At 41.5% G+C, this 72089-nt stretch overlaps 2 protein-coding genes across 6 annotated transcripts; one reads left to right on the top strand and one right to left on the bottom strand.

Annotated features, from left to right (window-relative positions):
• Positions 1–36036: 36036 nt before the first annotated feature.
• Positions 36037–52477, bottom strand: TDO2 (tryptophan 2,3-dioxygenase). Of its 2 annotated transcripts, XM_083520117.1 has the most exons (14): positions 51836–52296; positions 50829–51064; positions 50582–50653; positions 49970–50075; positions 47403–47493; positions 45146–45216; positions 44385–44512; positions 42812–42998; positions 42493–42600; positions 41435–41546; positions 41265–41322; positions 40044–40123; positions 38887–38977; positions 36037–37937 (listed from the first exon to the last, which is right to left on the bottom strand). In XM_083520117.1, exons 3-14 carry the CDS (start codon positions 50614–50616, stop codon positions 37784–37786), a joined length of 1221 nt encoding a protein of 406 aa, XP_083376243.1. In that variant the 5' UTR covers positions 50617–50653; positions 50829–51064; positions 51836–52296; the 3' UTR covers positions 36037–37783. The 2 variants fall into 2 exon arrangements, with proteins under 2 accessions (XP_083376243.1, XP_083376242.1); XM_083520116.1 differs by lacking the exon at positions 50582–50653 and having other exon boundaries at positions 51836–52477.
• Positions 52478–52540: 63 nt separating this feature from the next.
• On the top strand, positions 52541–69987 carry ASIC5 (acid sensing ion channel subunit family member 5). 4 transcript variants are annotated; one of them, XM_083520055.1, is made up of 10 exons: positions 52541–52814; positions 58350–58656; positions 59233–59464; positions 60686–60808; positions 61249–61398; positions 62237–62384; positions 64112–64168; positions 64801–64969; positions 67854–67945; positions 68850–69987. In XM_083520055.1, exons 1-10 carry the CDS (start codon positions 52667–52669, stop codon positions 69038–69040), a joined length of 1617 nt encoding a protein of 538 aa, XP_083376181.1. In that variant the 5' UTR covers positions 52541–52666; the 3' UTR covers positions 69041–69987. The 4 variants fall into 4 exon arrangements, with proteins under 4 accessions (XP_083376181.1, XP_083376184.1, XP_083376183.1 ...); XM_083520058.1 differs by having other exon boundaries at positions 52787–52858; XM_083520057.1 differs by lacking the exon at positions 52541–52814 and adding an exon at positions 52825–52858 and having other exon boundaries at positions 58307–58656.
• Positions 69988–72089: the final 2102 nt, after the last annotated feature.

The following is a 72089-nucleotide window of genomic DNA, read 5'->3' as shown; positions in this document are numbered from 1 at the left end:
TTATTATTATTCTTGCTTTCCTTGTCTAGCAAAAAAAACACCCCACACATATTGTACAATATTGAGCCAGGTTGTAAATTGTTACTGAAGGAAGGAAACTGCTCAGACTCATAAGATCCAACAACTGGGTGATCAAACTCATAAACCTTGGACTGGATATGAATAAATTTTGCTGCTGGTTTATAAAACATATTGTAAAAATACTGTGGTCGTTGTGGTATGAATAATTATGGCTGAATTTTTAATGAATCTTCCTAAACCCAGGACTTTTACCTACTCTAATGGGATTTCTATATATAGCTGTGAAACAAATTCTTTGGAACAAGCTAAAATGAAAGGTGAAATTTATCTCAAAGAAAAGAAAAGAAAAGAAAAGATGAAGGTGAAGGTGAAGGTGAAGGTGAAAAGGTCAGGGTTCAGTTTTGATTAGAGTATGGAATACAAGTTTACCTGATACCTCTTTTTCCTGCCAAGTTCAAGTGGTTGGTCTGATGATGGTCTATATGTGGGGTGGTGAAATTGTGGACCCCCAGATGTTGTTGGACTCCAACTCCCATCAGCTCAGCCAGCATGACCAATAGCCAGGGGTTATGGGAGTTGTAGTCCAACAGCATCTGGAGGGCCACTAGCCTATACAAATGTATAAGTAGAAATGAGAGAAAGTCAGCCAAAAATGGCTGGAGAAGCAAAGAGAGAGAGAAACTAAAGGATAATCTTTTGATTCAATTACCTAGTTTGTGCAACTAATTTTGTATATTGTCATAATCTATGTTATAGCTGAATGGCATGCCCTTCTTCAATCCATTTTGTACTTGGGAGTTTTTTATGAGTATTAAATATCTTCATCTTTCATAAAATGCTGTTGTTCTTATATTGATTTTATTCTGCATTAATCTGTGTTTACAGCTGCCTCATTTGTTGAAATGAGTTGAACAGTGCATTTGAATTTGAACCAATAATTCTTCCCTCAGGGACCAATTGAGGCTTACCACTCTTATTGCTAGTTTCTATACGGAACTGTGAGGTGTTCATTATCGATCATAAAAAAGGAATTATTTATCGTGGAAAATGATAGAGTGCTGTGCAAAGGAACAGTACAAAATGTGGTTCTGAAGAGAATCAGGCATATCCCAGTTTCCCACAAGCTGATTGCTATCTGTGATCAATCATAAAGCTGTGAGGTACAGCCAGGCAGGGAATTCCTATTGTACAAAATAAATATAACTTAATTTGGTGGGTGGAGGAGAAGATTCTACTGTCATTCAGCACACACAGTTTTCAGGGTTGCAATTTTAAAAAATAACTTCTCAGATAAAATACTTGCACAGATTTATGTTCAAGCCAGATTTTTTTCTTCAAGTGTTAATCAAATCCCATTCTAGCACTGCAGCCTTCAGAAACTATATCATATTTATGTTCCTTTGTGTTTTTGCCTACATTTCTTTGTTTTCTGCTTAAACTTGATTTAATCCTTTTGGAAATAAATCAATGAAGTCTAAGGCAGTGATTAAATGAACTCTGTATTAAGGAGCCTTAATGCTACACTGCACCTATTTATATATTTTGTTGGCATTTTTAAACATTAATAAGAGAAAAATAAACAATTGCACTGTGTACAGAACATTCTTCAAGCATGGATGACAGAGCATAACTGGGAACTTGGCGTTCCATTTTTTCCTTTTTTCTAAACTTCGTTTTTTTAAAAAAAGAAGAAGAAAAAGTGAAAGCAAGCAACATTCCCTTTACAGAGAATGACAGAATCAGGCAAATGGGTAGAAAACAAATGCAGAGTTTATGAGGGAAATTAAATGTCTTCCACCTGTCAGATGTTAGGAAAACATACTGGTCCAAATTTAACATCCACACGTAAGCGGAATCAGTTTATAAAGAATGCCATGCTCATTGGGAGGGGGGAGTAAAGAACAATGCTGACAACTAAAATGTTTTTTGGACTCTCTCCAAAGTGTTAAGAGATTTTCATACGCATGCCCAGCCCCCCTGCTGCTGGAGAATATTCAGTGATACTGAGATCCTTCAGGAGGAAGGGCAGGATAAAAGTTCAATAGAAGCTAAAATAAAATAAAAACGTCTTCCCCCTGCCAAAGTTATCTGCCCATGAACAAATACGAGACTGCCTGACACAGCTGTGGATCCATTTTTAATTATTGTTTAGTAACATTTTAGTATTGTTGCAGGAAGCAATAGGCTTGGCCCCTCACTCCATCCGGACCTCCTCTCTTAGACCATTGCTTCTTCATCCATCAGTATCAGGAATGGTTAGAGAGAAGTGTTGCCACCACACAGATGAACTCTTGGCACCAGAGTTCCTGCCACTTGCCTAGAGGTGGCATGGAGGTCAGTGCTATGTGAGTGCATCAGTAGAGCCAATCCCATGATCCCACTGATGCACCCATATAGTGCCATCTTCTCTGCCACCTTGTCCTTCCCTTCACCCTCCTGGTGAGCACTAGTGACTATTGCTGGGAGGCCTTTTGGCAGTGGTACCCTCTCCTCGCTCCCAAACAGTATAAACCAACAACTCAACTTCATTCAGTACAAAGTGAGTGGAGATTCGTCTTCTCTAAAGATTTACTGGTTAATTTTCAGAGGCTTTTCTTCTTAGGACATCCTCAAACTATTGTGTGATATTTGATGGAGTCCCTTCAAATAGGATGGATACGTTTTGGGAAGGCATTTTTACTCAGTCCCAACCATGTATGCTGTGACTTGGAATGGGCAAACTACAGATCTCTATCCATGGGTAGTTGCTAAGGCATAGCACTTGGGCCTACAACCTCAGCCAAAGGGGTAAGTGGAATTGATGTAGTGGTCCCTTTGGAGACCATGGCCTTATAACTGGGTCTGCTACACACAGTTGTGTACTTGGATATTCCAAATTCCTTCTGAGATAGATACAAGCTAAGCAGATGCAGAGGCACTCCTCTGGGTCTCCACAACTTGTTAAAATATATCCTTCTTTTTCTTGCACAGTAGAACAGAATCAAACCCGCCTTTTTAACTCAGAGCAAGAAAGTAAAGATTAATGACATCCTGAACAAAGTTTTGATTTCCTCAGCATATTTTTTATGATAGGGTAAAAACTAAACATCTCCCATTCAAGAGCTTCATGAAAGGCCAACCAAAACATTGTTATGTAGCTGTTAAGATGGCCACAAACTTTCCCATTTTTGAGCATATTCAGGTCTTAAATGCTCCATATAAAATGCTTTCCCTCGGAATATTCTCCTGACCCAAACTGTATGATTTAGCCTTTCAGGTAGCATTTCTTTAAAAGGAGTGGCTGATGCCAGATAAGAGAATGGGACTAATGAATTGGAGAGATGTTAATATTCTACAATTTCATTACAGAAAATTGGAAAACTGACTGATTTGACCTCAGACTGCAACAGGGCTGTAATGAAACCTCTCCCACACTGCTGCTCTTTGCACAATTTATAGGGTCAATTTCAAGGTGTGTGAAACAAGGGATGGCTTAATTAATAAATAATTTTTGCTTCAGCTCCTGTCTCCAATGTGTGGTTAATATATGATCAGGTATAATGATACATCTGGAGGGGAAACCTGTGAAGCAGTAAATGACTAATCTAAATAAATGAATAAATAAATAAATAAATAACACTATAAGTTTGATTAATGACAATTCTGTTCCTTCCCCATATGGGAGAGTGACGCATTTGCCACAATCTCTTCCCCTGCAAGAAGAAGGGAGATTGACTCTCCTGAAGGGGAGAGAAGCAGAGATCAGGCTATTTAAGCCCATGTAACACCACATACTGCCCTATTCTCATTGAGACAACCCCCCACTGCTTTTTCAGTGTGGGCTTCATTAAGGTGACTGAGTAGGATTTTTTGGGGATGACTTTAATTGGCCTTTGTCACATCTTTTTTTTTTTGCCAACTTCACTGTTGGGCATCATCTGCATGAGCGGAGTGATGTTTTGTTAGAATCTGGCTAATTGGCATTTGGTCCAGGTGGGTGAGTGATTTGGAACATATCAGACTAATCTTGCAACCAGAGCGGTGTTTGGGCCTGTCAGGTGCATCAGGGTGAACATCGGCTAATGGGGCCGCAGTGTGCATGTCAGATTCATATACCCAAGGAGCACACAGAGAGGAAGGTAAGTTTCCTTGAGCCTTGCTGTGTGATCCCAGTGTGTGGCTGGCAACTGGCTCTGGAGGTGGAAGAGTTGAAATCCTCCCATCGCTCCACCTCACTGTCCACAGTAGAAAACTCTTAATATTTGAGAAATCAACCACGACAGTGCTAGCTAATGGAGCATGCTTGTGGGAAGTGGAGTTCTGTGTATGCATCAAAGCACCCAGGAAACTGTATGGTGAGTAGTGGGGTGGAGGGGAGCAGTGAAAGGAGTACTTCATAAATTAACCCTCTATTTGCAGAGATAATTCACATCCAACCAATTAAAGCATGTACTGGTGGATATTAGAGCAAAGTAGGATTGACCTTTTGATCATGTCAGGTGGATATAAAAATAGTTCATAATATCACAGATGTAAAATATTATTCATGCCAAGTTGATGTGGAAAGAGTAAAATCCCAAGGAAACTGTAATTATTTAAATAGTTTTCTGCATAATGGCTCTGATGCAATAATTAGCAGCTGTGGAAACCAGATATCTTTCATTAGTGGAGAATCAGGAATTAAGTGAGAAGTACAATAAAGATTTTGCAGTTCAGTAATAGTGCTGATGGGCATCAAGGAGACCCCCAGGACAAGGAATTTCCAAGTTTCTTCACTGTTCATTTGAAAAGCACACAGATATAACATTTTAAAAGTTAAAACAAGAAGTATCTCATTGCATTAGCCTTAAAGGCGATTTTAATGAATGCAAATGTATTGATTTTTATTTATTTATTATTCAGCATACATCAAACTATCTGCACAGCCCAGCCAAAGTCTAAGTATTAAGCCCATTGATTTCTGTCCTCCACTGAAGCATTAAAAGTGTTCAGTTTTATAACACAAATGAAGAATAATTGCTTTATGGATCTTTCATATTCAGCTTCTCTTTCATATTTTTAATTAGTGCTGAAATTATGGTTATCGGACCAGGTTATCTGAAGGACGGGTGACACTCCTGTGACTTTGCCCATGCTCTTAAGATTGGACTCACAGGCTCTGGTTGTAGCCCTTCTATTAAGATCAATTATATTGACAAGCTCTAGAGACAGGGCTATCTCAGTGGAGGCCCCCTTATTTGTGAACTCCTTCCTAAATAATGTATATTTGGCTCCATCCTCATCAGCTTTTCAGTAAGCCTTGAAACTCCTTTATTTCACTCTGCTTTTAGTTAAAGATTCTGTGATGGATTTTTCATTGTTTTACCATATATGTTGTCGCTGTCTAGGTTTAAATTGTTTTGCTGAACTTGCTCTTACATCTTAATGCAAACTTTGTATGTAAGCTGCTTCAAGAAATGGACTTCTCTGTGTTAACATTTTGTTTTTGTTTTTAATGTTTTCAGTGGAAAAGAGGCAGCAGGTTTTTTTTTAAAAAAAGGTAGAAATAAAAGGGATAGTTGTGACTTGAAAACCTTAAATAGAAAAGTAAACTGAGAAAGAATCAAATGTATCTCTGTTTTCAACCATAAGTGCATTCTTGGTCATTTATAAAGAAAGAAAAAATGATCAAATTTGGCAAAGAGTTTTTAGGAATACTTGGCTGCAATTCAGAAGAGTTATTTTCATAATTAAAAGTAACAATTCAGAAAAGAAATATGTTTCTTTTAGAGTATGATACACTTAGCATCAGGGTTGTGGGTTTTTGCTCCATGTTGGACAAAAGATCCCTGCATTGTAGGGTTAGACTAGATGACCCTCATGGTCCCTTCCAAGTATAAAATTCTACGATTCTATGAAACTTAAGACAAGGAGGAGGAGCAGGGAGAACATTCTGTCAGGCAAGAAGAAATTCTTGAAGTGACTAGGACAAGATCTGCCAAGAAAAACAAAGAACTTATTTATGTATGCTACAACAGCGGTAAGAGTCTTGATAGCACAAGGATGGAAGAATGAGGAAATCCCAACGAAAGAACAGTGGCAAGAAAAATTGATGAGCTATGCAGAACTGGCTAAATTGACATACAAATTGCAGGACAAGGACAACTGTGACTTTAAGGAAGAACGGGAGCTTTTTACAATTTATCTAAAAAGACAACAAAATGAATTGGACTCCTTGGCAGGTCTTGAATAAACATATACAAATTTATTAGTTGATAACATGGTAGATAGATAATGTAAGGATATGTATACTTTTATAACATGCAGAGAATAATATGTGCTGAGAAATCAGAGAGAGAAGCTGAGGGAAGTCTCGGGGGGGGGAGGAAGGGTTTGAAGGGGGTGGGGAAAGGGGGGAAATAATGAATATGATATGTTTTGATAATTTGTTATGTTGAAATTGTTAATAAAAACATTTTTTAAAAAAAGAAATTCTTGAAGTGACAGAACGTTCACCTTGGTGCTATATTGAATACAACCCTATGATTTTCATAGTCCTCTGTACTGTAGCTCATTATTAGCAAGGCCATACTGGTTAACAGTGTGCCTGGATGTAGAGGACAATGGGAGCTACCATTCTTCCATGGACTCCTAAAATTGCAGAGGCCTTTGAGAAATTATAATTGCCCCCGTTCCTCAATATGTTGCTGGCCAGCATGATGTCGAGAAAGAAGGGAAGGGAATTTGTCCCTCCTCCAGGGGCACTAGCTATAGGAGGCTGAAGGGGTTTCAGTCCCCTCAATATTTCTAGGCAGGGAGCTGAGCCCCTCCACCTCATATTAAGGTGGCCACTATCCCATCACCTCCAGCGAGTGCTAGCCCACCAGGCAGGGGCAGAAGGTGTGGGGGATAATTTTCACCCTCTACGCTCCCCACCGGAATCTCCTGCAAGTCCTGGCAGGCCTGACCAGATGGGGGGCCGTTGTGTGTGTGACATCATGCATGGGCTCAACTCGGCATACCTGCCCTCCTTAATTTGCCACCCAAAAATATCCCTTTGTTGCTGGTCAATTTAAAAGAAGGGAAATATGGCTGATCCAATTCCCCTCTCCCTACAAAAAGCAAAAGAAATGTTTGGACCTGCATACATGTTTGGACCTTCTCACATATTAGCATAGTCCATTATGACATTTTACTGTGGGTCTATATCTTCAGTGTTTAACAACCTTTCGAGTTACATTGCTAATACCATTACTATTTCATTTTTTCATTTTGGAAGAGTCTTAATTTTGCTTTAATGACGTCTCATTACTGGAAGAAAATGCATATGTTCTCACTTACCTTATGTCTGCTATCGGCTCATTATCCTTCATTGCCTCTTTAAACCATTCCTCTAAGCATAAAGAAATCAGACTTGTTATTGCATTTAAAATTATGAGTAATAAATGATACTTAGTTTTCCCGTGAGCTTTATGTCTTTAGTCTATAATTTGTAGGGAAGAGTGTGAATCATGTGGAAAACTCTGAAGAAAATATCCAAGCTTAATTTAATTTATAGCTTATTACATAGAAGTTGTGGTTCTTAAACAAACCCAGAATAAATCCATCTGGAGTGAGCGGATATAATCCACAATTACACAAGCATAAGGGCTTTCTTGATTACAGCCTACAATCCCCTAAAACAACTTACGGCAGAGTAACACTAGAGAAATAAATGGATGAGCCTTGGAGTAAATCTCTGCAGAATTGTGGTTATTCTTCAGACTTTTAAATATACACTCAAATTTTAACTCCACATTCCAGACCAGCTGCTACTTCCTAATACTTTTCAACTGCAGACCCACATCAAGTAGTTGATACTTGAGGTTTCCAGGGTGGGGGGAATAGTTGTACAATGTGGCATGGGACAAATAATTTGGAGCAATTTAAATCAGGGAAACAGTGAATGGAAGAAATTGTGTAAAGAGAAGGATTAAGTTGGAGGAGGAGTGACTTGTGGTCCTTCAGCTGTTGTTGGACTCCAATTCCCATCAGCTTCTGCCAGCAAAGCCAATAGTCAGGGATGGTGGGTATTGTAGCTGAGGGCCACTGGTCCCACACCCTTGGTTAAAACCCACTCTTATTCAGCATGAACTAAACATTGGTTGAGTGATTCATCATGGTTCTGCCTCCATCCAGGTCAAGCTTAAATGCAGCATTTATATGGAGTATGTGATGCATAGCTACATTTTCCATTTAAAAGGTTTATCTAAATATAAAGGATTTTAAAACACTTGTATTTCCTTTGTTGTTTCCTTTCAAGGATTTCTATCCCTAGTTTTTCATGTGAGGTTTTAATTAACGAGCACTTAATTCAGAGCCTGAGCAGAAGAAAAAGTGAACAGCAATTGCCTTATTATATCTTGATTCCGTGGCTTATCTTTGGCCCACAATTCTCATTCCTTGTACATTGCAAAATAGTTTAGTTGTTCTAAATCTGCTGTCACTGGCTGTGGCAGGGTCAGAAAGCAGAGTGAGCATCTTGTTCACTCAAACTATGAAGGCAATTCACCTTCTCTGCAGAAAACACTTGGGCACCACAGTGCTGAAGCAAACCTAATCTGTCAGAAAGTTCAGAAGCTACAGTTTCACAGAAGAGGGGGCAGGCTAAAATGTGCCCAGAGAAGTATGGGATAAGAAACAAACCAGCTGTAATATGGTCTTTGTGCCCTATCTAGGTTGTTTACTGCAAAGCTCCCTTAGCAGACATGGAGAGCCAAAGTAATCAATAAAGGCGTGATACCAGATTGAAAAGTAGAGAGAGAGGCTGCTGTTCTCTGCATAGTTTAGTGTACGCAACCACTGAATTCAGGTGAGCTAGGACCATAAACTAGAGTCCCATCTGTTGTAGTCTCGTTGCTGAGCAACAACGTGCAGAGCTCAGTGGAGTGGGAGGCCAGCCAAACAGAAGAGTCTCTGAGGTGTACTTGTCTGGAGGAAGAATCAGCATCCAAAGTTGGGTCCAGTCCTAGGGTCAGGCAAACAGAAGTCCACATGGTCAGATGGTCCAAGGGTCAGGGATTCCAATGATCATGGGGTCAAGAGTCAGGACGAGCAGGAAGCAGCAAAGAAGGACCAGGAACTACAAACATTGTTACCAGCATCTAGCTGCTGCTGGAAGCTCTGCTTGAGAGGGTTCAATCCAGCTGGTTCTCATCAGTGCCTTCTTCTTTGTGTCCTTGAAGGATGATCAGCTGCAGGTGGAGTCATCCTGCCTTCTCCCCCTTCAAGCTGCTCTTCAGCAGGCAAAGACCATGATACCACCTGAGCATTCTCCTCCACATGATTACAGTGGACCGCATCCCCCACCTGCCATTGCTACATCCCATGTTGACCGCTCCCACTTGCAGCCCATGCAATGGCCGATCATTTGAGGAGAGGAGCCTGCTCTATGTATATCACTCACCCACACCCAATTGAGAAACCTGATTGTATAGGGCTCTCTGTCATAGGCCAGCCTACCCATGTAGGCTCACCTCTTTAGATCTTTCCCAAGCACTTGGAGGGTGGACAGAGCTGGCAGGGAATGTGGTATGAGAGATCTGGCCAATGGCCATGGCCCCAGTCTCCCACTCTAAGGCAAAGACCTGAGTTTTATCATAAGAGGAAGCCCCAACTGTTGTTCACATGGAAAAGAGCAGAATTGACATACAGTGGTACCTCAGGTTGAGTACTTAATTTGTTCCGGAGGTCCGTACTTAACCTGAAACTGTTCTTAACCTGAAGCACCACTTTAGCTAATGGGGCCTCCTGCTGCTGCCGCGCCGCCGGAGCTCGATTTCTGTTCTCATCCTGAAGCAAAGTTCTTAACCTGAAGCACTATTTCTGGGTTAGCAGAGTTAGCGATTTCTGTTCTCATCCTGAAGCGTATGCAACCTGAAGCGTATGTAACCCAAGGTACCCCTGTACTTATGTCTCAGCTCCTGGACAACTGCTTGGTGGCAGGTACTGGGGCAACCCCCTAACTGTTCCTCCTCAGCCCCTTGCCATTGGGTTTTTTTTATCCCTTTAATAAGTAATAGCAGAACCTTCTGTTGTTTTGAAGCTTGCTATGGAAGAAAGAGGATCACTGGAAAATCGGAAGAGTAAAGCAGTTTCCTGCTTATAGAACCATGACCAGTTGATGGGGAGGGGTATTTCATATAGTGAAATGAAGGCCGCATACCCAAAACTATGACTTTCTTTCTACAACTGAATTTGACATTTTAGCACATTTAGGTAGGAAGTAACAGAACCACATCCAGAAGTGAAGGAAGCATACATGTCCATATGAAATATTATTCTTGGAAACCTCTACTTCCTAAACTTGCACACAATTTATACTGGCTTCTATTTTATCTGAGAAAGGGAAACTTCAACATGAATAACTTGAGATTTTTTATAATTAAAACAAAAACCCCAAACCGGCATTTGAATGCCAAGGGCTATCTTTCATCCTCATGGCGTTCTCTTTCTCTCAGATATCCTTGATCTTGAATGTGATAAGGTCACATTATCCTTTTAACAGCAGACAAGATTGCAGAAACTACTGTTGGATCCTCAGGCACCATTCACATGGAGCAACGTACTGCCGCCTCAGCTACATTATTCCTAGTTTTGCAGTCTCACGGGGGGGGGGGGAGGAGAGGCCCCAAGAGTTGGGCTTTGCTGAGTGGAAAGAAAATAAAAAGTTACATACACAAACAATTTGGGATACCGAGAAAGGCTAGGCTGAAGAAGGACAGATAATCCAGCGTGTATGCATGCATGAAAATCCAAAGCAGCTTCTTTCTGCTTGAATTTAGCAAGATGTCCGTGGAATATACATAGCCCTAATGATTAAAATGCCATGTTAAAACCTAGCCAATTTGCAGATTATTCAAAGCAGCTAGGAAGTGTGACCCGCATTCCAGTCCAGCCCGTGTTCCAAATGCAAATATATCCAGCTATCATATTCACTTTTGAGTGTGCTGAAAGAGATCAAAAACATCTATGGCTTGGGAATATTAATCGGTAGCAAGGGTTTTGCATTGCAGCGAGGGATGGGGGAGCATTTCTGTTTCACATCACTTGTTGCAACGAGGCACATTTAAATTGGTAGCATTTTAATGATACTATGCAGTCCTGACTATTGCCTGCTCCCTCCTTTCTGGAAGCCACCTACTAGCTTTCAACAAATCAGGATATGGATACTGCCGGTGGCAAGAGGAATACATCACTCGCAGGCTCTCCATCTCTGCCACAGTGTTGTTGCACTTTACTGTTCTTTGCTGACAAGTACCTGATGTACTGCAGAATCAGTGTGACTGGTGGGTGGGTGTCCAGGATAGAACACTTCCTGAGGGCCAAGCTACACATCGCAGGGAAGATTGACCTTTTAAAACTGAAATGCAGGGATGTAGAATTTGCTCACTGCAGCAGTAGCAGTGGAGGAGGGAATCTTGCCTGAACCATTTCTCCCCTATCCCCGCTGCTGTTCTTGCCCTGGAGAAAGAGGGACAACTTGAAGAGGTCAAAATTTGTCCAAATAAACCATTGTTGTTGTTTAGTCGTTTAGTCGTGTCCGACTCTTCGTGACCCCATGGACCAGAGCACGCCAGGCACTCCTGTCTTCCACTGCCTCCCGCAGTTTGGTCAGACTCATGTTAGTAGCTTCGAGAACAGTGTCCAACCATCTCGTCATCTGTCGTCCCCTTCTCCTTGTGCCCTCCATCTTTCCCAACATCAGGGTCTTTTCCAGGGAGTCTTCTCTTCTCATGAGGTGACCAAAGTATTGGAGCCTCAGCTTCAGGATCTGTCCTTCCAGTGAGCACTCAGGGCTGATTTCCTTCAGAATGGATACGTTTGATCTTCTTGCAGTCCATGGGACTCTCAAGAGTCTCCCCCAGCACCATAATTCAAAAGGATCAATTCTTCAGCGATCAGCCTTCTTTATGGTCCAGCTCTCACTTCCATACATCACTACTGGGAAAACCATGGCTTTAACTATACGGACCTTTGTTGGCAAGGTGATGTCTCTGCTTTTTAAGACGCTGTCTAGGTTTGCCATCGCCTTTCTCCCAAGGAGCAGGCGTCTTTTAATTTTGTGACTGCTGTCACCATCTGCAGTGATCATGGAGCTCAAGAAAGTAAAATCTCTCACTGCCTCCATTTCTTCCCCTTCTATTTGCCAGGAGGTGATGGGCCCAGTGGCCATGATCTTGGTTTTTTTAAACCATAGAGGCCTATAAAATGCTATGTGAGGGGTGCCCACAAAAGCTGTTTCTGGGTAGGTTTATTGTGGAAACCTCCCCTTATCAATATATTTAGGATGATTTTCATTATAAAGCTTCCCAGCACCTTTGTGGTCTATTGCAGGGCACCACTTCCCACTTTAATTTAGCCTGTTGAAATTGGGTGTGCTGCAAAACTATCAAAATATATGAGAGTTTAATCAGTTGTATGTTGTTAAAAGCCTTGTCCAATATACAACTCAATGTTTCATAGCTGTTTTAGCTCCTAAAAAAAGCTGTAGGCAGTAGATGACAAATAAAATAGAAAGATTAATTTATTTATAATAAACAGCTACGTCTCTCCTTTTGATCTGGTGCTGTTAACCGTGTAGCGGGGTGGCATTTATCATATTTAAGGAAAAACAAAACAAATCAAAGTTAAATAATATTAATTAACAGCTTCACTGTGATTAACGATGCCTATGCCAATTTGCTGGGAGGGGGGCATTTTTGGAAAACAAGTCTGTCCTACTTGATGGGCTGTTTAAAAGGTAAGTAAATGGCATGACAGTGCACTGAATTGCTACATGACCTTAAAGAGAGAGGAAAAATGATAGATGCATTGCAGGTTGCTGATAACCTGTAAAGGAATAATGAAACATTCAGGAGTTCCAGGTAGCAGTAATAAAACAATTAGCATTTCTTTTTCTTTTCTTTTCTGTTTTATTTTTATATTCATATTTTCTCCCTTTAATTAAATTTAAACCATTTGCATTTCAAAGTTACCTACTATAAAAGGGGAAACTCAATAATGAGTTTGGACAAGTGGGCTTTGTTTAAAAGACATGAAACAGCTATATCTCTTCTCCTCTAAGGACAAAACTGGGAGAGAGAGAAAATGAGAGAAGAATTTTTTGCAACTTATGCCAGGCATAATTTCCCATGATGACTGGCAATCAAGTTTCTTCAGGGGATACTCTTGAAAATTGTATTCTGCCATGCAGCATGGAGAGTTTCCCTTCTCTCTTGAACATGGTCAAACCAGCTAGTTGATGAGGGCACAGCATATAGATGGATGGGCAACTCAGTGTAGTAAGTGTCTTTTGCCTTGTGTCACATGGGATGCATCCCAGGAAGGCATGTATGAAGAGATCACTGAATGATTTGCTCAATTTCATGAGGCTTGCTAGGTGTGTTTTGAGATGTATGTGCATGGATCCTCCATTGCTGAGTTGCTTTTAATCATCATCATCATCATCATCATCATCATCATCATCCAGAGCTCTTCAGTGCTCCACAGGCAAGATACTTTGGACAGTACTGCCTTCTTGCAAAGCCCATGGATCTAGAAAAACATAAATATATACAGCAATTGAGCTATAACATCCAGAAAAGAACGGGTGCAACAGAGCGACAGAGCAAAAAGAGTCTTTGTGGGGGCCCAGAAGTGACATTGCCATTTGACTCAAGAGCAAGGGTGAAATTCTCAATCATCCTGATTCATCATGTAGTCCACTCCTCACACATTGCCAACACACACCTCTATTTTAAAGCTCTTTGTGACTCGGACATTGTAAAAACCACCCTCTCCTGCATGAATCTGCCTCAGGGGCAGATTTACAGTGGTACCTCAGGTTATAGATGCTTCAGGTTACAGACTCTGCTAACCCAGAAATAGTACCTCGGGTTAAGAACTTTGCTTCAGGATGAGAACAGAAATCATGCGGTGGCGGCAGCTGGAGGCCCCATTAGCTAAAGTGGTACCTCAGGTTAAGAACAGTTTCAGGTTAAGAATGGATCTCCAGAACAAATTAAGTTCTTAACCCCCTTGGGACCCCTGGAGGAGGCCCAGAACCGAATTTAGTCCACATTGCTTAAAATTTATGGCACTAATAGACCCAACTTGAGTCACACGACTCAAACTGATTAATTTTTTGTTGTAAGTATTTCAACAATTTCAAAGTTTGAGAGTCAGTAGCACAGATGTTGTAAAGGTTTGGTGATCTGTCGTGGAACAAACCTATAGAAGAAGATAACAGTAGTTACCCAGAGCTTGTTTCTGGTTGCAAAGGGGGCCCCATAACAGTTCCAGCTTCAGGGCCCCAAAAATGTAGGTCCACCATTGATCTGCCTCACTGCTAACATCATCTCCAAGTCCCCTGCATTCATAGGTGAGATGGGCAATTTGTGGGGCCCACTCTCTTGGATACTCTACCCTGTTATGTTTGTCTGGTACCAGAAATTATGTCCTATCAGTATCAGATTTTTTAATTTGATTTTATTTGACCATGCCTTCTATCGTATCACTTATGTTTGCTTTAACTTTGCTGATAATTTTTATGAAATCTGCTGACTTTACTGTGTTGGTCCACTTTACTGTTAGCTGTGTTAATAATACTTGTTAATCCCATTTTCATTGTTAGCTTTTGTTATGCTTATTTAATTTGTTCTATTTCTAGATCTCCTATCTACATGTTAATTTAAGGCCAATTTTACTCTAAGGAAATCTCAGGGTGGGAGATCATCTTCCCACCAAATGGAAACATCCCATTGATGTTAAAACACAGGGATGTCACTTCTCATATACCAGAACAATGATTAATTGTTCGCATTTTATATGAAGAATCACAAGCTAAATTACAGCTCTCTTAAAAAAAAAAAGTTTTGAAGTACAGGATTCAATAGATTGTTCCTGAAAGACCTCCTGCCACAATGGCCAGCATAAACATGGCATGGCCATCTCTTCTTGATGTTTTCAGAAACAATATTCAAAGGCACTTTCTGAAAGGATGGAAACATTAGACCTTCTCACGAAGAGAAAATTGCTCTTGAAGTTCTCTGAATGGAAGAGACGGCTCCAAAGTTAGACTCTTTGACAGGTCATGCAGGGAGAGAGGAAGAAAAAAGGACATAAACAGAGAAAATCATATGGGAATCTATAACAAAGGATATGCTGAAATGGGAATGATCAGAAACAGAAAAGTATAGAGGTGAAAGTTACACTCAATAGACTATTTCTAGTCACCAGCACGACAGAGACCAAGCCTTCCATTTTACTGTATTAAACATCAGAGACTGGAGAAAATGGTCATAAATAGAACAGCCAGGAGGATAATGAGAGGGAAAGGTTTTTATCTGCTTTATAGATGAATGTACTAGAGTCTCATTTAGAAGAGCAATTCAGTTCCCATGAAACAATTCTCTGCTCATCATAGGCATGGAATAAAATAGGCAACCAGATTCTTTGCAAGTGAAAAGGAATGAAAGTATCACTAGAGTATATTACTTTCAGATGCATACAGCAGAATTCAATTAACATACAAATGTGACACATAAAACTAATTAGATATTGCCAAGGTGACTGAAGATAAAGGAACAACTTACAATCACAATAGAATTTCTTATCTCTGTATCTGTATGTGATGATAGATAGATAGATGATAGATAGATAGATAGATAGATAGATAGATAGATAGATAGATAGATAGATAGATAGATATCACACACACACACAGAGTCAGGAACTAAATGTCGTCCATCAACTTGTTTCCTTTCAAAATTCTCTACTGCTCTTCTATTACATGGCTTCATATCCTGAGTTATTTTGTGACCATTACGCATATAATAAGCAAATAACCATAAAAGGTAAATGCAATTCCTTTCCCCCCTATTATCAATTTGATTACCAACTATTATCAATTTGATTACCACGGTAAATTTAGGATAGTATCATTGGGAAGGAGAAAACAGAATTTTCAGTTGGAAGATAAATATTACCTCCAAGCTAACAGATTTGAGTGTGGGAAATTCGTCATTCCATAACTGAATTGTGGGTGTGCAGTAACATTTCAGCTGACATTTGAAGTTCCTACAGACTGACTATGCAAGGAAGTCATCAATCCAGAATAACTGTTGGCCTATGAGAAAGGAAAACATTAAAGGTTTGCTGTATGGTGAGGCAAAACTTGCAACTTTGCATAGAATTTGTGTGTGATTTGGGTAGCAGCCATAACACCCACATGACTGTGAAGGCATAAAAGCTTAAAAAAGGCACACTGCATCATTCGGAGCTACAGCTAACATGTGCAATCAAATCATTGTGCTGGTTGGATTAACAATATTGAAAGCAGAAAATGTAATTGTGCACTACATTAAACCAAGATAATGAAATCTATATAGCAAACCCCAGATAACTAGACATGCCTAGTTTTAGCATAAGCATGTTGCACATTTCTTCATTCCCATTAGCAGAGATGTGGCCAAGATCTTACTGCTGCAAATGGAGTGGCCGACCCCTTCTAACTGACTAAAACAGCTGGAATACTAAAACTGAGTTCTTAATTAACTATTATACAATATGAAGTGTATCTTAGCTGGAACATGAGCACAAAGTTAGATGTAAAAGAGCTCACATAACACTTAAGCATTATGGCTGCATTTAAAAACAAGCTGCTATATAATTAAGAAAGGCCAACAAAGTAGAAGAACACAATCTTACTACTTTAAAATAATTAAATTTCAGGCAATATTCCTGGATACAAACTTTTCTGGGTGCTAGCTTTACATACTTTTGAGCATCCATCTGCCATCACTGCCTTACCAAGCAAGGTTGCTACTTGGCCCTGTATCCTAGGAGACTGAAAAACAGTTATAACGTTACACATTTTTCTGGGGGGAATACCGTATTTTTTGCACCATAACACTCATATACCGAAAAATACGGTATATGAGGGGGTGGGGTGTCTGATCTTATCCATTATTGGATTATTTTAAAGCGGTCCTTCTCGTGTAGTCATATAATCACTTAATGGGGGAAATATATACAAGGCAAACTTATTTTTCATTTACCCGTGAAAGGCATGGGGTAACAGAAGTTTGTATGCTGAGAATAGCCACCTCACAGTGCCTAGAGCCCTTTGAAGGACCATTCCCCAGAAGAAGAGCACCCTGTTTGCTGCTGCATACCCCACAAGAGTCCCAAAAAAGGGACATCCCATTTTCTTGCAGAAGGCAAGAACAAATAACTTTTATGTTATGTACTGAAGTTCTCACCCTGGGCCAGCAGGGGGATACTGTAGATAGTTCAGGTCCACATATGCAAATAAGGGATCGAAAGTGACGTTCAGTGATTGGATAGTTACAGAAAATGGTTACTGTTGCGTTCTAGTGGAGCTCTATATAAGCAGGCTGGCTGAACCCTTCAGTTCAGTTCTGTTCCAGCTTACAAATAAAGAGCTGCTTTGGAGAAATCGCTGCGTCGTCTGCTATGTCCACCCACAACTTAACACTTTACCAGTTTATTTGTTAAGTAGGTTTCACCAACCTATACAAACCAAAGACTACGTGGTGAGACTGGGGAGAGCCTAAACAGAGGAGATACACTGAAGGGCATACAGGAAGAAAGAGTTGTTCCCAAGTATATCAGAAAGAATTTTATCCAAAACATGTTTCAGTTGATGTGCTCAAAGGCACACATGTCCATCCAAATCCCTCGGCCCGTAAATTGGGTCCTGACCTAGGTCACATCCATACCATAAAGTATTCTTTTTCCACTTCAACAGTCATGAAGAATTCTGGGAACTATAACTTGCTAAGGGTACTGGGAATTATAGATCTATGAGGCCAGCAAACTTAGCAAACTACAGTTCCCAGGATTTTCCATAACAATTAAGCATGCTTTAAATGTATTGTGTGGATGTGACCCTAGCCATGCTTTGAAGAAGCCCACTTAATCAAGGGAACTTAAGTTAGTCATGACTAGCTTAATTCCTAATGATTTTAATAGGTCATTTTTAAGGATGACAAAGTTTGGATCTAACTCATTTTAGCCTGAGAATTAAGTTTGAATTTCCTTATGTTATAAGAACTTAGCTGTAGCTGTATCCAGCCCAAAGGATTATGTGCATATTAGAGTTCACGTCTTCAATTTATTAGGCTAATATTTGTATAAGTGGCAGCTTCATTAAAAATAAAATAAAGCACCTAATCATCTATTTCAGAAACATTTTTGGTGAATTCCTGCAGGAAAGCGGAGTTATGTGGCTTCTAAAAAATCTTTCTACAAATCATATGCTACATCTGAGCTGATGACAAGAAGATCAGCTGCAAAATAAGTGACAGTAGACTGTTTATCTTGGCCAACATGTTAAGACCTCCCACCCAGCATTAGGAAAATCAACATATGACTCTCTTTTTTGAGGGGGGAGTTCTGTATTTAATGAAGTAAAGTGCTATATGCCCTGCCTTGAGCAAACATAAATCACAGTGTTTGTTGGGTTTGATGATCTTGTTGTCAGCGTGTGTCAATAAAAGCCCATGGTTTCTTCATGCTTGAGGTTTTATAAAGCATGACATTAAGGCATTACTAAAGGTAATTTTCAAGTAAGCAGCTATTGTCAACTCTTGTCACACTGGCGAAGGCCAAGAGTCACGTTTTTATCAAATAAAATAAACGCCATGGGTTTGTACTTTGTTTAAACTGGTGCATATCTTTGGTTTCTGTTGAAAAGATGGGAGGATACATTTTATACTTGTTATTCTGTCTGGTTTCAATTACATTGTGTGTTTACATTGCAGTGGAATCAGATTCCATAACAGCAAGTTCCCAGCACCCAGTAGCTGCTGGCCACATAAAAACTGGGCCTGGTGAGGAGGTTGCTGAGGAGAACAGAAAATGGATTACTGTTCCTTGCATATGAACGGCAGACAAGACCAGAGCATATCCCAATAGCAAGATCTCTCCCTTCACTCTCAGGTATATTCTGGTCTTCATCACCCCGCCCTATCATGTTTGCTCCTTTGTTTTGTGAACACTTTGCATCAATGTACATATGGAATACAGTGGTACCTCGGGTTAAGTACTTAATTCGTTCCAGAGGTCCGTTCTTAACCTGAAACTGTTCTTAACCTGAAGCACCACTTTAGCTAATGGGGCCTCCTGCTGCTGCTGCCCTACCGCTGTGCTATTTCTGGGTTAGCGGAGTCTGTAACCTGAAGCGTATGTAACCCGAGGTACCACTGTAAATCCCTGGCAAGGCCAAGGACATCCTCTGTAACTTTGGTCAAGATCCATCTCCTGCTTTGCCCTATGAATAACAGCTTCCTGTCTCGGGGCTTAGACTGTCCAATATTGATGGGGAAAGGTTCAGATGTAACCTTAATCAAATGAATGATTAATCTTGTTGTTGTTGTTGTTTTATTTATACCCCAGCCACTCTGGGCGGCTCCCAACAGAGGACTAAAAACAGAATAAAAGTTCAAACACTAAAAACATCCCTAAACAGGAAATGTCACGTCATGCACAGAAAGAACCAACAATTTCGTTTCCATGTCGCTCGCTGACGTCACCTCTTATCCGCTATTGCATTACGATGCAGCTTGTGGTTAAGCAATTCAGATTAAGATTTAAGTTAGGACTTTTAATGAAAATGAAGTAATTTTAACTCATGCATTACAATCAGTCAGCAAACAGAATAATATCCAAAGCTAGGCCAAATGGACAGATAACTGCCGTGCAAAAAACAAAAACCCTGTCAAAATGCTTCGAGTGTACTCATCATTAACATCTGTCTAAATCTAATTTCTATGACCCTCACAAATGATTTTTTAAAGGCAAAACATCCCACAGCATGAATAAGAATGCATGCATTTGTTTTGTGTTTATTTATTTAATATCAACAGTGTTATAGCTTGACAGTTCCTTGGTGTCTTTAAGATAGTGGTTCTCAGAATGGAACGAAAACATGACTGGCTGTGACAAGGGGTGCAAGCAAGTTCTACCCAATGTATGTCTTCACTGGGGGGACACGACTAAGTGCAAGCACACTCTTCCTAATCAGAAACAGTTACACCTGAACCCCTTTTCTGACCAATTCTGTACTAGAGTCCTTCTAAGATTCATTCACTCTTCTGGTGGTCCTGAATGATATGACTCACTCCCCTTTTCCTTCTTCTGTGCTCCTGGAATATTGATTCAAAAATTCATGCTTATCACTCAATATCTCATCAGTTGTTGACTTGCAACTGAATACATGAGCCGCTCCACTGAAAAGCATTGTGTCTGGAGTGCCATGAAAGCTCGGTGATATGTGATCTGCGGTCGCTGTTTCACATTCACGTTGCCAGTTGTGGCAGTTGTTGAGTGACGAACACCTATGTGTGTACTCACCTAAACACTGAACCATCTTTTTGCTCTTTGTTTCGGCTTGTTTCTTTTCCGGGGGCTGGGGGTGGTTTGCTTCTTTCTTTGAACCAGGGACGTTACAAACACACCTTTTCAACATCTCTCATGAAGCTAAAACAAATTGGCAAGTGACGCTTTCCCCCATCGTAAAGCTTGATTGCTACAAGAAGCTACCCTGCCAAAATTAATATTTCTATACAATGATTAAAGTCATAAGCATTCTGTTCTGCTGGACTATGACAGCAGCAGGCAGTGGTGTAGCGTGGGGGTGCAGGGGGGGCCAGCCGCACCGGGCGCAACATCTGGGGGGGGGGCGCGCTCACACTCTCAGCTCTCTGCCCCTACCTGGCTCACTCACTCTCTCTCACTGCAGTGCTGGCTGTGCGAATCCGATCCGAGCCGCTGGGTCGCCGCCCACTGTGGAGGGGGGATGCCAGGCGTGCGGTGCGGAGAGAGAGCGAGGGACTATCTGGGGGAGGGACAGTGCAGCGGCCGCCCAGCGCAGCGCTGAGCGCGGGAGAGAACCACACCAGACCAGACCAGGCAGCAGCAAGAAGAAGCTGGCAGTGGCGGCAGGTTAGGGGTTAGGGGGCGCAAATTACTTGCCTTGCCCTGGGTTAGGGGGCGCAAGTTACTTGCCTTGCCCCGGGTGCTGACAACCCATGCTACGCCACTGGCAGCAGGCAAGGCTAGCTACCGTATTTTTCGCCCTATAGGACGCACTTTTCCCCCTCCAAAAATGAAGGGGAAATGTGTGTGCGTCCTATGGGGTGAATGCAGGCTTTCGCTGAAGCCTGGAGAGCAAGAGGGGTCGGTGCGCACTGACCCCTCTCGCTCTCCAGGCTTCAGGAAGCTCTGCGCAACCCTTGGGAGACCGGCGCGACTTCGCACCGGTCTCCCGAGGGTTGCGCAGAGCTGCCTGCAGTCCCAGGCTTCGCGCAGCTCTGCGCAGCCCTAGGGAGCCCGGCACGAAGTCACACCAGTCTCCCGAGAGTTACGCAGAGCTGCCTGCATTCTGAAGCCTGGGGCATGCTGAAGAGCACGCCCGGGCTTCGCGCAGCTCTCCGCAAGCCTGGGGAGACCGGGGCGAATTCCCGCCGGGCTCCCTAGGCTTGTGGATAGCAGGCTGTTCTCGGGCCTGGGGTCGGGGGAAGCTTGGGCTTCCCCCGCGCCAGCCCCATGCTTGGGGGGGAAATAAAAATTGTTTTCTTTATTCCCCCCCCCAAAAAAAAACTAGGTGCGTCCTATGGGGCAGTGCGTCCTATGGGGCAAAAAATACGGTACCTTCTAACCTCTTACTGTGCACTTGTAAACCTTGGAAAAATTTTCTTTTAGGCAATGCACTCTTCCATTTCATTTGTGGCTGCTTGCATGTTTTTATTAAACTGAATATTTTTCACTACTTCACCATGATAGTTACTCAAAAATAATGCCTTCATTGAACAATGAAATGCTTCTGTACTTTGTAGTTATAGTGTATTTAAAGTCCAGCAGACTCTCACCTTTATAAATGAACCCATGGGTGAGATCCAGGCTGCTAACAGAGCAATCATTCCACAAAGGAGAGCCCTGCCCTTAACGTAGTGCAACAGTCAAATCTAACAGGTAGAAGCAGGGCCGGATTTAGGTTTAATGAGGCCCTAAGCTACTGAAGGTAATGGGGCCATTTATATGTCCAGCTGTCCTTTGTCAATAACAAATTGTTGCTGTTTTGTGTTGAATATATGCTGTATGGTCATTGATGGACCCAATAGGTATCTAAAGCCATTTGCACATTGTCAGGGAACTGCCATCAGAGGCACGGGAGAAGGAGAGGGTCTCTGATTCAGCAGGGGAAGGTCCAAGCGCTAGAGGGAGACTCAGCCGGGAAGAAGGGGAAGAGAATGAGTGTAACACCAGGGATCAGGGAGAGCAACGGGACAGGGAGGTGCAGGGGCTCCAGGACTCTTCATTGGAAGTTAGCGAGGAGAGCCCAAGCACCCCACTGCCCACGCCCACCCTGCGCAGGAGACTCCCGCGCAGTGAGAGGCGGAAACAATTGGGCGTCAAACAACTCTTATGTTGGCAACGCTTTAAGAAACGCCCACAGACAGATGCTACGAGTGACTAAGAGCAGCCACGCTAAGATGGGCTGCACAGTCCGGAGGGTTTAACCAGGCAACCCAATGCTCAAACGGAGCAGGATTACGCACGAGTAACTCCCAACCACTACAGCAATCTGTCTGTCCCTGAAGGTTGCTCGTGCGCAACAAGCAGAAGGGGGCATCATGAGTAAGACCGGAGGAGCTGGAGCCACGGGAGGGGCGGCTGGAGGCCAATCACTGGAGGAGGGAAACCGCGATTTGGAAGAGCACATAGCCATCCTGACGGCAAGGCTGGACGAACGGCGGTCGTTGGATGCTCAGGGGAAACCCACCCCCATAGCGAGGAAGGTACCGGGACTGGTGCACAAGTTTGGGGGAAAGCCTCAAGAGTATGGGGCGTTTAGAACAGAAATAGAATATGCCTTGAAGCTGCAGAAAAATGATTTTGAAAATGACGCAGCCAAAGTTGCTTATATTGTGGGGCACTTGGAGGACGGGGCGAGAGAGTGGATTCGGCCGCTTATGGCGACGCAGAATGACGCCATGGAGGATCTATCGAAATTCTTTCAGGCGATGGACGCTATGTTCAGTAGCGATGTGCAGCAGAGTGTGACCAAACGGGAACTGCTAAGCTGTAAGCAGGGAGAAGGGTCAGTTAGAGACTATTGGTCACGTTTTGCCATGATTGTTCATCGTCTGGGGTGGCAGCTGGACGCGGAACCCATTCAGATGCTATTTGAAGAGGGGCTTTCACCAGCGGTCAAGGATGAACTTTCGCGCGCACCCCGCCCACAGTCTATGGACCAGCTGACCAAGGCAGCCCTTGCGATTGGAGTAAGACAGGAAGCGCGGGCTCAAGAGAGGCGGGAAGGGAGAGAGCAGCGTTGTCATGACTACCGCATTCCTAGAATACCTAGGCAGCCTTCCCCGCCGGCGGAGCCAATGGAAATAGGCGGTGCGCGCGCCCAGGAAGTTTCAAACGCCAGCGAGCGTCGCAAAAAGGAGGGAAAGGATGTAAAAACGACCAAGAAATGTTTCCTTTGGCAAAGGCCAGGACATTTTGCCAGAGTCTGCCCACAAAGAAAGGCCTGGCAAGCAATGGTGGGGGCCGTGGGGGGCGAGGAGGAGGAACCCCAGACTCCGGAGCAGGGAAACGGAAACGCTTGGCTGCCAATCAGCGGGCACAGCAGCCGAGCCAACAACCAATGAATGTGCCCAAACCAGATTCTCCAAGAGCAGCGATTGCCATTGAGGTGGTGCTTGAGCTCCCAAAGGGGCACCCAGTGAAGGTTCAAGGTATGCTGGACTCAGGAAGCTCATGCAATTTTTTTAGCAGGGACTTTGCCTTAGAGCATCAGCTTCACCTGCTACCTTTGGATGCACCTCTGCAAGTCACCACCATTGATGGGAGGGAGCTGATTGGGGGGGAAGTTACCCACCAGACCCCACCGATGAGAATGAGAGTGTCTAGGCACTCAGAGACAATCACCTTCCATGTTGCCTCATTAGCGGGTCCACCAATAATATTAGGGATGAGCTGGTTAGCGCAACATGATCCGGTGGTGGCGTGGCATCAGAGGACCATCAGCTTTGGGTCTGACTACTGACTGCAGCACTGCCTAGGAGGGGAAACGCCAAGGATGAGCGTAGCCAGAGTGGCAAGCACTGCAGTGGAGGGTAAAGGGGAGGTGCCACCGCAATATGCTGATCTGAAGGAGGTTTTTAGTGAAAAGGAGGCAGATAGACTGCCACCCCACAGGCCGTTCGATTGCCAGATCAATTTGCTCCCTGGGGCGCAGCTGCCGGTGGGTAAGCTGTATGCCATGTCAGACAGAGAGATGAAGGAGCTACGGGAGTTTATCGACAAGAACCTAAAGAGAGGGTTTATAAGAGAGTCAAAGGCAGTGGGGGGCAGTCCAGTATTTTTTGTGGACAAAAAGGACACTGATAAACCGAGACTGGTCGTGGACTTTAGGGGGGTAAATTTGGTGTCAGAACCTGTGGCTTTCCCGATGCCCAGAATTGATGACATTCTGACGAGAGTGAGGAAGGGAAAGATCTTCACCAAGCTAGATCTGAGGGGAGCACCAGAGGGGTTTGAAGAGAAGGACGGGCTGTTGTACTACAGGGGGGCGATGTACGTACCGGGGGAGGCTCTAAGAAGAAGGGTACTTAAACAGATACATGACACCCCCACAGCGGGGCACTTTGGGCAACACAAAACCATGATGCTGGTGACCCGACAATTTTGGTGGCCACGGGTGAGGGAAGATGTACGTGAATATGTAAGAGGGTGTGACCGCTGCCAGAGGGCCAAAGGGGAACACACGATGCCAGCAGGTTTGCTGGAACCCCTACCCACGCCAAACAAACCCTGGGAGGTGGTGTCAATTGATTTCATGACGGATTTGCCCAAATCGAGGGGTAAAACAGCAGTGATGGTAGTAGTCGACTTGCTAACCAAAATGTGCCATTTTATCGCCTGTTCCCATGCAGTGACGGCAGAAAAAATGGCAAGGTTGTTTGTAGAACACATTTTCAAGCTGCATGGCGCCCCCTTGAGGGTTTTATCTGACCGCGGAAAGCAATTTACTTCCCGGTTCTGGAGGAAGCTCATGAGCCTACTGCAAGTCGAGGTCAGCTTCTCGACAGTGAGACACCCAGAAACCAATGGGCAGGCGGAAAGGGCAAACAGTGTACTCCAGCAATACTTACGCTGCTACGTTAGCGAAAGGCAGAATGATTGGGTAGAGAAACTAGCGCTAGCAGAATTTGCGTACAATAATGCTGAACATGTGTCCACCGGTATGAGCCCCTTCTTGGCCAATTATGGGTGTCATCCCAGGGCATTCCCGGGTAATGAGGAACAGAGCTGGAGTGTGCCTGCAGCTGAACAGTTTGTGGAACAAATGGAAGCGTTACATCAGCAGCTCAAGACGAACCTAGAAAGGGCCAAAGCCAGTTACAAGAAGCAAGCAGATAAACACCGGAGGGAAGGGGAAACCATTAGGGTGGGGGATCGCGTGTGGTTGTCCACTCAAGGGTTACCCTTTAAGGGAGGGTGCAGGAAGTTGCAGCCCAGAAGACTGGGCCCGTTTGAAGTCATACAACAGATAAACCCAGTGGCGTTCAAGCTCAGGTTGCCCAACAACATGAAAATACATCCCGTGTTCCACAGGTCCTTGCTCTCACCACACAGAGAGGGGCGGGAATTCGAAGGGCGGGAGGTAGAAGTCTTGCCACAACCACAGGTAGAAGAGAGGGAACACCAGAGCTCGGCCGCAGAGATAGTGGACTCAAGGTGGCGAGGGCGGCAGGTGCAGTACTTGGTGGCGTGGGAAGGAGAGCCCTGGTCGGAAAACACGTGGGTGCCAGCAGTTGGCGACGAGCATATGGTGGAAGTGTTCCACCAATGGTTCCCAGATAAACCCAAGCCCTTAGAACGATTCTGGGAAGAACAGTTCGGCACCACAGAGGAGGAAGAGAGTTTCGAAGGGTTTTCAGAATCCGAAGAAGAATTGGATTGGGAGAGTCATTCCTTGGGTGGGAACCTTGGCAGGTGGGAAGAGGTGTTCACCCCCACAGATGAGGAGGACAGCTCTTTCAGGGGTTTCCTTGGCTCGCCGACCAGAGAAGAGGCTGCAATAGAGCCCCGGGGTCGGAGGGGGAGTGAAGGGGGCCCTGGGAGGGAGGTGGATGTCAGGGAACTGCCATCAGAGGCACGGGAGAAGGAGAGGGTCTCTGATTCTGCAGGGGAAGGTCTAAGCGCTAGAGGGAGACTCAGCCGGGAAGAAGGGGAAGAGAATGAGTGTAACACCAGGGATCAGGGAGAGCAACGGGACAGGGAGGTGCAGGGGGCTCCAGGACCCAAGCACCCCACTGCCCACGCCCACCCTGCGCAGGAGACTCCCGCGCAGTGAGAGGCGGAAACGATTGGGCGTCAAACAACTCTTATGTTGGCAACGCTTTAAGAAACGCCCACAGACAGATGCTACGAGTGACTAAGAGCAGCCACGCTAAGATGGGCTGCGCAGTCCGGAGGGTTTAACCAGGCAATCCAATGCTCAAACGGAGCAGGATTACGCACGAGTAACTCCCAACCACTACACACATGTTACCATGCAACCAGTCCATGAAGAATGTAGGCACCCTATATATAAAAATGAGCAAACCAGTGATATTTTAGGGAGCAGGCTGGTCACCAGGGCCCAGTACTTGCATCATAGGACCCTACACAACACAAAAGACTGTTGCTGTATGTAGGTTTTATTTTATTTGTTTTTTGTCTTATATTTTGGAAATACACATCTAGGTTTTTTTCTTTAATTTTTTTGGGGGCCCCCAAGAGAGTGGGGCCCTAAGCTATAGCTTGTTTACCTTACATGTAAATCCGGCATTGGGTAGAAGTGTGCATTGTTAACCTTCCATAGGTTTCGTACTGTGGTGCTACTTCTGCTTGCAGAACAAACAGTTCATAGTATTGCAGAGTTCCAGAGATTCAAGAAGCCAAGCAGAGATGTGAGTTTTGCAGAGAGAGAAAAATGTGAGTTGGAAAAGTTTTGAAAGATAAACAAATAAACAATTCCTACGCAAATTGGGCTGTTTTGCATGTGGTGATGTGTATCAGCACATTTTCAGTTTGCATGGGGGGGGGGCGGGATTGATTCTGTAGAAGAGTGATCTAATTTAGCATGTTTATTTTACCCATGTTTAGTCAACAAAGCTTGAAACTGCACTAATGCTGTATTTGCAGTGCCCATTCATACATTGTTAATTATGAGCTTATGAAATTGGAAAATTCCCAAGGGGGAAAAAATCAAGCCTCTGGCCCTGCCTGTCTCTGGCATTTGACACACACAACCAAACACACATGCACACACATTTGACCAGGTGGGGATGCAGTTCTCTGTCCCAAAAAAGTCCCTTCCCTTTGCTTTAGAGCATAGAACTGGAAACCCAACATGCCACAGAGATTAGCATCATTTTCCTGTACACTAGTACCAGTCAATTCTATCCAGCCAGAGATAGATATTTGTTTACAACAAAGTTGATTTCTATTAAAGTTCACAACATTATTGTGGAAACACTGTTTTGTGATACTGCCTTTTATTTTTGACTCCAGATTCTTAATCCCTGTTGATAACTTGGAGATCTCTGTAGGCGGCGAAATATTATTAATTTCCCCCTAAATATTAATATTCAGCGTATGCAGCTGAATAATTAATAGCAGCAAATAAAGATGGGATTCGGTTGAGAGGACAGTAGCTGAACCATAGAAATTAGGAGGTGAAGATGCCCCATGGGTCATTTTGCCCATTTGTCTTTCTTGGCAGGAGACCGTCAGTGGCTATGCATGAAATGACTTGAAAAATCTTCTCCAAGAGTTTTGCTTTAAGTTTAGTTATTTTCTATGTTTCATAAGTGGAAATAATGTTCGCTTTGGTTCTTTCAGGGGTGAGGAAAGGTGTGATGAGCCACGATCAGCAGGGGTGAACTATTATGGAATTTGGAAACAGTGCCAACTCAATGGCAGAGATCCTTCTCCTCCAGTTGAAATTTCTGAAAGAAGCAGAGCAACAACAAAAAAATAAGAACTTCCCTCTCAAACTTTTCCCCACTTTTGCTTTCCCCATACATTTTAGTCCTGTTTCTGGTTGTGGGCTTAGCAGCTTTCTCTGAACTCTTCTGATTTCTCTGAAGTTACATCACACTTTCTGATGCTGCTTTTTATTTTGGTAATCAATTCCCAGGTGTCTAATCCTGAAGTCCACTGCAGAGAAGGAACAGGACCCAGTGCCCATAATGGAGTGCATTCCAGGGCTAAAACACATGGGTAGCGAGATGATACTGCAGCACCCAACAACCAGGTCACTGGTGTCATATTAAATTTGAGTTGTACCATGCACAGTGTTGACACAACAAACGCATGTCTTCGCCACCAACTCATGACAACCTCACTAAAGATGTCCAGGCTACCATTCTCATGCAATGGCATTGCGCAATGGTATCTGTTCCATAGCAAATTGCCAACTGAGACACCAACTGTCCGTAAATTTGGATTATACTACAACAACAACAACAATTTATTGTTTATACCCCGCCCATCTGGCTGACTTTCCCCAGCCACTCTGGGCAGCTTCCAACAAAAGATTAAAAATACATTGAAACATCAGTCATTAAAAACTTTCCTAAACAGGGCTGCCTTCAGATGTCTTCTAAACGTCAGATAGTTGTTTATTTCTTTGACATCTGATGGGAGGGTGTCCCACAGTGCCACTACCGAGAAGGCTCTCTGCCTGGTTCCTTGAACTTCTCTTCTTGCAGAGAGGGAACCACCAGAAGGCCCTCAGTGCTGGACCTCAGTGTCCAGGCTGGACGATAGGGGTGGAGACGCCCCTTCAGGTTGTTTAGTGCTTTAAAGATCAGCACCAACACTTTGAATTGTGCTCAGAAACATACTATTTACAGGCATGAAGGGGTACACAAAAATAAAGAAAATAATAATGTTATTAGTTATACAATTGTATGCAATTGTGCGGCTGTGTAACCTAGCCAAAATCTAGATCTTATTTATGCATGCATTTTAAATTGGCCAGGCATGCACTGCATCCATGGATACAGAGATTCCTGCTGCATTCAACTGCTAAATATTAATCTGCTTTCTGATGAAATCTTAATTCCATCCAAGGAATGAATGCATGCTCTGCTCTTCCATCCTGACAAAATGTGGTCAATTATAATTCTGGATGCAAAGCCCTAATGTTGTCCTCTCTGGTCACATAAGCAAAAAATAAATTTGATACGCCTATTTTATTCATACTTAGGTCCAACCTCATAGAAACACTGGCTTTGGCCGCTAGATCTTCCCCTCAATTTGAGATTCATTTATTTTATTTTCAACAGCCTTCTACCTAACACTGGCTGTGGTACGTTGCTGCCCCCAAGCGGCCAGCAGAGAGATAATCTCTTCACATTGAATTTTATTATTTTCTGTGCAAAAATAAGCTACAGTGTACGTACCTGATTTGCAACATCAGGACCACAAAGGAGCACACTAACAGATGAATTGGGAGTCAGCAGGAAACCCTTGATTATCTGAAGTGTTTAGTAGTCTGGTAGTGTTAGAAGCCTGAAACCGTGTGGACAAAAGCTGAATCAGGCTTTCAGCTGCAGAATATCGTTTCACTCAGTGGATCTTAAAAATTGTATGGACAGATTCTAGTTTTTATACCAGTTTCAATGGCATCAAAGCACCCATACATTCAGGCACATGTATAAACACCATTAGAGGTGAGAAATTTATTCAGCATAGGACAAATAGGTCTCTGCTCTCAATGAGCCTGCCTTTTAAAACAAACACTGGAGAGCAACAAAAACAAAAGGTTGGGGGAGAGAAGAGAAGAATGTGATCAGTGCAGGCAGATATTTAGCTTACTAGAAGTTTGGAAGTAGGATTCAAGGGTTAAGCCAAAAGACATGCAGGAAAAGTGGGTTTTGATATAGATTCAAAAGGAGTAAAGTAAGCCAAATTTAACATGTGTTTCCATGGACTGCTGTAAAATTGACTCACAGTGAAAATCAGCTGCTAGTAGACTATTTTCAACAAACCCCTTTCAGTGAATCTTCATAACAGTTCTACAAGTTCTAAACTGGAAATAGGAAGTTTTTGCATTCTTCATTTTCACCACAGGGCGTCAGTACTGAAACAATGAATCTTGAAAATGGACTCTAGTCCAGGAAAGTAACACAGATGAACGGGGCTACCTCACTGTCAACCCATGAATTATCCCCCAGAATTTGTGGGTCACTTCCCCCTGTGGTGTGATGATGAATGTCTTTCTTACCACCAAGAGATGTAAACGTAAGAGAGGTTTTGTTTGTGTGTTTTGTATTTTTAAAATCACACAGATAACTAATCTCGTGGAAGTGTAATCATTGGACTTTGGAAGTTCCTCTTAATATTTGGCAGTTGCTAACAACTGAGGGGATTTAAAAATCACCTGTACCACCACCATTGTGACAGAACAATGCCTGGTCAATGGAAACATTTGTACCAGCAAAGCTTGACTGAAGGGACACAAATGAGAAATCTGAAAAGGAAATAAGATTGTCATATAACTGAGAATTATGTCATAGAACCATCGAATTGTAGAGTTGGAAGGGACCATATAAACACACTGGGTTGTATCCAGTGGTGTTGTTCAGCTGAGGTATGGCTTTGCAGCAATTCCTCTCCCTCTAGTGTGCCCACGCCACCTTAAATCTGCTCTGGAGATTTGGGGGACCCTCCACAACAGATTTAGGGAGGTTTAGGGTGACATGAAATGGCTAAAAATTGCTTCCCACCCCATTCCACTGACAGAAGCCTTCCTGTCAACTGTGTGACATCACAGGATCCTACCCTGTCTGTACAGAACTATAAAATATATGTGACCAACAAGCTATTTTTCGCGCTATAAGACGCAGCAGACCACAAGACGCACCCAATTTTTGGAAGAGAAAAACAAGGGGGGGGAAATTCTGAATCTCAAAAGCCAGGACAGCAAGAGGGATCACTGCGCAGTGAAAGCAGCAATCCCTCTTCCTGTTCTGGTTTCTGTGATAGCTGCATAGCCTGCATTCGCTCCATAAGATGCACACACATTTCCCATTACTTTTTAGGAGGGAAAAAGTGAGTCTTATAGAGCAAAAAATACGGTACTTTGTTTTAAAGAAATAAAGCAGAAATGCATGAAGGGAAACTAGATTGTTTTGTTTTGTAAGTGAATGTTTTGGAAGATTTCAATAGGCAATATGTCATTGACTGTTCCTACAGTACTTGTTGTTGTGGTGGTGGCTCCACTGTTCAAGCTCTGAGTTAGCTGAACCAGGTATTAATTTCGTAGAAATCCACAGGTTCTGTTAATAAGTGACAATTTTTGGTAAAGACTGGATGAACCAGTCCCCTTCAGCCTCCTTTCTGGAATTTGAATAGCATACACAAATGTAGGAGCTCCAGGTACAGAGAATTCTGCCCACTGTGTATTAAATGCACCTACAATTCTCCTTTACATTCCAAATGCAGACCAGTGCATAGCAGATATTGACTGTAGAGCAGAATGACTTTTTAACGTCAGAAAGTAGCATGCCTTCTATGACAAGTGGATGGGGTGCACAAAGCAGATACGGGATATGTAAAAGGGCATCGGTAGTGTTTGTCTATCCTTTGCACTGTTTTTGTCATGTGACCTGGGCAAACAGTGACACTGAGTACAACTTGTACAAGCAACAAGGTATGTTCTTATTTGAGGTTATTTAACTGAGTACTACAGAGAAAATTCTTGTGAATAACTAGAATAAGAAAAAAGGAGTGAAGGGAGGTTTGCAAATAGCTAGAAATACACTTGCCCTTACCTTTCATGGTGGTGTTGTGGGTTGGTGACACCTGCCTGTCGCAGCCTGATGACAGGGCCCCTTTTTGGTGGCAGCCACCAGCCATCAGAGGCTTGCAGCCTACCTTGATGTCCCAGGCTGTAGATACTAGCATCCCTGAAGATTGGCCTATTGCAAGCAGGCTTAGGGACTGGCCAACTGAGCCCACAGGCTTGGGTTCATTCCAGGGGTATATAAGAAGGTCTACCAACCCTGACCTCATCCACTCTGGTGTCAGATCTCCCACTCTCCCTGCCTTGTATTCTGCTTTGACCTTGCTATGAGCATCCTTGGTCACCATGTTTGGGGCCGGGCAGGAATTTCCCACCTGGCAAATTGACTCCCACCTTGTGGGTTTGCCTGTCTTACAGCAATCAACACAATTTTAGATAATAGTATAATAATAATAATAATAATAATAATAATAATAATAATAATAATAACAACAACAACAACAACAACAACAACAACAATAATAATAATAATAATAATAATAATATTTCTTTATACCCCGCCCATCGGGCTGGGTTTCCCCAGCCACTCTGGGCGGCTTCCAACAAAATATTAAAAATACATTAAAACATCAGTCGTTAAAAACTTCCCAAAACAGGGCTGCCTTCATATGTCTTCTAAAAGTCAGATAGTTGTTTATTTCTTTGACATCTGATGGGAGGGCGTTCCACAGGGCAGGCGCCACTACTGAGAAGACCCTCTGCCTGGTTCCTTGTAACCTCACAGTGAGGGAACTGCCAGAAGGCCCTCGGAGCTGGACCTCAGTGTCCGGGCTGAACGATGTGGATGGAGACGCTTTTTCAGATATACTGGACCGAGGCCATTTAGAGCTTTAAAGGTCAGCACCAACACTTTGAATCGTGCTCGGAAATGTACTGGGAGCCAACGAAGGTCTTTCAAGACTGGTGTTATGTGGTCTCGGTGGCCACTCCCAGTCACCAGTCTAGATGCTGCATTCTGGATTAGTTGTAGTTTCTGAGTCACCTTCAAAGGTAGCCCCATGTAGAGTGCATTGCAGTAGTCCAAGTGGGTTTAGGCATTGGTAAGCCTTCGTCTTGGAGGAGAGATTGTAGCATCTGCCTGCCCCTCCAAAGGAAAAAAAAAAGGTAAAGGTAAAGGACCCCTGACAGTTAAGTCCAGTTGCAGACGACTCTGGGCTTGTGACGCCCATCTTGCTTTATAAGCCAAGGGAGCTGGCGTTTGTCTGCAGTTTTTCCAGGTCATGCGGCCAGCATGACTAAGCCGCTTCTGGCAAAACCAGAGCAGTGCACGGAAATGCCATTTACCTTCCTGCTGGAGCAGTACCCATTTATCTACTTGCACTTTTTTGGCATGCTTTTGAACTGGTAGGTTGGCAGGAGCTGGAACCGAGCAACAGGAGCTCACCCCATCGCATGGATTTGAACTGCTGACCTTCAGACTAGCAAGCCCAAGAGGCTCAGTGGATTAGACCACAGTGCCACCTGCGTCCCTCCCAAAGGAAAAAGGGGTATCCTATTAAAGACATCTGGAAGGAGATGCTTCTGTCCAGATGCCCAGGTGGGGGTTATGCACCAATCTATACCTTTACTGAACAGCCCATTGCATGCTTGCAGCTGATCAGGTGGGCCCATGGTCCTCTGCCGCCTTATAAGCAAGTGATCAGCAGACAAACAGATTGAGGCTGCATGTTATTAGACAGGGATTTTGCTCCAGGCTACAAAAGCATACTGTTAGATCAAAACCAGGGAGTGTATCATATCCATATTTCCTGATCAATTCCCACATAATAATTTCTGTAGCAATAACAAATTTTACTAGTTATTATTTCCACCGGCTCAAGCTATCCCTCATTTTCAATTACAGATAGGTAGCCGTGTTGGTCTGCCATAGTCAAAATAAAAAAATTTCTTCCAGTAGAAAGAACTAACTTAGTTGGTCTTTAAGGTGCTACTGGAAGGAATTTTTTTATTCTGATTTTCAATGTTTGTGAACAACATAGTTGGCATGCTCTTATGTGGCAAGGACTTCCACTTAAAACAGCAAACATTTCTTGAACTAGAATCAGACAGTTTCTCCATCCTTAGCAGCCAGATACTTTCCAATCAAAAGCTGCTTTGCAGCTGGAATTTTTCAAGCTATGTTGATGGTAGATTGCATTTTGATGCTGAGGGACTATTTCTCTATCTTCCAGTGGTCAAGAAAAAACAATTATGAAAATTCTGCTTAAACAGGGTCCTTTGACAGTAATTGTGAATGCACTTCGCTGTCAAGATGCTATTTAGTGGTTATCATATAATATCGCAGTGGAGAGACAAGTCGTGCTGTTCTAATCACTGGTTTTGATAGGACAAGTACATTTTCATCTGCCAGTTAAATTATTCTTATGTATCAGTTTAGAGACTCACAATGCCATTCCAAACATGTTTGCTCAGAAGTATATCCCCCAGATTTCAGCGGAATTTTCTTCTGCATAAGCATGCTTGGTAGCTGAGACTAAATTCAGCAACAATTTAAAAATTAGTAACATTCTTCACATTTAGTAACAAGCAGGAATGCCTGCTTTTTACACACACAGTACAAACTCTGAAATCAGCTAACTGAATTGCAGTACCCCCAGAGTCTTGAGCCTATGGGAGCTTTTGGAATTTCAGCTAAGTCTCATGAGCGTGACAACAAAATGGCTGCTGTGGGCCCAAAGGTAGAAAAATGTGCATGCCAGCTCAGTTTTCCACAGAAGATGGGAAAGTAAGGAAAAGGTTTCCACCTCCCACTCTTGGCAAGAGAGGCCTCAGCACATACATACATACACTACTTGTGGGGCGGTTAATGCTACTGGCTATAGCTGTAGGAATGCATGCAATCCAATAAGTGTCCATTTAGTTTTTCCAATCCCAGCTGCTAAATTCACTGCACGCCATTTTGAGAGAACCTGCTCTTTGTTGAGCCACAGGCATTCCAGCGAAGGCTTTTGCATAAATGGAAGATAGCCTGCTGCTGCCCCAAGGAGTTCATAATGGAACTCACTGGTGACTCCATTTATATTCACAAAATATATACACAACCGCTGTCATTGCTGTGTATGAGGCCAAATTATAATCCACCCTTTGCATTGCTTATTCTCTGGCATCATGTGCTCATTGTGTCTGTGCATCTAACACACCTTTGTGCATACAGAAGTGCTAGAAGCTGGATAAAGAGCCAGATTCTGTACAAGATTCCAGGTCCTGCTTTGTTCACATGAGGTTTTGTTTTTAGCCTCTCCATGACAGTCCAGCAAATGGCCACAAAAGTTTGTGAAACTTGACCTCTCTGAAACACATTTTTTTTTTATTAGCACTCCGTATTGGATTGTATGGAACCCTTGGGGAATAGACAGCTAGGCCCAAATTAAAATGGGTTCCAGTATCTGTGGTAAGTTGAGCAAAATACATTGTAATTGGTTTGCAGACATAGATTTGATGCCTGCATTCCAAGACCCTATTTGTAATTTCAAGCAGATTTCACATTCCTCCTCTCAGTTTTGTTGTCTTGGGGTGCAGAAGTTGTGGGGTTGTGGGGAACCAGTATCTTAGCATGAGGAAAGCTGGTGGGGTTCAGTCATCTTGAGGGCTGCCCTACCTGTCTGATTGTTTGCTTATATGCTAAGATACACACTGTTAAAGCAAATGGCCCATGAGCAGATTAGCAGTGAGGAAAAAGCTGGGGAAATTAATTCTCAAGTATATATGATGATGAAATCCCTGTGTATTCCTCTGAAACCAGTTGCCACATACTTCAAATGCAGTGAATAAAGTTACTCAGAACAGCATTTCATATGTTGTGACCCCCTTCAATCCCCCATCATTTAACTCCCTATTGGAAATATATCCGATCTAAAACGAAAGGGCAGGACAGGAGCAAAGGAGTAAGAGAAGGTGTTGCAAGAATACTTAAAGAAGGATTCCTCTAACAATCAAATGGTAGCCTTGATTTTGCTGCCTCCTAGGTATTGCTGGTGAAGTTTCTGATGTGCTTATGTGAAGTGGCTGCTCTAAGTAAAAGCTTTGTGGCACACATTTCAGCCACTGCTTTCCCCATGATGAAGGAGTTTTACTTTCAGGAAGAGACCTGTGTGCCCTGAGACCATAACAAATCAAATCAAAGCATCCTCTTTCAGTCATTGCCATAAACATTTATTTTTGGGAGCTGAATAACAGCTCGGCAATGTACTCCAGACCATCACTTATGGAAAAAGAAGGCATTTTATATACGGTATTACAAGTTCATGTCTCAGTTTTCAAAACCCTGACCTTACTCATGATTAGCAAAATATTTCAAATAAGAGTTGAGCTATTGTGACCCATTAGATAAGAGAGCTGGGTTTGTGTCTGGGAGACCAGAGTTCATCAAATACCAGGTACCTGCTGCGTGGTCTTGGGCAAATCACACTCTCTACCTTGGTTCCCTGTCTATAAAATGGGAACAACAATAATCCATCTCACAAGATTGTCATGTAGGCAAAAAACAATCAAAGTTGCAAAGCCTTTTACAAATTAAAGTCAAAATTAGGTGAGTGTTGAATGCATAGGGTGCATGTTTTTCCACCTAGCAATATACTTTGTAACTTTATCTGTGGTGCAGAAATTGTGAATCAACCCCTAGAGGCATCCAGTCAGCAGCTGTGTTTTCTCTGATTTTCTGCTACTGCTGAGCTCTCCTTTTGCTTCTGTTCTTAAGCATTTATGTTCTCTGGGGAAATGACATCACTTCTGTTTCGTATAGGCCCTAGAGTAGCATATTTAAGTCTTTGTTTATCCCTTTAATATTGGCAATCTGACTTCTCTTTTAATTGTCAGGTGTGTTGTTCCCTTCTTTTTGGTTCTACACTGGATTCACATGCAAAAATGAATAGTATTTTGAAATGCTTAAAATTAACATTAGATCACAAAATGCCAGTACTTCCAAGCACTTAGGAAAAACTGTGGTGCCTTAGCAATCAATTTGGATTAAAATATGAATAAATAAAAGTTACCTGAGTTGAACATTTATAATTTTTATAATAAAGAATCATGAAAAAAAATCATGGTTTCTTATTTGTATCCATAATTATAAAGGCTGGCATCCTTCTTTTTTTTAGTCACTTATAATTGGAGAAGGATGAAATTCAGCTGTGATTGCGTCATAATATATGCCAAGCATTATGTACAAAATGATGTTGTGTCTTCCTAAGCCAAGTCAAATATTAGCTCAGTCCCTCAGTAAGGAGTCCTGGAGTCTCTCATAGCATTACTCTATTACCTTAATAACATAATGTGGAATTGATTGTCTCTATGCAGTATAGAAGATCAATGTGGTAAGTGGTACTGCATGTTATTATCGCTGAAAAGAGGATTATATAGATTTTGCTACCTTATTTCTTCAGTTACTCGATACTACAGGGTAGATTTTTATTTTTATTTTATTTATTTTTATTTTATTTATTTTTATTTTATTTACACCTCCCAAGGCATGTCACATTAAAACATTATCTTCACAATCACAAAACTCAATAGTACAACCGAAATACATGTCTAAACAAAAGCCTCAATGAGTGCAGTAGGGCTTCCTCCTAAGTAAATGGGTATAGGACAGCAGCCTAAAATAGTTATCTGAGCAAGCTTAGCAAATCAGACAGAACATTGTTAAACAGGGACAACAACAACAACAGTTCAAAGCATTAAAATAAATGGATCTGAGTTGTTTGCCTCATCATCTCTAAATTTTATTTATAAATTGTGGAGCTGATTATTGTGCTTTAGATGCTATAGTACATTGCACATAAATAGATATGGATTTCTATACTGTTACATACTGTATGCATAAAGTATAATGTTAAAGGACCGAGCTTCATTCAGTTATTTACAAGGAGCAGACATGGAAGATTTTCAGTCTGAATCATCACTGCTGAAGTAGGAACTGTCACAATATTCTGCTGTGTAAAGGAACTTGTGAACAGTAGGGTTCATCCTGGGGATCCAGTGACGAGGCACCAAATATGTTGAAAGGTTGAACAAATCAACAAACACTTTGTACCGGTCGCTGCCAAGGAAAAAGAAACGCATTCATATTTTTAAAGGGGGGAATGGTATTCCATATTATTTTCTAGTTCTGTAAGTCATGATGGAGTGTGCTTTTGACATGGATAGTCCTGTTATCAGGAGTTTTCATGTTGTACCGGCCTCCAACACTAAAGCTGAATAGAAAGTGGTGAACTAGGGCCTTGGCAGTGCTATGATCTGATGCTACAAATTCTGCAGTGCCAACAACATGGCTCCTGTAGTGGTGGGTCCCCTTTAAAGTCCGCTGTGGCCTGATTCAAGCAGCTGCATGGATTACAGTATGAAATGTAACCAGATGAACCATTAGGGTAATTTTGAGCGCAAGAGCAACCACACCAGTGTAGCTACTTATGAACACCATCTTTATGTAGCCACATTTTTCACATTCCTGCATTCATGGCTGGCAGAGAACATCCTTGTCCTAGCTTATAGCAGCCTTCCCCAATCTAGCACCTTCTAGATATTTTGGATCACATCCTTGCAAGTGTTGGCTGGGGCAGGTGAGAGCTGCAATCCAAGCGATCTGGGAGGTACCAGATTTGACAAGACTGATTTATAGCAATGAATTTACTACACTGATTAAAGATACCTTTGTTTGTCTTGAACCTGCTACCAGTCATTTTCACTGGGTGGAAAAAAAATTCTAGTGTTTTGAAATAGGGAAATAAGCTTATTTCTCCATCTTTACTCTCCCTGTAAACTGTTAAAATCATATTTGTTAGCAGCAGTGTCATTTTTTTATTTAAAAGAAAACCCTCAGACACAAATTTTGAAACAGTGTTAAAGTGTTAAAGCAAGTATGTTCTATGTTAAAAGAATGGCTCTCTTCTTTCTTTATTCATATCATCATCGTTTTTTTGACTTGTCCATGTGCGTTGCCATTTATGAAACATGACTATAAAGTGGAACTTTATTTCGTATAGACTCACCTCACAGTTGAGCGTAAATATTGATATCCTGAGGATCCTCCAGTCCCAGCCTTGCTGCCAATCATTCTGTGCACCATACACACATGGTTATCTAAATAGACGAACTTTTTTTTTAGTGCATATCTCATTAAAAAGGCTATCATATTACAACTGGAATGGCCCTTTAAAAGGTTATATAATGCATAGCTTGGCTTCTCTGTATTGCAAACTTGAGTGTCTTTACATTAACATATTTCACCCAACTATATAATTAAATACTATCAGCACAGATCATGCTTTGCAATACCTGCCTATTCAGAGGTAAGTCCCGTGGAGGTAAGTGGGTATAGGATTGCATCTTTAGAGTTTTTAAAGTGTCTTGTCTAAGGCAGTTCAGTATCATATTGCAGATGAGGCTGAAACTGAATGGCCTGCTGAATGTGATTTCATGGGAAAGGCAAGATTTGAATTGGGAGACTTCCTGATGTGTAGCTCAATGTTTTGCCACTGTGCATCTAATTATAAGACAATTTTATTCAGTTTACTAGTTCAGGTAAAAAAGAAGAAGAAGATGGGGTGAATATTTTTCTAATAGACAAGGTAGATCTAATAGAAAGGATAGATCCCCAAATACCAAGTAGAAAACTGCAGATATGGACTTACTGAGAGACAAAGGGTTTGTCTGCAGTATTTGTTCACCATGAGTCAGTGGTGCACATATTTCAAGAATCTGTAATACACCTTTGCTCTCAATCCTATCACACCACAACAGTGTTAGTTTGTGGTCTGTGTGCAAAGCTGCCAGGTGTCATCCACATGTAACAGCAGGGAGTAGGTAGTTATGTGATTTCCCATGTTTTGCAGGACAAGCATGAATTAATTAGCCACACATTTCATCAGTCAGTTCTCTGTACAACCTCCTGGGGTTTCAGTACTGTTATAGTAGCAATGTGCATTAACAGTGCTTTTTTCTGAGGGGACGCAGGGGGGTGCATACCCCTAAACATTTTGTGAATCTTTGTACTTTCGTCCATTTACTATATTTATTTTTCCTGATTTGAACTATAAAATTGTATTTTCTTGAGTCAAAATGAGAGTACCCCTAAACATTTTTTTTTGGGGGGGAGCACTGTCCATTAGTGTGTTGTGGCAGTCATAGCACAGGAGAGAAAACTTACATCTCCATTTAGTCATCAGCACATCGATATCCATCAGAGAAGTGAGGAGCTGAAAAGGAACCTGAAAACGAGGCTCCTCTCTTAAGGAGGCGGGGAGGACAGAGGAAAAACTCATTAATGTACTAAAATTATCATTTTTTACTGTGTGCATCAGAGGAAAAGGCACATTGGTAAATACATGCTATGCTATATTTTATACTAAACTTTGCAAAAGTAGTTTAATGGCCTGCTATGGTTGAAATGTTGCTATTTCAAAAACAGCAGTAAATTGATAACAAAGATAACATTCGTAATTGGCGTCTCACAAGATTATATGGTTCCTGCTTCTATTCTTTCTGCTGACATATATATGAGTTAAGAGGAGCTGGAGAGAGGAGTTTCATGTTGATGGTTCTGTAAGCGTAAAGGCACATTTGTTTATTGACTCTAGATCACGTGGCATTCAGCAGCTAAATTATAACCAGCTTCCACACAAGATAGAAAGATGGGCAGTGCATTCCTGTGCATGTTTTCTGAGAAGTAAATCCCACTGTGTTTAGTGGGGTTTACTCCCTAGGAAGTATACTTAGGGCATAGTTCTATGATCCCTTGGAGGATGTTTGAAAAGGCAGACTTCCACACCCCAGCTTTAAGAATGCTTAGCCTTACACTTTATTTACCAATAGTGATGGAAACATAATGTGAAATCCTAGAATGTTTCATTCTGAAATCCAAGCCCTTTCCCGACCTTCTACAGTTCACCCAGGCAAAGACTGCAGGGGGCATCTACTTGCGAAAATCCAAATACAGTTGCACCTTGGTTGTCGAATACCTTGCGACTCAAACGTTTTGGCTCCCGAATGCAGCAAACCCAGAAGTGACTGTTCTGGTTTGCAAACGTTCTTTGGAACCCGAACATCTGATGCGGCTTCTGATTGAGTGCAAGAAGCTCCTGCAGCCAATCGGAAGCTGTGCCTTAGTTTTAAAATGTTTTTGGAAGTTGAATGGACTTCCAGAACAGATTTTGTTCGAGAACCAACGTACGACTGTACTAAGAATATTTCACTCTCAAAACCAGCAACCACACTTGGGGAAGACAGCAGGAAAGTGGTTTTTAAAAAAGTTTTTATAAAATAACACACTCTGAGGAAGAAAACAAGATTGCTAGTGGGAGAGATTTTATGGGGATGAGTCACCCTTTAAGAGAGAGATTTTACAGGGATGAGTCACCCTTTAATGTACCTGTAGAAGTAGATCATTAGAGCTCCTTTCATTGCTTTGTAAGACAGCCGTCTTTCACCTGCAAATTGTAATGCATGTTAAATAATATATCAGTTTTATTACAGCTTAGTTCCATCTGGCATGCTAGAAACTGGCATTTCACATCTGCACACTCTAATGAGCCTACCTACCTTTACTAAGGAGATGTTCGTGGCGTTTTTCATCAAACAATGAAATGAGCACTTCTTTTTGTTTCTGAAGTTCTGCCAGTTGATCTTCTTTTTCCTCCAAGTCTTGTTTGGCCTTTTGAAGTCACATCAATTATTTATTTTAAAAACATACTAAAAGCTTCACTTTTTCGTTGATTTGCATAAAATGGAATATGTCCTAAGTTCCAAAATTTTCCTTAAGAACTCAGTTATGCTGACCCAAGATGCACTCAATGTCATCCAATCAGTCTCAGCTTTCTTCATGAACTCTCATTCTCAGTCTTCCTCATCCTCGTGAATAGGGAACAAAACATGCACCCACCTGCTAATTCTTCCATTAACTTATTCACAGTTTTTTTCATACATGAATATTAAATCTCTGTTTAACATCCCATGGGGCAACATGGGAATTAGACTTCTGATAACAAGTTCAGTGACTTGACTTGAGAGAGCCCCAACTGTCATGAGAGAACAAAACTGTCATGGCTCCTAATTACCACTCAATGAACTTTGGGAACTGAAGTTCTTTGAAGGGGTTAAGGAACCCTAAGAAAGTACTCCTGGTACTGACACAATTGCTTGTAGAACCTTTATAGGAAATATATCCCTTATTCCAAATCACTGAATTGGCAATGAGCTTATGATCAGTAATGATGAAAATTTTGTTTCACAGAGGCAGCTAAATGGATGAGTGGCACTTGGAAAAACCAAAAAGACACACACACACACACACACACACACACACACACACACGTGTGTGTGTGTGTGTCCACAAGGTAATACCTTTGTGTGTGCATCACCATATAATCCACATGATAATACAAGCATAAATGATTCCTTATAGCTTGTGTGATTTTCAGCTATGTTAGAACCATATATTCTCACATAGAAAAAACGGATCACACAGGCATGCTTAGATTTCCCTTCCTCCAAAATGCACGGAGAATTGTTCATACAGATGGGCTCTCTCGTGGAACTGCACCCAGGAAGTTCTCTTGCAACATACAGGCAGGGATGGATCTGTGACAAATTATGTTTACCTGCACCATTGCAAATTCTTCTTCCAGTCCCTTCAGTACATTCACTTCAAATTTCCCCCAGAAATTAAATCCTTCTGGTTCAAGTCCTGGCGTTCTCTCCAACCATGCCTTGCAAAACAAAATAGATTCACTATTATGTAGGTTGCATAGCCTGTACTGGTAATATTTGATATTTTAGTATGTGAAGTGGCAATGACGATCTTAAGAAAGACTTATGGAAATGTGTAGGCTTAAAAATAGCACAATGTTTATATTTGAATGTAGCAGTTCCTATTGGGATAGGGACTGCTTTATTGATACCCCCCCAGCAAACTCTTACTTCCACTAGCTGCAATAGAGTTGGCTCCTGTTCAGATTTAAGCAATAATTCGTTCTCTTTTCCCTTGAAGTTATCCCGATAATGTCTTCTGTTATATGGGACTCTCAGACTTTGAGGGACACCAATCTTGTTCTCCAGCAGTCGAAACTGTAAGCTCTGAAATCCTGAAGCTGGACTCAGATAATCTCTTTGAGGATAGATTAAAAAAAAATACAATTGAGAATAGATTGTAAAAACAAGTTTTCATTTTACCTGTAAGCCACATTGCGTCCATCAGGGGGAAAGGCAGGGTATAAATAAATCTAGTAGAAGTAGTAGTAGTAATAATATACAAATAGTGTTAATAGATACTTTTTAGCAACCCAGTCCCACAGTCCAAATGTATTTCTATGTTTGATTGCAAATTTATTAAAAACAATGAGATATTCAATGCAGGAAGCTGCCATCAGCATTTTAGTGCAAATTTCTCCTAATTATACATATTTTCATGTAATTTTGCCTAACATTCACATTTTTTCAAAGCAATTTGACCTAATATAACACATTTTTGTATGCTTTTTTTTTTTTTTTTGCTAACATGTGCTTTTATATGAACACATTACCAAAGTATATGGATTTTGTCTGCAAAATGGCACTGCAAAATTCTGAGAAGTGCAAATTTCAAAGGATGGCTATGTTTCAGTTCACATATTGTTTTGGAAAGTGCAAACTAAGGAAGTTTTCCTCTAAATGCAAACAGAATCAAATTTCTACCTCATTGCTACTTCCTGATAGCCCCCTTCCAAGAACCTGTAATTAAGGGAGGAAATTGTTGCCTGCTACATACCAAGTGAATTTCAAGTTTGGCACTGAGCATAAGTACATGAAATTATTGCACATTTATCTCCTGATTACCCTGCACTTCTCTCCCTTTTGTCTGCTGTTTACTCTGTGTTGGATTTTAAATTATAAGTTTCTGGTGCAGAGACCTGCCTTCTTGTGCTTCATAAAGTGCCTCAGACAGTGATGGTACAACGATGGAATTTGCTCCCACAAGAGGTAGTGATAGCCACCCACTTGGATGGTTTTAAAAGAGGATTAGATAAATTCATGGAAGATAAGGCTGTCCATGGCGGCTTGTCGAAGCAGTATGCCTCTTCATACCAGTTGGTGGGAACCACATGGGCCATATGGCCATGTAAGAACAGTCTGCTGGAGTTGATAAGCCCTTGGCTTTATCCAGCAGGTCTCCAACGTTCATAATGACCACAATAATAATGGAGTGTTTTCCAGCTTCTTAGCTAAATCCCAAAGTATAACCACTTATCTGTTGGCAGTGTGAACATTAAAATAATTGAATGCTTCCCTTAAACTATGAGACTGGCGACCTAGGGTTGCCATATTTTGAAGAGAGAGAAAAAAGAAGGCACATTTGCCAACTTCTACTTTTAACTATGGATCGCTATCACGACTCTACACATGAAAAATAGGACAAGTTCAGGAAAAAGAGGACATATGGCAACCCTATGAGATGCTCAATTACTTGTGAACACAGCTAAGCATGAGAAATCAAATAATCAGATACAGTGTTTACCTGAAATCAAAGAAGTCCAGGGCAGTCATTGTTTCCAGAACAGAAAATTGTTCCACAAGTAGTTTAAGGATCATTGTTATCCTGTTCATTCGAGTGACAACCTTAAGCATGTTTCTCTCATCTCTCACCTTAGTAGAAAAGACATCATTATCATGACTCAACTGGCAAGGGAGAGCAGGGCCTCTATAGGTTATTCTAATTAGGTCTGTGTCACTTGGATATGTTTTAATCACCTGAGTCTTAATTTGAATGATAGCCCAATCAATTGAATCTGGAAACAATTGTTCTTAAGGGGGGGTGCACACTTTCATTTTGTTTAGATGATGCATGAATGTGTCACACTGAGGATTATCATAAACTCTTTTTGGGAGTATAGGAGCTGCTGGGATGTTCACATTTCTCTGTTTGCCCTGCACTTCCCACTGGCAAAGCCCTACTGCTGTCCATGCTGTTGGGAAGATACGGACAGACAAACAAATGCATGTAAACTGTCTTTGTGAACAGGAACCTTAGGGCTTCAACTGATGGAGCCTCTACATGTTTTCAGGCTGTCCTGCTGCAGATATTCTCCCAAATAAATACACAGATATCACTGGGGAAGGAACAAAAGTATTGAGAGCCTTTTCTCCTTCATCCCATAAATAGGTCTTTAGAACAGGATGCCTGAACAGGGGTTGAATTTAAAATATTTAGTGATTATTTGGTGAAAAATAGAAATAAGAGGGGTTTTTCATTAGATATCTTATATCTCTCTTACTTACGTGACCATTCTGAAAAATCACTCGAACTGAATCCAGTTCCCACAGAATCTGCTTGAACCACAGTTCATAAGCTGAAATCAAAAGGCACTGTTTTTGGTTTCGCTTCTTAGGGACATTGACAATGAGTTAAGCTGAAATATCAGAGGTTGATCATCACCATATTATGAAATTGTCATATGGAAAAGTTGCTGGGGGCACTGTTATACAGCTGGGAGCTGAGGGCACTGTTATACAGTGGTTTCGCTCCTTCCTCCTGGGCCGTGTTCAGAAAGTGGGGGGGGGATGAGTGTTCAGACCCCTGGGCCCTCACCTGTGGGGTGCCTCAGGGTTCCGTCCTCTCCCCCATGCTTTTTAACATCTATATGAAGCCGCTGGGAGAGATCATCAGGGGGGTTGGGCTGGGTGTCCATCAATATACAGATGATACCCAGCTCTACCTCTCTTTCAAATCAGAACCAGTGAAGGCGGTGAAGGTCCTGTGTGAGTGCCTGGAGGCAGTTGGAGGATGGATGGCAGCTAATGGATTGAGGTTGAATCCTGCCAAGACAGAAGTAGTGTTTTGGGGGGACAGGGGCGGGCTGGTGTGGAAGACTCCCTGGACCTGAATGGGGTAACTGTGCCCCTGAAGGACCAGGTGCGCAGCCTGGGAGTCATTTTGGACTCACAGCTGTCCATGGAGGCGCAGGTCAATTCTGTATCCAGGGCAGCTGTCTACCAACTCCACCTGGTACGCAGGCTGAGACCCTCCCTGCCCGCAAACTGTCTCACCAGAGTGGTGCATGCTCTGGTTATCTCCCGCTTGGACTACTGCAATGCGCTCTATGTGGGGCTACCTTTGAAGGTGACCCGGAAACTACAACTAATCCAGAATGCGGCAGCTAGACTGGTGACTGGGGGCGGCCACCGAGACCACATAACACCGGTCTTGAAAGACCTACATTGGCTCCCAGTACGTTTCCGAGCACAATTCAAAGTGATGGTGTTGACCTTTAAAGCCCTAAACAGCCTCGGCCCAGTATACCTGAAGGAGCATCTCCAACCCCATCATTCTGCCCGGACGCTGAGATCCAGTGCCAAGGGCCTTCTGGCGGTTCCCTCATTGCGAGAAGCAAAGCTACAGGGAACCAGGCAGAGGGCCTTCTCGGTAGTGGCGCCCGCCCTGTGGAACACCCTCCCATCAGATGTCAAAGCGATAAACAACTACCTGACATTCAGAAGACATCTTAAGGCAGCCCTGTTCAGGGAAGTTTTTAGTGTATGATTTTAGTGTATTTTTGGTTTCTGTGGAAGTCGCCCAGAGTGGCTGGGGAAACCCAGCCAGATGGGTGGGGTACAAATAATAAATTATTATTATTATTATTATTATTATTATTATTATTATTATTATTATTATTATATTGCTATCATTACTGAAAGGTAGAATCCATAAATAAAATGTTTATACATACTGACTCCAGTTTTTTCTGGCCTCAAGTATCCTTCTTAGTTGCCTTATCTGGCCCCTCTCTGCCCTTCCACTTCAATGACTTTTGCAGCCAAAAGGCAGTTTAGCAGGATGGCCTCTGGGTAGTTAGCAAAAGGTCCCAGAACTGGCCCTCATATGTGTCTAGTGTAAAATATATGTGTGTCCGATGTCTACAGCATATATATTTCACTTAATGATTTTTTAAAAAACATCAACCAATCAAGCAGCTTTCCTAAATCTAAAATAGTTTGGTACCAAGACATCTAGCAAATCCCCCCCCCCCAAACTGAATCATGGTCCACCACATCTTTCCCATCAAAATTTAATAATGGGGCAAGGTTTCAGAGGAATGGATAATATATGTCCATGTGCTCTCACTATATTAATGCATTCCTTCCAGTAGCACCTTAAAGACCAACTAAGTTAGTTCTTGGTATGAGTTAGTTCTTGGTATGAGCTTTCGTGTGCATGCACACTTCTTCAGATACCTGAAGTATCTGAAGAATATCTGAAGAGTATCTGAAGAAGGTATCTGAAGAAGTGTGCATGCACACGAAAGCTCATACCAAGAACTAACTTAGTTGGTCTTTAAGGTGCTACTGGAAGGAATTTTTTAATTTTGACTATGGCAGACCAACACGGCTACCTATCTGTAACTATATTAATGCATTATTATTATTCATTCATAACTCTGACCAATATAATAAATATGACAATAATTTCATCATCCGATAGTCCAGTGGGGCTGCCTGCACAGCATTTGTTCTGGTCCTGCTTCTTCTGAAAGGTTACCTTGATGGGTCACAATAAACAGATGCTCATCGTGGATTTTGTTCCCCTTCTTTTCACTCTGAAGCTCCTGAGCATTCAGTATTTTGTCCAGCTTTAAAAGTAAGACATTGAAATAGTATAATTAATTCTCACAAAACTTTTCTCGGTTTGGCTTAAAAAAAAATATTGAACAATCAACATGAACTACTTTTAAGTTCAGAACTGTGTTGAAGCTTCACAGATTCCCCCCTCCCCCACCACTGCCAAAAAAAAAAAGAAGAGTAATATCCAAATGAATCATACTCATTGGTTTGGTTTGGGGGATAAATTTGATTCGGTTTGCTTTTAAAGCTGAATCTAGCAAATTTGCACTTTCCAAAACAATATGATAACCAAAGGGCAGCCATCCTTTGAAATTCATACATATCTGAATTTTGTGAAGCAGTTCTCCAACCAAAGAATGTTTGCCAAAAATGCACGTATTACAGTAAAGTGTGCATAAAATGAATCTATTAGTGAGAATAACATACAAAAATGCAATTTAAGGAGAAACCATTTCCCAAGATGTGTGCATTAGTCAAGACTGCATTCAAAAATATATGTGTTAATAATTCTGGGATCTGTACTTCGTTAAGGGTGCTGAGAATTGGTAGGAGACCCCTATTCTGTTCACAGAGCTACAATTCTCAGAGTTCTCTGTGAGGAGGGATGGACTGTTAAACCACTCCATGAGGGAGAACAGAGGTCTCCTAACAACTCTCAGCACCCTTAGGAAACTCCCAGAATTATTTGGGCCAAGCCATAACTATTTAAAGTGGTATCAGAGCACTTTAAATGTATAGGGTGAATGTGTACACATGTGTCAGAAACTAGAAGGAACTGAAAAACAACATTAATTGTTTTGCTATTGTAGCTTTTGTAGCTTTTGTTGTTCTTGTCTGAGATGTCATTCCCAAAAGCTGTTTTGATTCAGTACTGTCCATTACAGTCTATACTGAATAACAGCAGCTCTCCAGGGTCTTATTTCCTCAGCCCTGCCCGCAAATGCTACTGAGTTAATGTTTTCATAGGGCTTTGTTTTGTAAGCCATCTTTAAGCACTTGTCAAAAGGTTGCTCTTAAACCCTGCAAATAAATGAGAAGAAGGACAATTGTTTGAATTATCTGTTGATACCGTTGTCTGGCAGCTGTCTACCTAGGCCTGGTCGGTCGCTCTTTAATAGAAAGGATAAATGGTCACAAATATGCCCTAGGTCATATGACGTTGAAGAAAACTGAGCCACTGGTCCATTTAACATGGAATTATCACTCTGATTGGCAAGTGCTTGCCAGAGTCTCAGGAAAAGGGCTTTTCTGTCACCTCATCCTTTTAACTGGAGATGCTGGAAATTGAACAGGGGACCTTTCACATGTAACACTAACACTAAGCAATGCCCCTTGAAAGAGAAATGTTATAAATATCAACAAGCCCATAAGTGAGCACTTTAAGCTTGGGGAAAAGTCCATTTCTCATCACTGAGACAGGAATTGGGAGGGGGGGACTAAACCGATAAGATTAACATTGAGGTATTCAGAAAACCCTGTCCCTAATCATTGTCTGTGGTAGCCAGGCATACAGACACACAAATTTGGCCCATGATGACTTATTGTCAGGCAGGATTAATGGCCTTTGTAGGCTTTTGTAATGTAATGTAAAATCACCATCTGACTTCTGCCAAATAAAGCATCTCAGCTGACACAGAGTAACAGAACTGCTAGTACTAACAACACCTTCAACTCTTAAAAACCATTTTCTATATTCAGATCCCCCTCTCAAAAACAAAAAAAAGTGAAATAGAGTTAAACTTTTAGAAAGCATAGCTTAGTGAAAACCATTATAATTTAAAAACTTTTAATTATCTATTATTATAGCTGCATTTGAAATAGTTTGCTGGCAGTTGTTATCATTCTTACTATTTTTTTTAAATTTTGGTACTGCAATTTGTTTGTTTGTTTGCAAAGGGCATTCTGATCACCCCCACCCCGGCAAAATTCACAGAAATTTAGAAATGCCTGAGGGAAACAATTTTCCGAACCCAAAGTTAGAATACATAAAGGCTGCAATCCTATACCCACTGATGTGGAAGTAAGGGCTTATCAACACCTCCGTTTGCTTTGCAACTTCCCCCCTGGGAATCCAAATTTTTAACGTTGAATTAGCAGTTGTGTTTTCCGTGGATTGCTGTTTGTTCTGATTTTGCACCAAAGAGTGGGTTTTCCAGGGGGAAGTGGCGGGGTAAAGGCAAAACCGCTCAGACCTATGCCTAGAAAGCGTGGGCCAAGCGGGAAACAGTTCAGGCCCAAGCTTTTTTAGGCATGGATCAAGCAGAAGTGTGGAAAAGCCCTAATTGCCAGTGAACTTGGTGGAACTTCCTTCTGAGTAGATACGTATATGAATGTGATGTTCACTATTATGAAGGATATATTAGCTACCCTAGAAGATGTGGGTAATTATTTTGCGTAGCCACAAATGTTCAGTAAGTTTGCAATTGACTATTTGCAAAAGGTCCAGCTGTCATTGCTGAAGCTACGCCACTAAGTCACACTTACCTGCAGATAGTCTCCATAGATGAGGCCACCTTTGCTAGCTTTGTTTAGCCCTTCTTGTGATTTGTCGCCTTCCTCATCCTCCAGTGACAGCTTCTTAAAATTAAATCTAGGAATAAGCAACAGACATTCCTAATACCAGTAAAAGTGATATTGAGTGTATACAGTCTAAAGATCACTTACAGAAAGTATTCAATGTTAGCAAGAGTAACATAGTTCAGATCATTCAAATTTGCCTTAGAGTGATTACATATATTCATATTATATATACTAATGGAAGTGACCAAAGGACGCATACTTGTTCTGACATTATGACGGTTCACGTTTTTAACATAACTGATTCAGCAGCTCTATCTTTTCGTGTAAAAAGCAATATAAAATATGCCACATCAATTGCTAAGATCCCAAAAAGTAGCTTCTTGTGATTTGTTTAAAAAAATACCCTTTTAGAAGTTAATTATCTACCCATTAGGCAGTATTTTATTCTTTCTTTTTGTCCTCTTAAAGTTTGGTCATTCATAACATACCCTCCAACGTTCCTCAGAAAACAGGGACATTCTGTTCTGTGCCTATCTAAATTACTTCCTTATTCTTTAAAGAGAGAAATGTACTTACTGGTATTTGTTCTCCCAAAATGGACACCCACTCATGACTCCAGAATCTAATAACACACTGAGTCAGAATCACCTGGAGGTAAAATATATTGACATTTCCTAAATGCTAGCAGAACCGTTTTTGTGTAACCTGATCCCATGATTTAAGCCAATCCCCCTATTCAATAGCCGTTCCTCTTGTCATTCAGCTACAATCATAGAGTATATCCTGAAACAAACTCCATGAAATATTTGTTTTGTCGACTGACCTTGGTTCAACCCAAAGAAGAACTGAAGAAATGGTCATAAAGGTCAAGGGGTCACAGTGAGCAACTTGTGCTGCAGTTGCACCCAACTGATCATTTTCAGCCACGCACAAAGTTTGAAATCAAAGTTGAGTAAAATGACAGACAAACGGATCAGTGTCTTTTTCATGGAGTCAAGAACATCCTTAATTGCTGAAAGTAGAATGCCATGTATAAGAGTTCAAATTCTGAAAGCAATTCTGAAAAAAGAAACTAATGAAATGCATATTATGAAGGTAACAAGAAATACTTTCTAGCAGTAAACCTATAATTCAGGCAATCAAACGTTCACATTTTAAATTAAAATGAAACATTATGTTTTGAGGGCTTGTTAAGTCTTTCGGGGGGGGGGGAGAGCTTAACTTTAAAAGAGCTTTGAACTTTCACAGTAAGTTTCCCAAGTCCTGGTTTTATTTGTTAAACATGGTTACTCAATTCCATCTAATCATTAACAGAGTACTGTTGAAGTAAGTGACAGTGTCTTCTCACTGTGCCTCTGTTGTATTATATCTTTGGTATACAACACAGTCATATAAAAAAGGGAAAGATGAGTATAATCCCAATGATAGAACATTCCTTTTCTTAGTAACCTTATTTTAAAATAATCAGTTCTATATAAAACAATTATTCAAGAAAATAGAATACAGAATACCATTTAATGGGGGGGGGGAACAAAACATAAAATACTGTACTGGCCTGAATATAAGATGCACCTTTTCCCCAAATTCTGCCCGTGAACAGTTAAAATGCAGCTTATATTTGCAAACTTTCAAAATTTGGGTTTTACTCTAATATTGTCTGCTGCTTTTAAACACTGCTGCAAAAGGCACACTGTGATCACACCGTCCCTTGCAAGCACCCTGCTAACTTTCCAAATCACATTCCCTTACACAGGCAGCAACCCCCCAGAAAATTAACAAGCTGAAAGGTGGTAGCACACACACACACCAAACGCAAGCAGGAATACAAACCTCTCTTCCTTCGATAACCAGTAAATGCAGTTGTCATAGCTAGAGTACTCTCCCGTTTCACCTGTTCCATTTAAGGACTCCAATTTCATCCAAATAGATGGCTTTTCTGTAGGAGTCTCCTTTATTTTTCCAGGAGATTCCTTTATTATTTCAGGAGAATCCTTTGCCTTGGGGGACCAAATGCAAGACAAGAGGAGAGGAGGCAATGGCAGGCTCCAGAAGCTGAGTGCTTCTATAGTGCTTTACTTTCTACCAGCCAGAAAGGAAAAGGCCATCTGGTTAATCCGGTTGCATGTTATGGTTTAATGGTGACAATTTGATTTTATAGTTTTGTACTTGCACTTTCACACAATTTTGAGGTGTGGGTGGGTGTGGGTCTCTCTGCTTCACACTACACAGAGAGACTGTTAGAGGAAGAGGCATCAAGCTGCCCTACAGAAACATGGCACTGGAGCCAAACAACAGTCCTGCTGGAGTGGAGCTAGGTCCAGCCTTGTAGCTGCTGAGATGTCATACCCTGGACTGTGGACTTTGCAACCTTGAGTATCAGGGCAGAGGGAGATGGAACATCTCCATGTCTGCTGTGAAGACAAAAGGGTTATGTCACGGGCACAGCCTCTTCCCGTTCAGTAGCTTCAAGTCCCTCTGCCAAGGTCACTTCCTGGCTTCGCATCCCAGGCTTGCTGTAGCCTTGCTTCCTATCTGGGTACATCCTGTTTGCTCTCACTGTGTTCATTTGGCTTTGCTCTGCATATGTTTGCTACAGTGACTTGGGATGAATCATGATTGCTTGGGGAAACCGTGCAGCCTGAGGCTGTGTTTATATGGCTGATGGGGGGGGGGGAGGGATTTGTAACCCTCTCCCACTTTTCCTCTGAATATTGCCACAACCAACTGATTTTACCCCTGCTGGAGAAAAGACATGACTTCAGCAGGGCTTTTTTTTTTCCAGCCAGAACTCAGTTTCAACGCCTCTCAGGTGAACACCATTGCCATTATAAGCAAACAAGGGAGGAGTTCATAGTGAGTTCCCGCACCTCTTTTTCTAGAAAAATAGCATTGGACTACAGATATATATTTTTCCCCAAGGAGGTTAGAGCAGCTTGAAGGGCGATTTCCAGGGGTTAAGCTGAACAAGAGAGAAAGGGCTTTGAAACATCATCTGCCTCCTGCCTGCCCTCAACCATTGTCAGCCTCAGCATTGGAGAGAACATTTCACAAAGATTCTTAAAACTGCATAGGATGTGTAGTTTTACCCTCGTCTGAGGTATCCAGAACATGCTCCGCCTTTCATTGCTTGTTCACTCACACCACAACGCTCGATAGGGCGTGATGAAAAATGAAAAGTTTCTATGAGCTAGAAAGCAACTTACTTCTCCTCCTCTTACTGGTAGTGACTGCGATTGCATCATAGCAGAAAGCAAACAGCTGGCTCTGGGTCACTCCTTGCAATGTGGGCCCTGAGCTGAGGTCCAGTTTGCTCAGCCTCTGAACGTGGCAATGCTTGATTGGATGGTCTGCGTGTGTCACACGGTTTATGATGACATCCAACTAAAACAAACATTCTTGTCTGACCAGTTCATTAAGCAGAAAATGGAGAAAGGAGCCTCCTTCTAGTCAAACCAATAGCAGACATGCTAGCTCTGTGTTAGGGAAATGTAAAAACTCTTAGTACATTTTAATCAAGGCAGTTGAAGCGTTATCTTATCAGAAAGCAATTTAGGAAGCAATTCTATATATGCTTACCTATGGGTCCTCCTGGACTCAGTAGGGCTAATTCTGCATAGATATACCTAGAATAGTACTATAAATGTCAGAAATGGTTTAAAAGAAAAAAAGCTTCCTCCTCCATCTCCATAGTTGTATGTCTGCAAGGCAAACAAGCAGGAGGATGACAATGGGGCCTAGTGGTTACAGGAGATCCCAACAACTAGCAGCCCCTTACCTTTCTCCATCTATCTCTGGGGTCCAGTGGGCAAGATCCCCTGCAAAGAGCAAGTCCACATCACATAGTACTCAGGGCTGGGAGTGGTTATTATTGGGGGTCTCAGTAGCCCCCTTTCCAGAAGGATCCATGTGCACTGGCAGAGAAAGGGGTGTGCGGTGGGGGTGGTTTTTCCTGGGTGTCTCTGCTGAGGGGGGTGACAAAATGCTGGGCAGCACTCACCACGGGGCCTACAGCGCGCCTGAGCCACTCATCTATCCTGGGAATCACGCGGTGGCTTCGGCGCCCGCAGGCTCTGTGCTGCCCCAAACAGTCTGCCCACTGCCTCCCCCTCAGCTGTAGCGTGGCTGAGTGGGAGGAGGAGGCAGGCTCCTTGGAGGACCCGTGGAGTGTCCTGCCCCAGCTTGCCCAGGCACCTGATTGGCTTGCTCTGCCGCTGTCCATGTGCAGGGATTCAGATTGATCATGGACACTATAGAGCTGTTTGGAGAGCTGGAGCAACCTATGTGTAGGGGGCAGAGATTTGACTGCCAGCCCTGAGTGTTTTGAACAGTAATCAGCAATTTTATATCTGAAGCCATCATTCTCGGGTGGGTGGGCAGAATAGGATGTAATTTCCATCTAATTTCTACTTTAGAAATTCATGCTTCAGTCCGTCTTTAGCAGTTTGGAGCCTATAGCTGCACTATGTTGGCAAATGTGGAAGATGAGATGGCTATCCTAAGAATATTGGAATCGTGCAAGTGTGAAAGGATCTGCTTCAGCAAGCCATTCTGATTTGATAAGGAAAGGAAAGGAAAGGAAAGGAAAGGAAAGGAAAGGAAAGGAAAGGAAAGGAAAGGAAAGGAAAGGAAAGGAAAGGAAAGGAGAATGTGACAATCAACTGAGGCACTTCAGTATGACTCAGTGCACACGGACTGAATAGAATGGTGTGGGAGGAGGGAAAACTGAAGGGATAATTTGGCCCATTTGTCAAGTTCTTAGATGGCTGAGCCTCTTGGTTACAATAATTTACATATAAAGGTACATAGTACTCCATTGGATGTGCCTAAACTGATTGTTCTGTTTACCTTTCTTTTCTCCTTAGCTTTATCCAATTATAGTGCTTTGCATGTCTCTTCATCCTCAGGTTCTGAGTATATTTTAGGATGACAACAGCACTTCTTTTGGGGGGTGCCTAAAGATGCTGTCAAGCCTACGTGCATACAGGTATAAATGCACATACAGTTTTGATCAGAACTGACACTTGAATGTGTGGACATGGACCCAGGCCCAGGAGGCACAATTTTGCTTAAAGTATGGCCACTGGGTGCAATACAGTCATACTGGATGTGTCCCATGAACAGAGCCTCGTTATCAGAAATTCCTTTTCACAGCCACATATTAATTTACTTCTGCAACATACATTTTTCTTTCAGTTTCCCATTAGGTAGAAACATCTGGTACTCATTTTCCATTCTTCATCCTTCTGCTTGGTATGTGTGAAATTAGCCATACTACTCTAGGGCGGGATACTCTGGTGATAAAACTTAAAAGGTCTCCATCTGCTATCAACACTTGTTGGAGCAATTTACTATTATGCAACTTCTTGACCGCAGTGAAAATTGCATTTTTGCAACTCATACTAATCCTTTCATTTGTACACTTCCACTTACCTTTTGATTTTGATTTTTTAAAAAAGAAAAGAAAGAAATTAATAACATTAAATAGTGGGCATTTATCAGGGTCTCTCATGGGCTATTTAGACAAATCCATTATCAAATCTGGATAGCATGGACTATTTTGAGTTATGTTATGTCATAAAAATATTAATATCTATCTATCTATCTATCTATATATATATGTATATCTACTCTGTGGTTAAGTTTAAATGCTTCCTATGTTCCCTGAGCATTTTGTAATTTCCGCAGACACGGTGCCCTTTACGTTTAACCTCCATTTGTAATTAATAGTCTGCTTTAAGTAAATGGGAGATCCATTTACTCAAGGTTAAGCAAATACGGATAGCAGTTATGCAATATTAATAATCCAATCAGATACTCATTCTCAGTGGGAGGAATAGAGTTCAAGGTTTAACAAACTGCAAACTAGTTTGTAGCAAAGAAAGGCAGCAGGGGAGGGTGTGTTTTTTTAAAAAATAGTACTCTTAGCTTAAAAAATATGTTTACGTGACATGACTTCAAGCCTGCAACCTGGGGGGGGGGGCATCCTTTGCTACTTCAATAGACACAACCTTAAAAGAGCGTGGCCCAGAATTCTCTCCAGAGATATTTCTCTTGAACTTGGCTTCATATTCTACTCCCTTGAAACAGAAAGATCCATGAATAACGTAGTTACTTGCATTTTATACTTGGTTATGATTGCTAAAGAACAAAACTGCATGCAATTCTGATGCAAACCAGCAGTCTTCTATCTCATCTTGCTAAATAGCAAGGAGACTCTTTTGCAACACATTAGGTGCAGAGAGGCAGTAATGAGGCTACTGATGTCTGGGCATCAGTGTAAACCATTTCACAAATACTAATGAAGCTGTTCAGTAGAATGAAGCATTTGCTGAATAAATCAGCTCTATCAATAAATTACTTTGCTCAGTTCCTTGCCTCTATTAGCAGAAGAGAGATCTGGTTTGTCAGTGCATCGGTGCTGTGCTCCCTCTAGTGTTATCAATGGAAATAAACTTTAATTTTTGATTTGCTTTCTGGAAATACAGTGGTGCCTCGCAAGATGAAATTAATCCGTTCTGCGAGTCTCTTCGTCTTGCGTTTTTTTCGTCTTGCGAAGCACAGCTATTAGCGGCTTAGTGGCTATTAGCCGCTTAGCGGCTTTAAGAAAAAGGAAACAAACTCGCAAGAACTCGCAAGACGTTTCATCTTGCGAAGCAAGCCCATAGGGAAATTCGTCTTGCGGAATGACTCAAAAAACGGAAAACTCTTTCGTCTTGCGTGTTTTTCGTCTTGCGAGGCATTCGTCTTGTGAGGTACCACTGTAGGTGGATTTTTCAGAGAGTGAAGAAAAGAAAAGCACTTTGGACCCATTAAAAACAAATTTTTCAAGATAAGTAACAAATGTTAAACTCATTAGATCTCATTCTCCAAGGTAACTTTGAGGACTACGATCCTACCAAGTACCTTCGTCAAATTTCCACCCAATTACAACATTTAATTATATTATTAACAAGTTTTATGAGAGTCCCACCAAAGATGAAAATGTGAAGCAATCTGTCAACCCCTGCTTGAGCAATACAGTCTACCTTGTACTGAGTTTGTACTGAGGCATGCAGGGGTAATGTGCCACCGACAGATAACATTTTATTGTGCTTCCTTTATTTTTTTATCCTAATTGATAGATAAAGTTATGGAAGAGGTTCAAGTACTGTGCCAATAATTTTCTGACAAAGATTGCTCTCCCATTCTCCCACCCCCATACACTGGGTAGCATGGCATCCAAAACTGGCATTTAGAGGATATTATAAATAGATGCTGTTTCTTCAGCTAAAGGTCTGATATCATCTATTTATAATATCCTTTAAATGAGAGACATCTCTATGACCATGCTGGCTAATTTTCAGCAGCTACAAATTCTGTGTTCACAGATAAGTCTGCCAGCATGTGCAGCACGGTTCATATAATGCCATTGTATGTTATTTAAAGAGGGAGAGGGAAGTCAAAAATCCCATTGATTGCTCAAATGTCCCCTCTTTTATATAAACCCTCTGCACCCTGCTACTTTGGAAAATTAACTGACTCAATTATTTTTAAATTCCAGGAATTCTCCACTTTTATCTAGCCTGCCATACATTATCTGTGTTGAATCCTGTTGCTCACTTTAAAAAATGCTATGTGTATAGCAACAGAGGCATGTGAATTGCCTCTTGATGTGTATAAAATGTAATCCCCACCCCTTTCCTCATTTTATATAAGCTATTAACTGCCAGTCTTCTGTAGCTAAACTTTCCTTTTCAAATAATATATGCCCAATGGAGAAGCTTAGGAAATTAAGTGGATTTCATGACAGAGGTATGTAACAGTAGCTATTACAATGCTATGCATCCTTGTCTGTGTGGTATTCTTTTGGGGAGGTGATGATTTAGATTTTCTGCAGATACAAATGCTTTTCTTATGAAAAGAGGCATGAGTTTATGCATCTTTTGAGCATATTTTATCAGTAGATAATGGCTGCAATCCTAGGCACACTTACTATTTCGCAGTAACGTCTAGTAAGATTCTGTGCTGTACTTGGTCTGAGACTGAGATTGAGATGTAGATCTAGAAGTAAACAGTAAAGCAATGCACTATGCGTTAAAATAGGAGAAATGTCTGTTAGTGCTACTTCTTGTAAAATTCTGAGTAATAAATGCTAATGTTTGTCATTACTGCTTTAACCGATACTTTATTTCAAAGCTTAGAATCATATTCTAGATATTTAAACCTCTGTAACAAATGAATTAAATCTGGCAATGCTACATTATGGCTTTCCCCCTGCCATTGGGATCCACCTTGAAGCATCCCTTTCATTTGGTTTTGTAGGGAACCTATGTGCCAATAATTTTTCTTCTTGTCAAATGTTAAGGATTGTTGGAAAAAGCCAGGCTCTACTTAACCAGAAAACCACTGCCGTCTCTGGAAGAAAGGAAGAAGTATGATTATGAATTTGCAACTTCCACTTCATTCCATGGAGTGCACAATATTGTTCGTACAAGGAGCAAGAGCCGTAAGGCACTGTGGATGACCGTAGTCGTGGGCTCCATTTGTTTGGTTGCCTGGCAAATCGGCAGTCGTTTCGCCAATTATTTCAGCTGGCCCACAACAACTTCGGTGGTAGTTCAGTATGTGGAAAACATAGAGTTTCCTGCTGTAACTTTTTGTAATCTGAACAGGTAAGGCACCGTTTACTTCCTGTAGGAATGGGCAATTGTGTTAATTTTGGTTTCTCTCAGTTTCTCATTCTTCCCATCTTCAGTCCAATTTTCCACATCAGTTTGTGAAGTTTTGTTTTTTTAAGTTCCACTGAAAAATTCATGAAAAATTATTCCTCCATACACCTTTTAATATACAATTTTATATGCATTTCTGTATGTTATTTTCACCGATACACTTTAATATATACATTTTTGCGCACTTTAGTTGGCTGGAGAATTGCATTGCAAAATTCAGAAAAGTGTGAATTTGGAAGACTCTATGTGTGTTGGTTCACATGTTGTGTTGGAAGGTGCAAATTAAATAAGCCCACCTTAAATGCAAATTAAATTGAATTTCCCCATAATTCCTAACCTTCTGCTAGATTTTCTATTAAGGTATATATAATATACATAGGTCTTCCATAAAATGCAATGCTATGACCACATACCTGCCTTGGGCTCCTTACTCTGTTTCTTTTAAAAGTTTTAAGAGTTGCTTTGGAATTATCCCTTGGAATTCAGGCTTAACCCTGCTTTTATGGTTTATGCTCACAGATTCCAAACCCAAGCAGTAGCTAATCTGAGCGCCATTTTCTTCCTGTGGAGCATAGTGTCGGGAGTACTACATTTGTTCGATACTAGGGAAACGTTTGGCCAAGAGATAAAAGACTTCCTTCAGGGGAATCAAAATTTCAGCATCAAAGAATTCACAAGGAATAATGGGTTCTATCTCAACAACAGTACATTGTTGGATTGTGAATATTTTGGGGAGCCGTGTTATCCAGAGGTAATATTTTTGTTTCTATTATCAGAGGTAACGTAGACATTGTGAGGGCATGTGAGTATGGAAACTCACAATCTAGTGATCACAATCTAGATCTGGAATGTATCACTTTCATATGGAGAGGAGACTGCATGTATGTACAAAGTACTAGATTGAATACATTTTGTTGGGAACTATTATGATGATACGAATTTTATTTCCTCAGTGGACATCCACCAATCGTGAGCCTCAAAGACTGGAAAATAGGTCTGTAATTGCTTGTCTAAGGCTTGATAAAACTTAACGTGACAAAAATCAAAAGGATGCTTCAGAAAGTCTACACCTATGAATTTCATCCCATGTTTTAAAATTCTGAATGACTTGATCTGGTTTTAAAGTGGGAATAAGGCACTCAGAATTCTTCATTGTTTTGTTTCTTTGGGAGGAATTCTTCATACACTTTTCCAAATGTTCTGTCAGTGCTGAGACATGTCATACAACCCTTCACATGTAGGTTGTAATATTCTCGAGTATGCATGATTGACAAAGGTAATGTTTGAGATAGTGAATTGTTGTATTGGTTGTGTGAAACAGCTGGTGAGTGAGAGTGTATGGATGGTCGTATATATGTTGCGTACTTTGAAATTCTATATTATTCTGCACTGTAATGCCCTCTGGTTTTATGTAAAACAAAAACCAAAAAAGTGGATACTGTTTGTGTATTTTGTTATGTGAATCATTTGCTGGGCATTGTACTTATTATTCACGTAAATCTCTTTCAGATCTTTTCAATAGTAAGTGGAATAAATAAATGGAATAAATAAATAAATAAACTGTTGACAGACACTGCTCTGAGGCATTTTGTTGCTTTGGGCAAAATCATAAATAGTTCCCAGGACACCAATCAAAATGCTTGTTACCTGGTATAGACTTCCTTCCCCCACCTGGCAATAAAAATACAGTGATAATAAATAAATAACAGTTTGTTGTTCCTTCATGACACCCCAGATCAGCTGCCTGGGACATCCTCCTCATTCTGCCTTACCTATTGGTAAGGCCAGTTTTTACCTCAGGTACAACCTTAGGAACTATGAGGAAGTGCAGCTGAGAGGTTAAATGGGTTGCATTTCACATTTTCATCCAAAATAAATCCAATTCTATCGCTACAGTTCTCTGTGAACATACTTACTTAATATTAGGTGAGCTAATTCAATTTCTTATTTTCTTTTACTTTCTTCATGGAAGAACTTTGAGCATGTCTTCACTGAATATGGAAACTGCTTCACCTTTAATCACATTAACATTCCAGCAAAAAGAAGAGTGAGTGCCTCCGGAAGGGGCTTGAGTTTGCTTTTCGATGTCAAACAGGTAGAGATATTCAAAATGTTTCTACAATGCGAGCGCAAAACCTTGATGATAAAGGACAGGGCATGTGGGTCACTATAATGGTACAAGTTCTTTAAAAACAAAGCAAAATAATAATAATACATACATGATTGAAGTTTCCCACAAAGTCAAATTACATAAGTAAAATTTATGAAAGCCCTAGAATATAATCTGCATCCTGAAACTTAATTTGCGTTGACAGATTTTGAATTGGTGTGAAATCTGATGTAGAGTCAGATGATAAGTGATACATAGTGGATTACAAAACGAAAATGCTGCATGTATACTATTGTTTTTCTCTTAATGTTAATTATGGTAGTAGATAATTTTTTGCCAAGGCAATTCACGGTTCAGTGTGACAGTGTTCTGAAAATTATCCTCTGTAATTTTACTCTGTAACCCTTCAATGCCTTGTGTCCTAGGCAGAGTTCACCGACGACCCTGCTCTTGGTTTTGTTGATGTTGGCATCACATTTGCTATCCACTCACCTAAAGCGCCTCCCCGATTTGATGGTTTAGGTATATCAACCCCAGTAGGAATGCATGCTCATGCTGCAATCCAACAGGTGAAGGTAAGCATTAGAGTAAGATACAGAGAAATGGAAGTACAGTGGTACCTCGGGTTAAGTACTTAATTCGTTCCAGAGGTCTGTTCTTAACCTGAAACTGTTCTTAACCTGAAGCACCACTTTAGCTAATGGGGCCTCCTGCTGCCACCGAGCCACCGCTGTGCGATTTCTGTTCTCATTCTGAAGCAAAGTTCTTAACCCGAGGTACTATTTCTGGGTTAGCGGAGTCTGTAACCTGAAGCATATGTAACCTGAAGCGTATGTAACCTGAGGTACTACTGTATGGCTAGCCACTTTAAAGTCCAATAAACTGCATATGCAATCATCATTATTGATAATAACAATATTAAACAATATTAAAATACAATATTAAAAATCAATTAAAGCAATTAACCCCTAATGATTGACAACTTTAAAATATAAGCAAGACTTTAAAATGACAAGGCACATAGGAAGGATAAAAAAGCAGAGTAAAAATTTAATTTGATATAGTACTCCAGCTCAGTTCTATGTTCAAACTCCAATGTATACCTAGAGCTTCCTACCCAGAAAATCTTACCCATTCAGTTGCACACTGAGCATCCATCTTGAATCAGGAGAAATTGAAGCTAGCTGGGGCCGGTCAGGCTGTCCTCTGGGGGCAGCCCTGCAGAACAACAATCAAGTTTACTACCAAGTCTTTTAATTTAATTCAGTTTGGTCTGGTCTAGCAACAAGAACAACAAATCTTTTGCAGCAATCTGTGTATGTGTGGAGGTGGGAATGGAGGTGGTTTTTGTTCAATTAAAACTTGACAGTAGCAATGTATATAACTTATGTCGTGCCATTTCTTTCATTCAAGACAATTATTCAAGAATACCCTTGGGGAGAATGCAAGCCAAACATGAAACTTCAGCACCACAAGCTCTATAGCACCTACGGATGCCTACAGGAATGCAAGGCACGCCATATTCAAAACCAGTGTGGATGCTTACCGTTCATGCTCCCAGGTATAACTGGGCAGGTAGAAGTTGCTTTATTTGTTTGCAGTGTTCAAAGAAATCCAACAAGAGTGTGCGGATAACAGCTTGGAGGGATGCCTCTAAGCCACTGCTTTTTTTCTTTAAAAATGTTTAGGGGTACTCTCATTTTGACTCAAGAAAATCACCATTTTATAGTTTAATCGGGAAAAATAAATACAGTAAATGGACCAAAGTACAAAGATTCCCAAAATGTTTAGGGGTATGTATCCCCCCAGAAAAAAAGCACTGCCTTTAGCCAATTTTGAGCTATCTGCTCACTAGTAAAACCTATGCACAAGCAGGGAGGGCGAAAAAAAGCAAAAGTCTGAAGTGACTCATGGCAGCTCCTCATACAATTTGGAACCCTTATTGTGCAGGGTTCCTAACAGTACAAGGAGAAGGAACTCCCCGTTTCACCCTTTCACCCTCCCTGACTTGTAGGGCAATGGGAGGTGGGGCTTAGTGCTCCCATCCCTGCTCCCCTTGCACAGCATGCAAGCATATAACATTGCTGTGGAGTCTTTATGGATTACTTTTTGTACAGGCAGAGCATCCCAAACATTTCCCTGCTGCCTCCGAGCTTCTGCAGAGTGGTGGAGGTACTGCCACATCCACAGCCTGGCTGCTCATGGCGATGGTAGCAGAAGGCAGAAGGGCAGGCAGATCAAGTCCAATCCCTGTATCAGCTTCAGGTTACTGCAGATCCAGGCCAAGATTAGGACCAATGCCAGCTAGTATCAGCTGGGAGAGCAGCTTGGGATCCAGTGGATCCAGAGCCAGCTCAGTTTCATCCCTGCAGTTGGAATGGCCCATTTGGAGGCTTTCTGGCAGGCTCTGCTAGCAGGAATACCACCAACATGCCTTTCACCCACCCAAATGTTCAAAGGGTGCATGTTCTGCACTGGCAGAGTGACAAAAATATCACTCCATCAGTGGTGGCCAGAGGAAGGACAGCTGAACCAGCAGAAGCAATCAGTGCTGCTCGGCATAAGGAGGAGGGATTGAAATGTAGTCTCAGACAGCTTAGTTTCAAAGATAAGTCCTTAATTGCTTAAGGAATCACCTCGTGCATAAATGACAGCTGAATAATGAAACCATTAGGATAGAAACAGGCCACCTGCAGCCTAAGGGTCTAATATAGCTCTCATGTACCCCTCACCTTATTTTCAAAAGCTCTCAGCAAGAATGATCTCTCTCTGCCCAAGCAGTCCTCCTGTGGAACAGAAAGAAAAGGAGTTGGCAATAGGTGAATCAAGGAGCTAGCCTGCCCACCAGAGGTTCAGCTCTGCGTATCCAGTCCCTAACATACTACCATCAGATGATGTCATGATGATGATATGATGATGAATTGCATTTCTTACCTGCCCAAAGGTGTCCGGGGTGAGATACAGCCATATAAAAACACAACATTAAAATTGCTAAGTGGATGGGTACTAAAGATATATTTCTCAGGGGTCAAAAGCCAGGGTAAAATTAATGCAGCCCCAAATAGCAAAAAGATTGCCCATCCTCGGCTCAGGTGCTATGAGTGTTTCTACATGAGATTCAGGTTGATACATACAGGCATCGAATTCTTTGCTTTACTTGCTGGGGTCACTTGCTTATTGGTTATTATTGGCTTACCAAACAGATGGATTCAAATGTGTGTTTTGATACCCTTGTCTTTGTGTTTTTCTCTCCTTCCCCACTCCCTCTTCTTCACACCTGTTGAAAAGGAAATGGCACAGAATGTGACTTGGACAAATTTTACAATTGTGTTTCTCCTGAACTGTGTAAGTAAAGCCAAAGCCAAATACTAGAGCCAGTTTCATACGTCTGCAACTGGCAACCAGCTGGACCAGTGGGGGTGGGGGCATGTCTCACATTTTTACCAACCTGTGGAATCCCAGTCACACAAAAGCATCATTTGCACCAGGACAGTCAGGCTTAGGGGGAAATCCCATAGCCTGGGATATTCTGCTGATTGGGAATGGTTTATTAGGGAAAGGAGAGGACTTGATTTTTCTCAGAATACTTTAAATGATCCCAGCTGAAAGTTGTGTTTAGACAAACCATGAATAACATTCTAAATGTACTCTTCCAATCATCTGTACAGTTTTGGTTTGATTTCATAAGTTCCAAATGCTGAAGAAATTCAGTGTAAAATACAGGCACCTATTTTTAGTGGGAAATCACACACTACCATCTTTCTACCACTTAGAATGTAAGGCTGCTGACGTAGATTCAAATTACCACCAAATCCTGCAATATAATATAATATTTATTATGCTTTATTAACTCATTTGCTTGGGATGATAAACTCAATCTATTTTTTGTTGATTTCACTATGGCTGCTTGCAGATGGTGGTGAACATGAAAGTCGCCTAGAGTGGGCATTTATGTTTGAAATTGGTTCCCATTTTAGATAAAATTGAGCTCGCAGGATTGTGTACAGCAGGAACACATAATTCCACTTGCCCTGTGCCTTGTGAGGAAACAGATTATCCAACCACCATTTCCTATTCAACTTTTGAAAGTGAAAAGGCTTTGAAATTTCTTTCTACAAAGCTGAAGAAACGTCCAGAATATATCAGGTACTTTTCTTCTTCATTGCCATGCTGTCAAGAAATGTGTTTTACACAAGAGCAACCTTTATTAACCAAACTGAAGACATATTCAAGAGATGTTGGACCCAAAGAATTACTATAATTCAATGGCTTCTATTTCATTATTTATTTCATATATCTAAATACTGCTTAATACTAAAGCAGCAGTTTGAAAGCACGTCAAGTGCAAGTAGATAAATAGGTACCGCTCCAGCAGAAAGGTAAACGGCATTTCCGTGCGCTGCTCTGGTTCGCCAGAAACGGCTTAGTCATGCTGGCCACATGACCCGGAAAAACTGTCTGCAGACAAATGTCGGTTCCCTCGGCCAGTAAAGTGAGATGAGCGCTGCAACCCGAGTCATCCGCGACTGGACCTAATGGTCAGGGGTCCCTTTACCTTTAAACAATAAACTGGGAGAACTACAAGGTATGCAAGTCCCACTATCTGCCTTTTCACTATATGAAAATTCACTTATCCAAACAAAAATAATTATGCCCAAACCTTGCTATACACACCACAGATTCAGATATCTGAACAGCCAGAGTTTGCCTACTTTCTTTCTTCCTTCCTTGCTTGTTTATGCTTTGCTGGTTGGTGACAAGGAGGGAGCAAGCAAGATCAGACAAATCAGCTGACAGGACAATTGTTTTTTCTTTGCCTTTCTTTTGCTGGTTGCCTGCAGCCATTACTGAAAGAACCCATTGAAAAAGCAGGGGAGAGATCAGAAAAAAATCCAGATTAGAAATGCTCCCATAGGAATCTTTGGAAATTGTGGACTCATTATGTGAATGCTTGCCTAACGAATGATTTCCAGGCAACACATTGAGTTTGGTAAGCAGGACCTGTGTGTACAATATAATACAAAACTATAATATAGTACAATATTAAACAATAAAATCTCCCAAAAGTAAAACATATGGCAGCACTTTTTGAAAACGTTTTGAGTCAGGGATCTCTGATCACTTCACCCAATATCCCCCCCCCAAGCAAAAATATATAACTTCTGCAAGGGTAGTTATGTTGCCCTGCAACAGCAAAAACACAAAGGCACATTTGAAAAAACCTAATAGATTTATTGTAACATAAGCTTATAAATCACAGGCTCTTTAAAAATGTTTATAATCCAATATAAATTTTAAAGTTCACTCTTCTATAGATGAGGACTCTTTAGTTTATCTTCATTATCACTGGAAACGTCTCTGATTTTATCAACACTAAAAGCAGTTTTATTAATGATTATGTTATATTATATTAATCTTGTGAAGATCAAACTACAGAAGATCTGTGCTTAGATCTCACATTTCCCCCTACTGTTAATTTAATGGAGCTGGAGGAGGCTATGGATTGGGGGAAAGTTCTTAACTCTGTTCCTCCTGTGACATTTTCTAATCTACTATTAGCTCTACTTGGCAGCAGGTGGGACTAGAGGAATGGCCCCCCATTGCCACTGCTCTGATCAAAATTGCACAAAACAAATGAAATGCCTTGAATTCTAGGTTAATTTTTTCCTTAAACTTTTTGATTTTTGTTATTTAGTTTAACTCTATAGCCGATTACTTCTCCTTTCAGGGATTTTCACGGCATTTCATTCATTTTGTGTAATTTCTTGGTTCTGTGACTGTCATTTTTTTCACTGATCAAAATTGCAGCTGCTTTTAATCAAAGAAATGCTATGGATCTTCCCCACCCTATGCGATGGTGTCTTCATAACAACATTTTTATTTTACTCCTTCTGACATTTGATTACTGTTCACAAATGGGGTACTATCTAGCAATTAGTCACTGAAGCATGACAAATTACAGGGAAATGTTTCTGTTCCCAAGTGATTAACCAGTCAGGATCAAACAAACATATTAATGAGTTTAACATCATAAATTAACTAATAGTCATCCATTGATTTTTCAGAAACTTTAAAAGGTAGTTTCAACTATTTACAGCCCTATTCCAAATATGTATTGTGGTATTGCCTCAGCTACCTCAGGAAGCCCAAACTGTGGGATCCATTAGCAGGGTCATTATGGTAATTATAATGCAACAGGTTTAAAATGGAGAAGGTCCTTGAAGAAAGGAGTGCTCACGCGTTGAGCCTTCATTTTTAGAGCTAGGATTGCCTAACATTGATTTATTAAACAAAATTTAATGGTCCAACTAAATGTTCATAAAAAAAGAAAACTATTAGCTCAGAATTTAAGTAATAGCTAGGCCAAGGTGAAGCACTCAAAGCTGGTCATCAGCAATCATTTGAACTGAGTACCGGTAAGTAAATACTATTTCAATGGTGTCATTTTTCATTGTAATCTAGTGATCCTAGGAATTTTAGTACATTTTGCAGCAACCAGTGAGGGTTGCCATTAAGTGTACACTCAGCCCAGAGTTTCTCCTGACCTTATCTCTTTGGCACATGTACCTAAATGAAACATTCATGTTCCAAGACATTTATCTGTTTGTCATATCCAAACATTATATTTTTAGATTCATATTTATTTTTAAAAAACCTGTAGATGTGTACTTAAAAAATCCCAAGGACATTATCCAGTCTTCCTGCCTACCTGGATAATCTGTTCCATGCACAAGAGTTGCCTGCTTCCCATTGGAAGTTACTCTTCTTCACATTGGGATACTTCTTATGAGAAGACACAGGGGCTCATAAGAACTGTTTAGGCTGACTTTATAACATATGAAAACACTCTTGAGTGTGCTGCAGAATCAAATTCTATGTTCTCTCCACCTCCCCACGATTTCAGATTATTGTTACTTTGTTTAAAGCATGAATAGTATTTTCTGCAGATGGTGATGGCTAGATTGATCATCATGATGATAATAAATAGTAATACAATTGCATAATAAAAGTGTGCCTTTATTATCCATAGGCGTAACCTTGTATATATTGACATTAGATATCATGATTTGAATTACAAAATGACCCGGCAGCAGAAGGCATTGAGTGTATCTGAGCTACTTGGTAAGTGACCCAAATGAACTTAAAAAAACAAACAAAAAACCCCCTACATTTCTGTGTGATCACAATAATGAAGTAGTTGTTGACATAATTACTTTATGCTGCATCACACTATCACTGTTTTCTTAATTAGCATTATTTGGATGATAAGATATAACTATCTTTACCAGCGGATGGTATTTAACAGTGGGCAGTAATTAGTGGGTAGTATTATTTTTTTACTCAGAATAGAATCAATAAACATTACTAAGTTAGGGTCATTAATTTCAGTGGGTCTACTCTGAGTAAAAAAACAACAGTTGACTACCACCCAGTATTTCTATATAATACATTTCTATTTGTTTGCTGACAAGTCTTGTATTACACTAGGCTACAGCACAATAATATTTATTTAGAAGTAATTTCCACTATGTTCAGTAGGTAAGTGTGTATGGTATTTTAGTTTCACTTTGGGCCCACAGAAACCAGTAGAACTTAAGTTAGTAATAGATTTCAACAGAGTTGCATAACGGAAGTGGTCGTTCTGGTGAGTATTTTTCAATCTGAAGCACAAAATCTATTCAGTTTTGAAATGGATCTTATTCAACATTGTGCAACTACATTTCTGTTTCAGCAAGGGACTTCCCCTTGCTCTCTGCCCCACCACCCAAATGCTTTCTGGAATGTTCTGGAGCATATTTGGGGGGCATGTTGGGATTACAGGAGGGAGGATAGGAAGGGGAAGTCCCATTGTGATGACATAAGTCCATTTCATTAGACGGCTTTCACTCAGTGTGTCAGTGATTTCAAGACTGAAGACTAGTATCCCAATCCTGAACACATTTAGATAGAATTAAATCATACTAATGTCGATAGACTATAGAGGCACAGAATTGCTGGACCAATCTCTCTATTTCTTTCATTACAGCTGATGTTGGTGGCCAACTTGGTTTGTTTTGTGGAGCCAGTATGATTACAATCATAGAGGTTGTGGAATATATTTTCACCAACTTCTGTTGGATGTGTGTCTTTCTTCTACTGAAAGCACCAGAAGTGCCCAACTGGAATACTACAGATCAGAATGCACAAACACACAAAAGAAGAATACAAGAATGTTAAGGGCTTGCAGAAAGGGAATGGAAGAAGGTGAAATTTTATTTTCAGTAAATGCCATTTCCTTCTGAAAATAATGCAAGATAAAACAGTATTCAGTTCACACTTATTTCTCTGATGCAAGTCCAGAAAACAGATATTAGGGAAGGCAAGTATTTATGAATGCAGGGCTTGTTTATCCTGGTAGTCTGCACCGTCACGGAGAACACAGAATTTCCTCATGTACAATAGAATTCACATTAGTCCACATTTATGTCAGTGGGATGTAGGTGTGCCTAATTCTCATTGGAGTGCACAAAATGACATTCCCCCATCCCAACTTATAATTGGTTCACTCTCTCTAACTTTTATTGGATAACTTTCATAGGAAACTGAGTGGGGTGAGGTGTCCTAGAATTCTCCTAAGCTTGGAAAGGTCCTCCACCATTGCTATCTCTCTGGGTGGTAGCTTCCTTCCCCACCTACCCTGCTACTTTCCAGCAGTTTCTCAACTGTATCAAGTGTGAGGGGAAGAGCCAAAATGGGCAAAGACAAGACTGATGGAGGTCAAGGATTCAATATGAATTACCTTGGTTCTCATCTCAAATGAAGGCATCTGAGCATGCCCATGTTAATAGGAGTTCTTGAAATGGCCATTTTTATTTCTGAAGATGTATTTATCAGGAGAGCAATTGTACAGGTAAAGTGCATGACACAACTTCCGTGTATCCTGCCACTTAAAGTCTAGTGGGTGTTCAAAAGTATGCCTCTACCTCCATCCTTCAGTGAGGAAGTTCCTCTTCATTCAGTAGTCAAGATGGGCATGAGATGTAGTCATGTAGTAAATTCATGATTATTAGATGTACAGCTGAACACATAATAGGCATATGCACATGTGAGCATGATTGATGATGCAAGATTGTACTAATGAACATGATAAAAGTCGAAACTGAAATTATAATTCACTGTGAATTCTGCTTCATTTGGGATAGTCTGCTAATTTTTGCATGCAAAAGTCAAGTTGGACTAGCATAGCAAACTGCAGACCAATAATGCTTGCTGTTGGGTGTGGGTCATGAGTCTACACAGAAGGAAGAATGATTTGGAGCTAAATCACTCTGTCACTGCTAAATGCTATGTGCTCATGCTTCAATAGAGATATAGGACCTCAGGCATCTCCACTTGCTGCCTTTTTCTCCTCCTGCCTTTCCTTAGAAGCCTCATATTGAGTCAGACCCTTTGTCCATATAACTCAGTATTGCCCACACTGGCGGCTGCAGCTTCCTCCAGGGATTCAGGCAGGAGCTGTTCCTAGCTCTACCTGGAGACACCAGGGATTGGACCTGGGTCCTTTTGCATGCAAAGCAGGTGTTCTATTCTGGAAAGAAAGTCCTTCCATATGTTAGAATCGCATTGCAGCATTATAACCAGCTTCGGAATGCTTCAGTTTTCCCATTCCGCCTTGCACTGCAGACAGCAAATCCTTGAAAAGCTTCCTAAAGAGATTTGGTAGATATATGAAAGATAGTGGTGTGGGCACAGGCCTTCCAAGTCAAAGGGCATTGCTTCAAAGCAGGTTTGAGCTCTAGAACCAGACCTCAACAATTTTAGGAAATTAATCTCTGAAGCAAGTGAATAATATAAAGTAGAAACTATAGACATTATAAAAATAGTAATACTTTCATCAAAGTTTTTTTGAAAAGGACATGACTGCAACATTTCACATAATGCAAAAACCCTTTTGTTAGATAGAATTTAAAATATATTGTTATAGACAGCCAACTCACCCACACCCTAACAGGGAAATAAATAGCTGAGGGGGAGTGTTTGCTTTAGATTGAAGAATCCCTAATTGCAATTTATGACCAGCAGATGTCCTACTTAGCTTTCTATTTTTCCAGAATAAAATGAGATATTTTCAGGTAAAGAATGATCTTTAAAACACACAATATCCATGGCTACTTTTTTGTGCTCACTACTGACACTGCAGTCCAGTGAAACCACATTTATGGTGTTCAGTAAGGGGAAGATCAGGTGAGCTGTGAGCCTTCTTAGTCTGATGTCCTGGTGCTCACTGCCAAGGGGCCTGGTCTCCCTCCATATACTTCTTAATTTTAAGTTGCACTTGGGCCAAATAAATGACTTATTCAAATAGAGGACTGTCCTCCGACAGCCCTTCAAATCAAGGCTCAACTCTGTAAAGTAGGACCCAACCCACCCTATGCGCAATGTGGCCCATGTTACTCAGAAATATGTATTTTTGCCATTCTCTGCTTTCACTGAGAGAAAAGTGACGATGTAAATGGTAGCAGAATTGTTATTTTGCAATCACTTTTGTTCAAAGAAATGTCAGTGCATGAGCCAGTGGACTCAATGTGTTTATATGGCCTAAATGTCCTTGTTTGTGTTGACAGATATTGCCAACTCAACCCTGAGGTAACTCTGAAACTTTCTAGCTTAAACAAACTGCATTACAGTGGTACCTCGGGTTACATACGCTTCAGGTTACATACGCTTCAGGTTACGGACTCTGCTAACCCAGAAATAGTACCTCAAGTTAAGAACTTTGCTTCAGGGTGAGAACAGAAATCATGCTCCAGTGGTGCGGCAGCAGCAGGAGGCCCCATTAGCTAAAGTGGTGCTTCAGGTTAAGAACAGTTTCAGGTTAAGAACAGACTTCCGGAACGAATTAAGTACTTAACCCGAGGTACCACTGTACTAGTATTTTGTTCCACCAATACAATATCAAACTGACAGACAGTGTATGAAGATTCACAGGGGACATACCGTAAAGACTCTCCTCCCTGCAAGAGAGGGGAGTGGTTGTGGCCGGGAGCCGGACTCCGCCTCAAGCAGGGGGCATTTGCCCCCTGCCTCCCACTAACCTGGCTGGTGCCCACGCCCTCGGTCAGGCATCCAACCAGGTGCCTTCAAGGGGGCGTGTACAGCAGCCTGAATTGCTGCGGCGCCAGCCTCCATCCCTCACTTTTGTCGTCCCGTCGCGAGTCACCCACCCTCCACTCCCTTAGAGCAGGGTTTCCCACACCCACACCCGCCCGCCAGAAGGCTTTAATTC

Source organism: Podarcis liolepis (assembly GCF_965112155.1).
Source record: "Podarcis liolepis genome assembly, chromosome: 9".
Taxonomy (NCBI): domain Eukaryota; kingdom Metazoa; phylum Chordata; class Lepidosauria; order Squamata; family Lacertidae; genus Podarcis; species Podarcis liolepis.
Note: the sequence above shows the minus strand (reverse complement) of the source record. Positions and strands in the feature narration are given on the sequence as shown.

Coding starts and splice junctions, on each gene's coding strand:
- ASIC5 (XM_083520055.1), top strand. CDS start 52,667: ATGGGGGGGGGGGAGGGATTTGTAACCCTCTCCCACTTTTCCTCTGAA. Junction 52,815..58,349: donor TCAGTTTCAACGCCTCTCAG/GTGAACACCATT, acceptor TCAAATGTTAAG/GATTGTTGGAAAAAGCCAGG. Junction 64,169..64,800: donor TTGTGTTTCTCCTGAACTGT/GTAAGTAAAGCC, acceptor TTCCCATTTTAG/ATAAAATTGAGCTCGCAGGA.
- TDO2 (XM_083520116.1), bottom strand. CDS start 50,866: ATGACCATTTCTTCAGTTCTTCTTTGGGTTGAACCAAG. Junction 47,494..49,969: donor TCTATGGAGACTATCTGCAG/GTAAGTGTGACT, acceptor TTACTTTTAAAG/CTGGACAAAATACTGAATGC. Junction 40,124..41,264: donor CTAATGATCTACTTCTACAG/GTACATTAAAGG, acceptor CGCCTCCTTAAG/AGAGGAGCCTCGTTTTCAGG.